At 43.7% G+C, this 70,000-nt stretch overlaps 2 protein-coding genes across 2 annotated transcripts; one reads left to right on the top strand and one right to left on the bottom strand.

Moving 5' to 3' along the window:
* The first annotated feature begins 14,282 nt into the window (after positions 1–14,282).
* On the top strand, positions 14,283–41,683 carry fbxl4 (F-box and leucine-rich repeat protein 4). Its single transcript, XM_083643865.1, has 9 exons — positions 14,283–14,380; positions 16,108–16,752; positions 19,034–19,382; positions 22,686–22,930; positions 26,890–27,103; positions 28,391–28,462; positions 33,523–33,647; positions 36,178–36,365; positions 37,733–41,683. Exons 2-9 carry the CDS (start codon positions 16,256–16,258, stop codon positions 37,894–37,896), a joined length of 1,854 nt encoding a protein of 617 aa, XP_083499991.1. The 5' UTR covers positions 14,283–14,380; positions 16,108–16,255; the 3' UTR covers positions 37,897–41,683.
* Positions 41,684–57,362: 15,679 nt separating this feature from the next.
* Positions 57,363–58,678, bottom strand: pou3f2b (POU class 3 homeobox 2b; the record flags this gene model as incomplete). The annotated part of the gene is given in 2 exon segments (XM_083649821.1): positions 57,363–58,601; positions 58,604–58,678. Coding segments are annotated over 2 exon segments (1,314 nt in total).
* Between the last annotated feature and the right edge of the window lie 11,322 nt (positions 58,679–70,000).

Raw genomic sequence — 70,000 nt, 5'->3', positions numbered from 1 at the left:
TGCCACGGTTAGCCTATCATAACCCAAGCTTCTAAACGGACAAATATTATCCATTTTCCCTAGACCCGCCCCTTACTGATCACACCGCCTCGCACCACCCACATCCCCCAAGACACATTCCCGCAACCGAACCCTCGAATCTCGACTCTCTAGGACCTTCATATCCGTAGCTACAGCCCCTTTTCCCCAGCCCCGCTCCCCTTCCTTCACTCCCACACCCCGTCCCACCACCCATATCCCCCTAGCCATTCTCTCTAGCCACCCCTAGAAGCCCAGCCCTCTACGACCTTGCTATCCCTAGCTATGGCACCTTTTCCCTAGCCCCGCTGAGCCCCTAACCCACACCCCCTACACACACATGGAATCCCGACTCTCTACGATCTTCATATCCCTAGCTATGGCCCATTTTCCCTAGCTCCGCCCCTTTCCCTCATCACGCCCCCTCCGACCACCCACATCCCCTACCCACTCCCCTAGCCACCCCTCGAATCCAGACTCTCTATGACCTTCCTATCCCTAGCTATGGCCCGTTTTACCTGGTCCCGCCCCATTTCTTGATGGAACAGATGGACATGCGGCCACAGTGACCTTGAACTTTGACCTTTGTCCACCAAAATCTAACCAGTTCATCCTTGAATCCAAGTAGATGTTTGAGCCAAATTTGAAGAAATTCCCTCAAGGCGTTCCTGAGAGATCACATCAACAAGCATGAAACGGGCAGTCATGAGGTCAGTGACCTTGAACTTTTTCCCACCAAAATCTACTTAGTTGATCCTTGAGTCCAAGTGGATGTTTGAGCCAAATTTGAAGAAACTCCCTGAAGGCGTTCCTGATATTTCGCATTAACAAGCATGAAAATGGCAGTCGTGACTGAGGTCACAGTGACATTTTGACCACCAGAATCTAATCAGTTCATCCTTGAGTCCAGGTGAACATTTGAGCCAAATTTGAAGAAATTCCATGAAGGCATATCTGAGATATCGCGTTAAGCCTGGATTATGCTTGACGCTTTGGCCGGCCGCACGGAAATGAGAGACACGGAATCCAGACGAGGAAACGTGTGGAGCTTTTATACTCTGTGTGGGTTTCTGCAGGCGGAATTGAGCGCGAGTCTTGAAAACTCCACTTTGTCCGCCCAGCCGCGTCCGCATCCGCGTCCGCGTAGTTACAAAATTCGGCGTGCGCACGGCCGGTCGAAAACCGTCCGCACGGAGCCTTGCGGAGGGGCGTGTCTGCTGATTTGACGTCACTTTTCCGCGCGGACACTCGCGTTCCTCGCTGATGCGGAAAGCATAATGAGACCTTTAATGAGCAGGAAAATGGCGGTCGTGAGGTCAGTGTAAGCAAAAGTAGAGCATGCACATCCACTCAATGTTGCAGGTGCAGGACAACAGACGAACGTGAGGTCAGTGACCTTGCACTTTGACCACCAAAATCTAATCAGTTCATCCTTGAGTCCAAGTGGACGTTTGAGCCAAATTAGAAGAAATTCTGTCATGGTGTAACTGACATATCGCATTAACAAGCTTTAAAATGGAGTTTTATTCTCCCAATCATTTGGTTGTGCTTGATAGTTGTGTTTGATGATGTCATTCTCTAGAAATATTTATTAGCTCTTGAGTACATACAATCCTGAATTGCTGAGCGGGCTGTCTCAAGCCAGCAATATCATTATAAACTTATACTTGACCTAATTTAATAATATGGCATCAGTCGACCCAGTAGCTTAGATACAAAATCTAATAGCTGGTGAATAAACTTAGTCCTGAACTGCTGAGCGGGCAATCACAAGCCAGCAGTATCAGTATAAACTTAGACTTGACCTAATTTAGTTTTGTTTGTTGTAGGTCATGATTAACGGTCCGCATCAACAGGGCTGAATCATTGACAGTGGTGTTAGGTGGTACTTAGACCTGAATTAGCAGTATAGTATTAGTCATCCCAAAAAAAATAAAAATAAAAAATCCTAATAAATTTTGCTTTGACCTAATTTTATTGTTGTCTATAGAGTTAGTTCCACCTCTGCGCAGATTCCCCCGCTCTCTTCTCTCTCTCCCCCTCAGGTGTCCTTCATTGGCCTGACGTACACCCCCGCCGCTGCAGCCCTAGGTCTGGCCGTCATCGCCCTAGCCACCTGTCGTCACTCTAGGCCATCTACCCGCTACTCCTTCTACTGTCTGACACCCCGGGCTCTTCACCACCACCGACCCCTATCCTCATCATCCTGGTCACCTGCCTGCCTAAGGGAAGGGGGGGACCCCCCCCCCCGGCCTCATCACCTCCAACTCCTATCCTCCCCTCCCCTTAATCACCACCTCCGACTCTTATCCTCCCCTCCCCTCCTCCTAGCTAGTATTCTCTAAACCTACGGACACTTAAAGACTACATTTTCTATTTCCTTTGGACTCTACTTTTTACATTTTCAACTCCCTTCCCTGATTTTAGGATAATTTAAAAACTACATTTTTATATCCCTCTGTTGGACTCTTTTTTACATTTTCAATTTTCTGTTCTCTTGTAAATTTTATTTCCATAATAAACCATTTACAGAGTTTCAATGCCGGAAAACTCTGTTCATGGTTTAGCCCGGCATCTCTCGGCCTGTCTCGGAGGGGAGTCCCCGGATGGGGGTCCGCCGCTGGGTCCACTGCCTGGGTGGGCCCGCGTGGCCTGCTCTCCCAGTTCCCAGTCACTAGCTGGGGGCGGGTCTGGGAGCGGGTCGCGTGGGGGGTGGGCTTACCCAGGCGACCATTGCTGGGCCCCTGTAGCACAACGACCTCACAAGGTTCCTCCTCAGCCAAGCCAAGTCACTGGGGCAATCCATTTGGTGGAAAGGTTTTCTTGCGTTCACTGGGGGTGTGGGGACGCCGCTGTGTCCCGGCCCGGCCTTCTCTCCCACGCCTTATGTGGGGGGGGGGGGGGGCCGGGGCGGGGGGCATCGGTGCTCTTCATCACTGGTCGAGGGCTGCCGGTTGGTTTAGAACAGTTTAGGTAGGCGATAGATTAGCTACAGCCTAAGGCTGACCTGTTAGTGTTCAGGCAAAGATCAGACTAGAGCAGAGTAGGATAGGCCAGATTAGGCTGTAGACTAGCTAGATACTATGTCCCAGTTAGCTCTGGTTAATGCTTAGAGTAGTCAGTTGTCTGATCTTCCCCCCCCCCTCTCTTTCTCTTTCCCCCGCTCCTTTCCCTTCTTCCCCCTCCTGTTCCCCACTCTCCCACATTTCCCACTCCCCCCCCCCCCCCGCACCCTCCCCTTCCATGCTCTTCCCTCCCCCGCCGCCCCTTCCCACGTTCCCCCTGCTCTCCCTCCCCTGCACCCTCCCACCTCTCCTTCTCTGTTCTCTCCTCCTCCCTGTCCTCTCCCCTCTCTCACATTCCCCCTGCACTCCTTCCCCTGCACCCCCCCACCTCTCCTTCTCTGCTCTCTCCTCCCCTCTGTCCTCTCGGGGGGGGGGGGGAGGAGGGGGCGGAGAGGTCTGTTCCCTCCCCCGCCTCCTCCTCCCGCGTTCCCCCTGCACCCTCCCACCTCTCCTTCTCTGTTCTCTCCTCCTCTCCCCCTGCACTCCTTCCCCTGCACCCTCCCACCTCTCCTTCTCTGTTCTCTCCTCCTCTCTGTCCTCTCTGGGGGGGGGGGGGGGGATGTGGGACGCTCCCCCTGCTTCTCTACCCTGGCTCTCCCTCCCCTGCACCCCCATCTCTCCTTCTCTCCTCCTCCTCCTATCTTCTCCCCACCTCCCCCCTATCCTCCGTCTATTATAGACGGAGGATATTCTCATTCTCTCCCCACCTCCTCCCCCCCCCTGCTCTCTTCTCCCCCACACCTCCCCTCCCTTCCCCTCTCCTGCTCTCTCCTCTTGCTCCTCCCCACCTCCTATACCCTCCCCACCCCATCACTCTCTCACATTCCCCCTGCTATTCTCCCTTCTCCTGCGCTCTCCTCTGCTCTCCCCTCATTCCTATATTTTCTATATTATCAATTGTTCAAATGTTATCTTTATTCTGTATATTCTTGTTACTGTGTGTTAGCTAGAATTAGCTAGACATACTTTCTGTGAAGCCCTCTGAGACATGCTTGTGAATTAGGGCTATATAAATAAACTTGACTTGACTTGACTAGTTTGTGAGGTCACAGTGACCTTGAACTTTGAGCTTTGACCACCAAAATCTAATCAGCTCATCCTTGAGTCCAAATGGACGCTTGAGGCAATTTTGAAGAAAGATCGGACGGATGGACAACCCGAAACCATAATGCCCGGCCCGGCTATCACCAGCAGAGGCATAAAACTATGCAAAACACACATGGATGATTTTGGAGTCCATGTTCTCATCTCTTCCTTTAATTCGACCTTTAAATAAAATTCTAACTTAATTTGGTTCAGACTGTTCACTGCAGCCTGCCATGCTGTAAGCAGCTGAATCTGGTTGTTGGCTTTAAATGCAGAGCCCAAAAATAACTGCTGATCCAGGTCCATATGATACTGTAGTTTACTGACTAGTAGCCACACTTCTCGAGCCTGGCTCCAGACCTTCGAAGCCACGCCCACTCCACAGTTGTGGATTTGGCTGTTCTTGGTCTGGCATCCTCAGGTGCAAAAGCTTTTTCTCCAGTTGAAAGTCCAATCACGGGTGCTGATTGGCTAATGCTGTTGTCAGTAAGTCTTACCTGTGAGAGATCGCTGTCTGGGTTCCCTGGTTACTTGCTAGCACACCAGTCTCATGGAATAACGAATTTGGGACCACAATAAAAAAGGAGATGACTTGGAGGTGAGCCAGGATGTAGGACTGAAGTAGTAAGTTCTGAAAATGTCTCATTCCAGAAACAGTTGTACTGCGAACCAACAATGTGCTGTGCGCTAGGCTAAAGCGCTAATGTTTTAGTGCTCGCTAACACTAGTCTTGCACAGCTGCCTTTCTGAACAATCGATACCGTTGAGCTGGAATAATAGTAACGAAGGGACACATTTTCAGAACTTGTAACATTAGTGCAACTTACTTGCTGACTTCTCCAGTCCTAATTTTTGTTTGGTCCCTGTAGCCTTTGCTAGGAGACATGTTTCATACAGCTCATCTGGCCCAACAAATTCACAAGCATTTGCTAGTTAGCTGGCTGACGTTAGCTTTTTGTCACCGACAAAGAAACTGGAGGTTTCCTTCTGAGGGTTTTTGTTTGTTTTGTTTTTGTAACCTTGCTTTAAAAAAAGCCAGCAATATGTTTTAAACAGCTAAAAATAGCATAATATGGGACCTTTAATCATCTCAATCATGAGAGACTCCTGCTGTAGGGAGGATGAATACACTTTATTGAACAAATAAACAGTTTAAGTGTGGCGTATGACTCCATGAAATGATGACGCTCCTCTTGAGATAAGAGGGGGGGCATCAGTGACGTATAGGATAGATAATCCCCCAAAAGAAATGGAAGTTAGACCAGGATAATATATATAACAAAAGGGGGTCATGGAGCTCGCTGGGGGTACGGCACGGTGGCTCAGTGGTTAACACTGTTGCCTCACAGCAAGAAGGTCCCGGGTTCGAACCCCGGTCCGTCCCAGGTCCTTTCTGTGTGGAGTTTGCATGTTCTCCCCGTGTCCGTGTGGGTTTTCTCCGGGTGCTCCGGTTTCCTCCCACCATCAAGAAAGACATGTATGTTAGGGTTAATACTCCTGTCAGTGCCCCTGACCAAGGTACTGGCAAAAGAACTGGAGTTGGTCCCCGGGCGCTGCACAGTGGCTGCCTACTGCTCCTAGTTCTAGGAAGGTTCCTAGTAGAGGATGGGTCAAATGCAGAGGATGAATTTCCCCAAGGGGATAAATAAAGGATAACTTAACTTAACTTAACTTAACTTAAGCTCGCTGGGGGTATGCAAATTGTAAGGACGTGGGCTGACAGAGGTTTATGCAGATGCCGGGATAAAGGGTTGTGCAAATTGTCAGGACGTGGGCTGACTGAGGTTTAAGCAAAATGCAGGGATAATGGGTTGTGCAAATTGTCAGGACATGGGCTGACTGAGGTTAAGCAATGGCAAGGACGTTTATGGGGTTATATGCAAATTGCCCGGGCATGGGCGCCGCACAGGAATTGGGAGAGAAGACCACCACCAACAAAATGCATTAATGCTTCCTACCAATCATGGAAGGAGGGATCTTTGGGCTGATAATATAGCAGCTTGCTCTCGACGGATGTAGGACACATAGGCTGATGTAGGGTTGCCACCTTTCATGTAGAAAAATAAGGGACGCCCCCCGCAGCAGGGGCCCCACCGCTCCTCGGGGCCACGACCACCAGGGCCGAGGGCGGGGTGGGGCGCCAGTGGTAGTAAATCATAACTTAGGGTTAGGGATTGTTTCAAGAAAGCATTTAGATTGATACTTGAAGCTTGTAGTGCTTAATTAACAATGAACTAATAGATAGCTTTTCAGCTATGAACTCCTAACTAAATGGGTAGCCTATATATAAACATATATTTGGTTAAAAATATTTACTTTCTCTGCGAACACTTTTTTACTTAACTTTTTGTCTGTTAATGCATTAGTAGCCTATTGAAGAATGCATCTTTCCAGATTGGTTGAGCATACTATGAGAGTTGTTTACTTTCCTCTCATGTGCACTATATTGATTAATGTAGATTAATGTTTATGTATTTGACTGTAAAACTCCCAAATCACATCATAATAATGTAGCCTAGAGAAGCACCTCAGCAGCCAAGATTTATAGCAGACAGTACATCTATTTATTTCCTAGTAGCCTAAATACAACTGGATAGGAAATCTAATTGATCAGATTCTGATCAATCAGCACATGATGTCCAGAAGGGATTAAAAAGCTGTCATTACTGTATCAGCCTCGGGAGTTGCTTGTGGGACACTGCAGGGTGTCCTCCTGACATGACGTGAATGTTGCTCTCCTGACTGAGACATGCTGCTGTCTAACATGACGTCTGCCAGGCCACCATGCACCACCACAGAAAACACATGCTTTGCAGTTGGCTAAGTCAAATCTGACGCTCTAAACCACGCTCAACAACGTGTCAAACTCACCTCTGTTCACCAGCCTCCTGTCACTCCTGGCTCGGTTCGGGTTTGTGCCGTTTTGCGATCTGGAAGCATTACTACGTACTGACTACCGTATTTACGAACGCACTCTTTCATCTTCGCTAATCCTGTCAAACCAAGTGTTTCTTCCCATTCACATCTGTATTTCAGAAACTTGGAAGAGTTTTCACTGGAAGTGGTGGAGTTGGGGCAGCCATTTCCCACCAGCATTGTGCGAAGACCCGCCCCATCCCTGTTCTCTGATCGGCTCAGACCCGATCAAAGCCAATCAGCGAGCAGAGGCTCAGGCTGACCGTGACTGATGCCTAAAAGTAACCAATCTACCAACAAAGGCAGCAGTATTAGCTAGTCTGGGCACCTTTCACCCCGCTTTTTGTCATGGGGCGTAAACCACGGAACCAGAATGAACACCGGAAGGCAGTGCGCAAAAAAACGTCTTTGTTGCCGTTAGCTTGACGTCTCTTGCCTCGATTAATTGTCTGATGCAAAGCTCCTGTATTGGCTTAAAAGATGTGAGATTGTGAATCCGCAATGGTTCTAAAAGAACTTCTTCAAAAACTTAGTTCGGTACGTCCATCTTTTGTTTTGTTGTTTGCCGTTCTGATACTTGGGTCAAATTGTCAAGTTAACGTAAAAGTTGACGAGCTAGAAACGCTGCCCATCCGGTCTAGGGCGGGCTCTAGGCCGGAACCAGGTAGGGTGACAAAATCAATTGTGAGCGGAAGCCAGGCTCTTTCTCGCCGAGAAGAGCCTGGTGACGCGAGGTTAGTATTAGCCAACCAGATGCAGAGTAGGGTGGGTTTTCATCACACAATGCGGGTGGGATGAAAATACGGAACAAACCCCGTCCCGTATCGGTTCAAAACGGGACGCATGATTTCACTTTCAGATACGGGACAATTCCGTATTTTAAGGGACGGGTGGCAACCCTAGGCTGATGAAGACCAGTGGCCCAGTTGTTGAAGGGAGGCAGAGGACAGCCCCTGCATGGCAGCAGATGTGGCCGCCCCGATCCTGAATGAGTGACTGGAATAATTATCTGCTGGGAGGTTACATTTCTGAAGAGTTAGCTTGAAATGATGAATGAACCAGGATCTGAACATAAAGAGCATGGCAAAACATTTTGCAACTGATTAGAGACAGCAGGGTACCATTAATGAATAATGGTCAGGCCAGCCTGGCCTGATTAGTTACCATGATTAGCTTTGCAAGACATTAGATCAGAGCAATTAGATTATAAGCTTAAGCGCTGAGGCTAAAGGCCAGCAATGACCTGCACGGTTAGCCCAGCGGTGGCCAAAAGGTCAGCAATGACCTGCATGGTAGATGACCTACATGATTAGAATTATGCACTTAGCAACAATAGGTAAAGGTCAGCAGTGACCAGCACAGTTTGGTATTAGAAACTTGGGCAGTAAGAAGGTCAGCAATTACCTGCATGGTTAAGGTCAGCAATGACCTGCTTGACGAGCAAAGCCAGCAATGGCTTAAAGGCCAGCAATGACGGCACAGATTGGTATAGGAACTTGGACAGCAGTGGATAAAGGTGAGCAATGACCTGCATGATTAAGGTCAGCAATGACCCAGGTCAGCAATTACCTGCATGAGCATAACCAGCAATGGCTTAAAGGACAGCAATGACCAGCACAGTTGGAGATGAGTCGGCTTCGGGGTAGAGGCTGTGAAATGCCTGGAAATTGAAACTAGAGAGGTGATCAGCGATTATGTTAATATGACCTTGGATGTGCCTGGCAACTATGATGAAATGATGGGTAACGGAAAGCCAAGTTAGGAGCCTGACGAAAGGCACGATGGCCGGGGACGATGATCGCCTTGTATTGACGATGGCGACTACAGCAGCATTGTTGCATTTGACTGCTATTATTTTACGCGCCCAGAAACGCCTCCACATGTGACATGCAGCCACTATTGGGTATATTTCATATAACACGGAGGACTGATCCATGCCGGCAAACTGCTGCGGCCGTACGCCAGCAAACCAATGGCCTTGATAAAAATTAAAATAAACACAGATGGGGCCGCATCCGTGAAGAGTTTTATGTCGTCAGCAGACGAAACGACTTCCTCGTAGAAAAAGGAGATCCCGTTCCAGTCATTTAACAAAAACGACCAGAAAAGGAGATCTGATTGGCATCCTTCATCGAGGGAAACTGAGTCATGGAGGCCGGGGACTGAGGATGCTAAATCAAGCAGCCTGGAAAATGCCGCCTACTATAAGTTCTAAAACATGGAACAATTATAATAAACTAGTGCAATGCCCGTTCCCCCCATGCACCACCCCGTGGGTGAGGGTAAAACGAATGTTTTTCTCGAGATAAACTGCTTTTTGTGTTGCCAGTAGGTGGCGCTATGTCAACTTGCAAGAAATTCAGCACTGCACTACGTTGAGTTCCCAGCAGCACACTCCCCAAGTTTGAAGTCAATCGGATGAACAGTTCTCAAGATAAACCGCTTTTGTGTTGCCAGTAGGAGGTGCTGTGCCAAATTGCACAAAATTCGGCACTGCACTCCCCAAGTTTGAAGTCAATCAGATGAATGGCTATGGAGATAAACTGCTTTTTGTGTTGGCAGTAAGTGGCGCTGTGCCAAATTGCACGAAATTCGGCGCTACACTGTCGAGTTCCCATCAGCGCACTCTCCAAATTTGAAGTCGATCGGACAAACGGTTCTTGAGATAAACCCCATTTTTTGTTGCCAGTAGGTGGCGCTATGCCCAATTGCACGAAAATAGGGCACTGCACTGCACAATAGGGCACACAAGTTTGAAATCGATCCGACCAACGGTTCTCGATGGCATGCAGCAGATGATGCTTATCCATAAGCAGTGGTGGAAATGGCCAGGTTTATGGGAACCCTACTTAGATTTTAAACCTTGTACGACATGTTTTGGCAATACTAGGCTACTTGAATATGGTCACGTCAAAATAGAAAAGGGGGAGGGGGATATCCATTAATTCATTCCATAATGATAAGTGACATCACTGACGGTATGCTCCATGTATATAAACCTTTTCCTTTGTATGTGTAGTCTGTGTAGTGACAATTCCATGCACTAACTTCTCCTTTCCCTCCTTGCTCTCCATCCTGTTTTAGCCGTAATCTCATCACACATCTGTAATCTCCTTTGAACATTTGCGAGGTCATGCCCGGTAACACCCTCAACTCTGTGTGTGTGTGTGTGTGATCTGCAACACTCAAACAGGCCTCAAACAGGCCCAGTTATGCGTGTGCGTCACTCACACACACCCTGAAACCCAGTGGAACCACCAGACATCACTCCTCCACTGAATGTGCTCGTTGACTTGTAGGATATGTGATCCTAAGTTACTTGTGGGCGTCAGAGGGGATGTGGGCGACCATACTAATTTTGACAAGACGTGTTCTTGAATATTCCAGCTAACACTCCTGATGTTGTTGTTGTCAATGAAAATCGTAGAGAGGTGTTTGTTCTAGACTAGAGGTTGGCTGTACCTTTGACCACAGCCTAGAGGCCTTTCTAACCAAGATGATGAAATACCAACAGCTAGAACAGACCATTTCACAGCTGGGCTACAGGTGTAAACTTCTAGTTTTCATATTTGGTAGCCTAGGTCATGTCCATAAGCTGGTTGTGAGAGGCCTTCAGATGGCTGGTGTTTCCAAAGAGAAGGGCCAAGCAGTTAGCGAGATATTGTTCAATATCTACTATTATCGGCAGCCGCTCAATATGGAGGAGGCGCTGCTTTTTGTACCCATGAAGTGGATACTGACCGCTATCTTGCATTACAGTATAACTGTATATATCAAGCTGCCATGTTATCATCCTGTGTGTTTCTTATGTGTATGCATTATTGTGGTTGCCGTCTGGGCACTCATGTAACTGACTGACTCCCAGCATTTGACTGCACTATTACTGTTTATGTCCTTTGCATACTTGTATTTATGTGGACATAAATAAATATTTCAATTGTGTGTGTGTGTGTGTGTGTGTGTGTGTGTGTGTGTGTGTGTGTGTGTGTGTGTGTGTGTGTGGATTGTCTGAATTGTCTAACCCAGTGATACTCAACTCGCAGTCCAGGGGCCAGATGTGGCTCGCGATAGGCTGCCTATTGGCCCCCTGACCATTTAGACTAAACCATTATGATTTGTTTCCCTATTTCTGCACACTGTGGTACCAAAACAGTCATGGAATTGTATAATTTTGGTATGGCTACAAATATCTTGTGAATCCAAAGAGCCCAATCACATGTGTGATGAAATATGGCCTCATAGTAACCATTTCAAAATGTGATAATACTTTTTTTTTTACTTGACCTTATACTGTATAAAATGCCATATTGTGAGCTGAGCTCTAGGATAATCACAGCCTTGTTAAACTCTCTAGTGTAGACCCAGAATGTAGATACATAAAATTGTATGGGATGTCCAGGTACATTGAAGTGTGTTATATATATACTTTTTTTGTTAATCCCAAAATGACTTTAATGATCGCTCATTGGAAATTACAAGGCATTGGTCTGGATATCTGGGGGTTATGTGTGGTGTTTGCACACCTGCTCCCTGAAGAAGTTGTCTCCTGCTTGTATGAAGCCCAGATCAGGTCCTCTTCTGCGAACTCTGCCATCTCCTCTAACACCTGGGCGAAATGCCTCACCCTCAGGCCAACTGGAGACATGTCCTTTCGACCGTACACAGGAACCACTATCAACCTCCTTGGGTCCTCAGAGTCAGACATCTTAAACGTATACAAGCCCGCTCATCCGCTCGGCTAGATAGTAGTCTTATGTTATGATGGTTATGATGACAATAATTTGTGGTCTAGTACCAACTGAAAGAGAGTTTGACTCACATTTGTGCATGAACGCACACAACAGACATCCACTGCTGCTCACCCATGGAAAATTCCAGAAACAAGGATCTTGCCTTAGGGGCGTGGCCCACATCAACTACGGCAAGTGCAGTAGGACAAAACTCAAACTCACAATAATACAGGGCTTGACAACAAAGAACAAAACAGAAACCATTAGACTTTCTTACAGGTGGTGTTTTGGGGAGATTTTAACTAATGCACTTTATTATTTGAGTTAAAGTAGTCACAGTGTTTCTTATTCTCTAGCCGAGGGGTGTCAAACTCATTTTAGTCCACAGGCCACATGCGACCCAATTTGGTGTCAAGTGGGCCAGACAATGAAAATCAATAATCAATAATAACCTATGATGAATGACAAAACCTCAAAATTTTCCCGTTTATCTTAGTGTAAAGAATTACAGGTACAACGCTACGTGTAGGGTTATCTCAGCTACCATCAAGCACATTATCTACTGTCTGTAGCCTACTGTGCATTACAATCAGGGGTGTAGTGGAGGGTAAACACATGCCAGGCCAGGCCAACACATGCGGACACACATGCGAAAAATTTGGGCCGTTTGAAGCAAGATTTGGTGAATATAATGCTAACGTGATGTTACATGTTACCTAGGCTATTTGTTCACTAATAGAATTCAACATTGCCTAGATAACTGCAAGTAGGCTATAATATGAAGACGTAAAAACAAAAACATGCCTCAGTACAAAAGCTTCACAGCAAACTTCATTTAAGGAAGAGTGCAGTTGTCCTGTCTTGGCTTGTCTGAGGTTAAATGCAAACACAAAAAATCAAACTGCTTCATCTCTAAACTGTATTGTGCAGTCCTACTGATAATCCCATAAAGCACATTAATGTGAAAGCAATACGCATATAGCCTACATGTTTCACTTTATGGTCTGAAATGTAGCCTACCTGAAGGTTCCTGATTCTGATGTTCAACACCACCTCCAGCTCTGCAGGAGCACCTGCTTCTGCCTCCTTCTCCACTTTTGTAAAGAAAACGCCAAAAGCAATCCAACCCATACTTTCAGTTTAGCCACTACTGTTTCCATTTGACCAATGGGATTTTTTATATAGGGTAATATAAATAAATAAATACAAATTAGTGTTAATTTAATTTCTCTTGAATATTCTAGAGGAAATATGATATTGTAGTTTAGGCCAAGACACAACATAGGTTCCTTGCTTTTCACCTCTCTGCACCTCTTTTCTTGTCCATTTTGGCACCATTGAACAGCAAGCCCCGCCCACCCATGCTGGGGTCTCAGCAGCTTCTGACTGAAAAGTTAACTCATTCCTCCCTGCCTGGCTGCCTGCAGCCTGCCTGCCTGCAATCTGCGCAACTAGGAACACTTATACATAATGGCCTGCTGTTCAGTGAGTGACCTGGCCTGCAAAAAAAAGAAATTGTGCCATGCCATGCCAGGCCAGGCCACCGCCCACCGGGGATCTGCCCGAAGCGCCCGATGGTGCAGTCCACGCCTGGTGTAGACCCCTCAGGCTGGGAATCGACCTCGGAACCTCTGCATAGCAAAGCTCTAGCGTCTGTCGCTAGAGCGTCTCTTGAGGTCTCTGGGAGTGAGGGTTGCTTACTCATACCCACTATAGGCTACCGTTGCACAAGAGCAATTCTGTACAAGAGCAATTGTGTATGAAAACCCTGACCAAATAGTCAGTCATACTCTGTCATTGTCTTACTTGAATGGAATTATAATGAAAATAAATTACCCTTTTTGCTTGGGACCCCCTGTAACCCCCTCAAAGACCCGAGGGGGTCCCCGGCCCCCCCACTTGATAACCATTAGCCTACAAGTTTTTTGATAACACTTAGCCTACGTTGTTTGTAGCCTACACTGTCAAGTAGACTGCCCATGCCATCCAATTCTGTCTAAAAACTACGATTCCCATAATTCTAAGCTTTAAAAAGAACGGATGTTGATAGTTCACTGATGCTGTCTTCAATGTATCCTCGTAACTCCTAACGTCTACATCAAAAGTCGTAAAACGCTCCCACGCATTCAAGTGATTTTTGGACAAAAATAACAGCAAATCTGACAAAAGTATTTGGCTGCTGCTGGTTTACTTGAGAAATGAAGGGGCACATGCTTTATGCTGCACACCACTAGCCTACAATGAAGAGGATAAAATACCACCAGGCATGTTCTTGATGTTTGATAATTGTATTATTAGCAAGAATCTATTATTAACATGGTCGTATTGCTTTTACCATCAATTGTGGACACGCCACGGTTGACTTTCTTCGTATTTAGCTACCATAGATTTTTTAACCAGTTTGTTTACTTGTTCATGTGTGCGGAACGTGTTTGTATTTTTCCGACAGTTCAGTAATGCACCATGAGCTAAACATCCTGAATGTGTTTTCGTGGTTGAAATATCCTACCACGAATGAGAGGGTTGCGGAATCTAAATGAATGGATACATCGACCTACGTTTACAGTAAATTTAACTGATGTTTTATCTTGGTGATTGTGTAGTTCTGAAAAGCTAGTTCAGATAAGCTATAACGTACTAGTCAGATCATCACACAGTCGATGTTTTGACAGCTCAGCTGCTCTGTAGGCTAGCTAGCTATCATTGCTAGCATAACAGCTAACGTAAAGACAACAGCAGTGTGTTCAGATGGCAAGCAGGAGGAGCATTTTGCATACATGTCAGCTAGCTAGCTTACATTCGTGTTTTGTTATGTGACGTTAATACAAATGGCTTTGATCCGTTTTGGATCATGTTACTTTACTACGGCCCACGGAGAAAGAGAGGAGATTATTTGACGTTTGACGTAACGTAGCGTTATGGAATAACGGGTGACGACTTTCATAAAGTCTAAATTAGATAACTTAATGCTAGATACTGCTTGTTGTGTTTGATGTGTTGCCGAAGCGAAGAATGCATCCCAACGAATCATAAAAATGTTAATTCCTGTTACCAGTCAACGCGCATTGGTGTTTTGGTGTGCGTTTTTTTTTATTTATAAAGAGGAGTATACGGTTTTCACGGAATGGTCAGTCCTGCACTTTAATGTTTTTTTTTCTTTTATGTCCATAGCAAACACTGCAACAGGAAGTGAGCGGGGGTTCAATTTAGAATGTTTTTGTTGTCAAGTTAAAACCGTCTCTTTTATGTCCATAGCAAACACTGCAACAGGAAGTGAGCGGGGGTTCAATTTAGAATGCTGCCATCAATTCTTGTAATTGGGAAACAGCACTGGATTTTCTCTGAACAAGGAAGCGAGCCTGTATCATTTCCAATACTAGACTCTTCAGTCATGAGAGTCTCGCGTTGAGGTTATTCCAATGCAAATTCAATAATAGGGATATCATGTGTCTGTATGAGGCCTACCTTTTTGCATGTGTATTCTTATCTACGTATGTAAACTTTGAATCTGATGTAACGTCAGTTAATTCCAGGAGGTTTTACAGACTCATTGAAATGAGGTAGAAAAGTTTTATGTCGCTCAAATTGTCCCAACAGCCTGCATAGCTCTTAACAAGTCCAGGAGCACTAGATCATGCTGCACTGTCACTAATGACCTCCAGAGTATTGGGTGTTGTCCATCTAATGATGTCTCCATGTTTTGTGATGCATGACTCACCTCCAGTGTGTTATCATCAGAAAAATATGAACAGATTTATCTTTAGATTCCATACGTTTTTGTCCTCTGAAAGTAGTCACACTCACAAATGAAAACAAATGAATATGTCTTTCAGAGGACAATAGCTTGTAAATGTAATATGCTAAAGCCTGGCAGCATTTCCAATCAACTGAGAAACAACTGTTGTGAAATTGTAGTAAGACTATCGTAGGGATTGAGGGGCACATAGTTTTCCTTCACAACAGTCAACATAGCATTAGTTGTGAGTGATTGCAAGGCCCATAGATGGGGCTACCAAGCAGCCGCTTGGCTCAGTTGATGCAGATAAGATGAGGAGCTGGTGATTTAGAAGGTTCTCCATCCAAAGAGGCTTCCATGACGATCTCTTTAAATGAAGCACTGTCCTTCATATTATTATTGTTCCCTTTTAATCTGTAAAAGGATACTGCAAGATTTTCTAGCTTTTATGAGGACCCAGCCAGCAGCATGAGTGTTTACTCTGAAGCGTCTCAGATGTTGGCTTGCTGTCTTGCTGTTCTCACTCCTGTATGTTTGTCTCTTGTCTAACCTACAGGTCATGCATGCGGCTGGGCCTCTAGCCTGCGCTTTGTAGCCTCCGACCTGTTGAGCCAACGTGCTTCCAGTAGGTGGCGGCTGCTCTCTTCCGCCTTCTAGCCCCCCTTTCCCCCCCCCCCCTGTCCCCCTCAGCCCCAGAGTTCCATATGCTAACCCTGCTGAGCATGTTTTACTATATCTGTCTGCGGCGACGCTCCAGGAGCGGGACTCGCGGCGAGGCGCTGACCAGTCGGCGGGCCGTGGAGTCCGGCCAGCGGGCGGTTCTGCCGGTCAGTGTGGAGGTGAAGCAGTACGCCAAGGAGGTTCTGGACTTCAGCTCCCACTATGGCAGTGAGAACAGCATGTCATACACTATGTGGAACCTGGCTGGGGTGCCCAATGTCTACCCCAGCTCCGGGGACTTCACCCAGACGGCTGTGTTCAGAGCGTACGGGACCTGGTGGGAACAGTGTGCCAGTGCCCCACCACCTTTTCGCCGCACACCTAAAGGCTTCCACAGCCAGGATTATATAGAGCTGGCCTTCGAGGAGCCCGTCTATCCCACGGCGGTGGAGGTGCTGGAGACCTACTACCCCGGGGCCATCGTCCAGATCCTGGCCTGCTCCCTCAACCCCTTCTCCCAGAACCCACCTAGTGATGTTAGGTAAGGACACAGGCGCCTGTCTAGTCTAAGGGAACCATGCAGTTCCAGCCAGTAAGCACAGTATTGGCTTTAACAAGGTCTTTGCTGTCCTCGAGGCTCTGGAATGCCCAGAGGAACCCTAGATGGCAGTTTTAAAGCCATCATTTAAATAACTTGTTGCATTTGTTTATTTTCCTATAACCCTCTTTCCAAGTCATGCCAGCTATTGGTATTGTTTATCATTTTGGCTTCCATTTTGAATGGTTTAATTTGTTTGTAAAGTACTTTGTCACTCAGTTGAAAAGTGCTCTATAAATAACAGTAATGATTACATTAGGAAATGACTAAAAGCCCCACAATATCTTAGCAGTGGCACTCAGTGGTACTCAAGTTTAACAGCTCTAGTATAACAGGAATTCAAAGGCTGAAATGTAACGCTGAAGTTGATGTGACAAGAGTCTAAAGAAGGAACAGAAAGAAGTGTAGCACCTGCTCTTGTAAACATAAGAAGAAAAAAACAAGGTCAGTTGGCATTTTGAGATAGGGATTTTGTAGTCAAACAGGTGTTGGAGATCTTTTCTTTTGGCACAAACAAACATCTGTAGAACAAAGCATTACACCTACCAAGGAGGAAATGAGTAGTAGGGCAAAAGCATAGGCTACCTCAGGAGGAAGCAGTGTAGCAAAGCACTTTCTCAAGCTAAGCAGGACAGATGGATGCATGAGGAAAGTGTAGTGGAAGTAGCAACTAGCTCTATTAGAAAGAGTCATGAAATATTGAGACATCTAGAGATTAATATCAGAGCAACCGCTGATGTTCTGCCAATACCTCAAAACATCAGTGAAAACCCCACGTCCTCTATGTTCAGACACATACAAGCTGTGTTTCCATTCAGGTCTTGTGCAAATTCGAAGCCAAACTTTTGAAAAGTGGACAATCCTAAAATTCCAATCATGTGCATTTCCATGACCTGCTGTTAAGCAAATAAGTAAGGTTGTGTGTGGGAGGGGTCATACAAGATCATAGAGAGAGTGGGCTTTCCAATGCTTACTTGCCATAGGAGAAGTAATACTTCTGTCATGCAATCTGCTGGTGTGTCCGACTGTCCGTCCAAGGCGTCCATATTTCTTTCTTGTGGTGATGAGTAAATATTATGGCAATATCACAGGCGAAATGGCCATTCTGCGACACTCACCATATATGTGGGAAACAAGTTGGACAAGATGGTTCTGGGAGTCACTGTGCAAAAGGAGAACCTTTATGTGCAACACTTTAGGATCCAGATCATTGGCTCTGCTGCAGGATTATGAGAGCGTTTGTCTGTCAGTTCTGCAGGCACAACACACGGTCCAGCTGATTAGTCATGCGAGTTAAATGTTCGCTAGGTCAGAACTTAAATCAAAAACGGTGTTTCCATCTCCCTTTATGCACATTAACTGTTTTGCGAAAAGGCAAAAACCAACTCAAGCAAGCGTAAAAACTTTTTTGCAATTTTTTTTTATTTCCATCAACCTTTCATGCAATACTTCAAAATGCGCATAAAACTATGTTGACTGAAACACGCACACGGGCTGCATTCTGTCAGGATGCAAAAGTTGCTCTTCCAAGGCCAGGGGTTTAAGTACTTGGCAGTGCCTGATAAAGGCTAGCTACTAGGGGTCCCACGAAAGATTGTCAGCACCTGATCTAGCATTGTTGTCCAACACTAAGCAGGGTTTCTTTATAGAGCTCACTGTGCTGTGGGAAGGTGCCATGCATGAGGTATATGAAAGAAGTCTAGATGCACTGAGGCAGCAGCCGAGGCTGAGCAGTGAGGGGGGAAAGTCAGGGTGTGCTGTCCACACTGATTGAGTGTGGTGAGATGTGAGCTGTATAGAACCTTGTAGCTGCAGTGCCAGTGTAGAATCATGTAGATCAAGTCTGGTGGATGCTCAGTGTGGGTCTGGTGGGAGGTGGTTCTGGTGGGAGGTGGTTCTGGGATGCCAGAATTTACTGTTGGTGTTCTGGGCCTATTTAAAATAAGACATCTGTGATGGAAGGTTCCCACTTGATAACCCCCTTTGCATACCTGTTCTCTCTCACCCTTCACTCCTTCTACCATTTCAGTTAGGTTTCTACATAGGCACTGACCATCATATGGGATGGTTATATCAGATCTTCTACCTCAGTCAAATTTAATGTCAAATGCTGTTCAATGGAACTTCAATCATTCCGTTCAAATGAAAGGATAATTTTCCTTTGCAGATGCATTGCTTTGCGATGCAAGTGTTGTATGCACTCTCTCCTCTTCCTTTTGTCCAGGTGGGAGGTGCTGTGGTCAGGGGAACCCACCAAACCCACCGCCAAGGTCCTGACCCCCCAGGCACGCCAGTTCTCCCCCAGCATCAAGCAGCTGAGCTTCCCCACCAACCTGCTGCGTCTGGAGGTCAACAGCTCTCTGCTGCAGTACTACACGGAGCTGGACGCAGTCATCCTGCGCGGGGTGAAGGAGAGGCCCATCCTGGCCCTGTACAAGATGCCCCTCATCGACATCAGTGACCTGAGCGACAGCGAGGAGGAACTGTCTGATGTGGGAGGTCCATTCAGACAAGGAGGGGACGGCAAGCACCAGAACATGGGAAACGGCTACTTTGACAAACTGCCTTATGAGGTAATAATCAAACTTGCATACATGTACATCGAATCAGTTAGGGCTGGGTGGGAACTAATCAATTCATATTAATCATTATTTTTTTCATGATGTAGATACTTTTAACCACCACTAAATCTCTGAAGAGTAGGGTTAGTTTATTTATGTTTATAAAGATTTCTGTTGAACAAATCACTTGTCAATAATAATGATAGGTGCCATAATACTGTGCCAGTAAATCTCAAGGCGGGTGTTTAGGCACATTTTGGGTTTGAAAACAAAAATGTGCTACACAAACTCAACAAAAAGAGGAAGAAAAGTATCTGTAAGCTTAGGCATTTGGTTTTTAAATAGCATGAGAAAACAACAAAGTTAAGGAAATTTAATATCAGGTCAGGACGGCTGAATCACTGCCGATCTTTCGGAAAAGACTAAAGACTCACCTTTTCAGGCTCCATCTGGGCCCTTCTTGATCTAACTTCGTTCTCTCTCTTTCTTTATAAAAAAAAAAAAAAAAAAAATTACCGTATACTAACCTAAACTTGTACCACTGTTCCTTCAGAAGTTGTAGTTGTCATAGACTGTGCTCCATAGTTGATTGCTCTATTGCGGACAAAAAATGTGTTATTGTAAGTCGCTTTGGATAAAAGCGTCTGCCAAATGACGTAATGTAATGTAATGTAATGTAATGTAATATGGATGTAGCTGTCTAGACACCACTAGATTGTTTTCAGACAGCCTGCTGCTAAATCTAAATACTAGTGTAAATACTTAAGTTCAACTCACAAATAGTTGTGTGTTTTCACTGTGTATGTGAACATGTTATTACACTGTATTGTTTACTTTGAATTTGCCTAACAAAGGGGACTGGAAATAATAAAATAAGGTTTGCCTCAATTTGTCTCCTTATCCAGTGGTTCTCAAATCGGACCCCCAGGGGTCCGTGGCACTTTGCAAGGGGGTCCAAGTAAAGTTTTCAGGAAAATAAAACTTTTTTTGCTTTTGCAAAAGCTTCAACGAAAATATGTTTAAATCTAAAATGGTTCATGGATTACATTCTAATCTAACAACAACCCTATCAATTTAAAAGTCAAGCCTGTTACCGTGGAAACAATTAAGCTTAGTCCAAAATCACAAATCAGAATGAGGGGGTCCCTGGTCTATTTTCTATCTTGTAAGCGCTCCTTGGCTGAAAAACATTTGAGAACCTCTGTCCTAATCCATAAAAATAATGCAAATAATAATCATGCATCACAAAAGGATTTTCTGCATAGTTTATATAAACTTACTGGAAATCAGTCATATATCCTGACCTGTATTAATGATACTGATACAGTGAAAAGTATCAAATCATATCATGATCCATAAGCCCAATGTCCACCAGATGAAGTACAGCTCTGGTACAGCTGCTGAAACAGACTCTCGCCCATGTTAATAGATGTGTATGCGGTAGTAGGTAACTACTAAGTAACTATAACTACTAAGTAACTAACTAGGTAGTAACTAATATATATATATATATATAGTATAATTAGGTAACACATTCCGATATAGCAAAAATACGCACCTGTTCTATTTTTGTTGGATCCCGCATGCGTCTTTACAAGATGACATGGGTGTGGGTCTGTTCAGGCAGCTGCACGGAGCCGTATCGCAGCTGGTGGACATAGGCTTTTAGTCTCACTCAATATGGATTCATACTCCGAGGTCCTTGAAAATACCCAGCCCTAAAATCATATGTGCACTGTATGAGTACCGTATGTACTGTCTTTACATGTATATGTACACTGTCTAAATAAGTATTATGTACACTGTATATAACAGTATTACACACATCCACAGACGCATGAACTTTCTGGCTCGGGGCCATTCTGACATTTGAACTTGTACGTACTCACCAACAGAGTCATTTTCATGCCACGAAGACATCTCATGTTGTCTGAGCCCAACTTAAAAACACCAACAGTTCTCTTGATATTCCTTCTCTTATCTCCTCTCCAAACCGCTGCCATTAACAGCAGTCTTTACAACCGCCGTGTGTTTGTTTCAGAAACACAATATAGCCATTATCTGTCAGCTGATACCCACTTCAACATTGTGTATTGTTAATTTACCACAACACACACACACACACACACGCACACACACACACACACACACGTTTTCAACCGTTCTCTACTCTTCTCTACTAGAGATGAAATGGTATGAAAATTCCATATCATGATTATAGTGCGCAAAATGATCACGGTTATCAGTATTAGAAATAGAGCACGCGCCTTTCTAGCCTAGACTCGTTGTCTCTGCCATTACAGTTGCAGGCACTTCTGGTCCAACGTTGTGTGTTAAGAGTCACAATATTGACGCTCATTGGTTTCCCCGCGAGGAGCGGGCTCGCAGATGCAGCTCGCGAGCTACGCAGGCTCGCCCGGCCTCGCTCAAATATGCAGCTCGGCCGCTACGTGGCCTGTGCAGTTGTGCATCGCCCTGCTGCGCTATTCCCTCTCTGATTATAGTATGGTAAGATTAGTGTGGTATTGTTAAAATGTTGAAAATGGATTTAAAACAGTACTGATACACTCAGGGAAGTTTTATATTGAAAACCACAAATACAATTGGCATACCGGTATGCACTTTTTGTTTGCATAAACATTAAAATAACACTGACATGCTTTTAATAAACAAGCGAACAGCGCGCTGTACAGCAGCGATAATGGCGGTAATCAAACCTACATGGGTTTAACGATAATCCAAATTTGAAACCGTAATACTAACCGCCAGGAATTGTATCACGGTTTATCATTAACCCGGTAATAGTTTCATCCCTAGACTATACTGTTCACTGCTGTTCTCTCTACTCTACTTCATCAAATGTACACTATGTATCTGTAGGAGTCACTGGAATAGCACAATATTATGTTTTGCGATACTGTATCCATTTTCAAAACAAAAATATTTTTAATTAAGTTTACATGAGATTCATGGCAGTCATTCATTTTGTGTTTCGTTTAAATCCCCGACTACTACTAGATAGAACCGTTGCATCTTCAGCCATTTTACATTAATTGGATAAAAAAAAATGCAGTAGATCTCCTTGCTTACAGTATGGCAATATATTGAATCCTAACTCTTGTATCGTGATACATGTCATATCGTGATACATGTCATATCGTGATACATGTCATATCACCAGATTCTTGCCAATACACAGCCCTATGTACAGTATCCATTACCCTCTCATCTTCTCTTACCTTTTCCTCTCCTCCCATGTCTCATCCTTCCCCGTCTCCTCTCCCCACCCCCAACCCACCATCACTCCTTCCACAGCTGATCCAACTGATCTTGAGCCACCTGACCCTGCCAGACCTGTGCCGCCTGGCACGGAGCTGTAAGCTGCTTCAGCAGCACTGCCTGGACCCGCTGCAGTACACCCAGCTGAGCCTGCAGCCCTACTGGGCCCGGCTGAGCGATGCCTCCCTGGGGCACCTGCAGAGCCGCTGCACCCTCCTCCAGAGGCTCAACCTGTCCTGGACCGGCAATCGCGGGGCTCTCACCCCGACCGGTTTCAGCAGGTCAGACTGGCAGCACGCCGCAAGAAAACAAGAAACATGCAAATGACCTTGTCAAACTGGTAGCTAGCACAACCATTCATGGGCTTTTTGTTGTCCCCTTGTGGTGAAATAGGGGGAGGGACAGACTGTGCATTGGTGTCTGATTGTTTGTTTGTCCATCCATTAAGCACAATATCTCACACACTGCAGATCAGATTTTAACCAAACTTCTAGGTGATATATTTCTTGCCGATTAGCCCAGAGGAGGACTGCATTATTTGTTGGGGACATGTTTTCTGTTGCCTTGTTTTCCTTTTTAACCAATCAGTTTCACTGTGCTATCAATAGTTTGGAGAATAGATTAGATGGTAGATGAAACTATAGGCAGAAAATAGTTACCGTAATTGGGTTGTTGCAGGAACATGTTACAGGTTCACAGTAAAGATAAAGAAGATACTATACTAGAAGATGATAGGAATAAAGGAATCTGAGATCAACACTTTCAAGAAAATATATATGAAAACGTATTAAAAAAACAGCATACACCCCAGATAGCAATGACATGTTGGCACAACGTTGGCAATAGGTTGGCAGCTGAAAACATAGTTAGGCCAGAGTTGGCACGTTCGCACGAGGTTGGCTTGATGAGCTGTATAAATGGTTGGGCATACTTGGGCCAACGGTTGCACAAGGTCGGCACTAGTCGGACACAAATCGAATCAATTATTATGATACTGTATCATATTCATTGGAGATGTAAAAAAAAAAAAAGGGACAATTTGCTTTGCGAAAGAACAACAAAAGAGGACGTCTCTCTATGTCATATGCCATAATAAAGCATTCAACAAGTAGAGCTGTGCATCTTCACTGATCTCACGATTCGATACGATTCGATTATACAAGTCTACGATTCGATTCGATTATACGATGCATCTCGATGCATCTCCGATGCATCTTAAATCGATGCATCACTTTTTCCGCAGTACATGATTTATTTTTTCTCACTTTCTTTTTTCTCACTGTGTGGCTACTTTTAAAATAAAAGTTCATTTGGAATTGCATTGTATTATGATCCATAATTAAAATAAACAACTGCATGTACTTACATTCTATTTTATTTGATTATAAAAAAAAAAAAAAAAAAATTTTTTTTTTTTTTAATAATCGATTTTTGATATTTGTTAATCGATTCAGAATCGTCCTATTAAGCATCGCGATGCATCTCTGAATCGATTATTTTCGGCAGTTCTATCAACAAGCTGCTGTAAAGACACCCACATAGCAATGACACATGGCATACATAGCGTTACATAAAACATGGCATATGACAGAGAAACACGGAGAGACGTTCTCTTTTGTTGTCCTTTTGCAAAGCAAATTGTCCCCTAATCTAGAAGATGCATTTTTTTTACCTCTCCAATGTAATGTGATAGGCTACTCTATTCTATAATAATAATAATAAGATTGGATGTGTCCGACTAGTGCCACCGTTGGCCGAGCCAACTTCTGCCAACCTCGTACCACCGTCAGCCCAACCATGTATGCCCAACCATTTATACAGCTTATCGAGCCAACTTTTGCCAATGTTGTCCCAACTCTGGCCTAACTATGTTTTCAGCTGCCGACCATTGCCAACCTATTGCCAACGTGTCATTCTGGGAATGTCCAGCTAATGCTTATTCTAAATGACTTGCAAATATAGGCTATTTTTAATCACTTTGATTGCAAATATTTAATAGTTTGCCTTAAGGCATAATGTTGAATGTGCCTGTGTAGCCTAAATAAATGTACTTCTTCTTTGTCTTTCATCATAAGATATGGAATTCAAACCAAATGTAGCTACAACATGGAAAATGGTTATGAGCAAACATATCAATCATGCAAAAGGCATTTCATTATTACCTTATCATTTGACGTTCTCCACCAAACATCGTCACAAAGACTTGTACTTGATGGCCATTTTTAAATAGAAAAACACGTTTGTGCCCTAAATGTTAACATACATGATGTAAAATATATTTCTGTATCGTGTAAGTACCTGTTGCGTTACAGAGGTGGTGGTTAAATTACACAATTATAGCCACTGAAGTCGGCAATGCAGCTATATACACTCAACATGCCAACTCGAAAACTACAACGAACAGATAGTTCAGTCGAAGGTACCCGGTTCAAAACTGGGTTGTGGACGTTTTTCTTTTTGTTAATCTAGCAATAAAGTTAAATTTGGACATAACACTGCCATATACGGTTTAAGGAAGTTTCAGAAATTAATATTAACATGTAAAAATAATGAAATTGCGTGTAGAGGACTGTTTACAGTGTACTGTAAACGGGACGGTTTCCAACGTTGGCGGAACGTGATGCCACCGGCCATAAAGACGAGCGCCCGAGGTCGGCTCCCAACGTTCTGCCACCATTGAACCACCACTGTGCCAACGTGTCGTTGCTATCTGGGACACATCCAACAGTCACCATAACCACATTCAAATCCCACCTGTTCAAACTAGCCTACTCACTTTAATCCTATTCCTCACTCAGTTTTCTCCAACCTCATCCCCTATGTGTCTGCCTGCCTTGTATCGCCCGTCTCCTATCTATGCTGGTGTTTGCCATGCTCTGTCTGAGTATGATCTTTTAGTATGTTATGTTCTGTACGGCGACCATGGCTCTTTTGAAAGGCGCCTCCAAATGAAATGTATTATATACAGGACCAGGATGAGAGTAGTATAGCATGGAACGGAAATTGAAAAATATTACCAATAAGGAATGGTGAGGTTTGGTGAAGAGCATCTGAGGCCTAGCTAGTTCCAAGCTTTAACCAACACAATGGCCTGTTGGTCAGGAGCAGTCTTGAGTTTCCAATCTGATCGTTTACACGAGGGATCATGCCAACAGCATTTTTGTAAACAAAACCACATTTCCGGGTGGAAACGGCAATGGAACCCTATGGAGCGAGCCTTGAGTGCTCACTCTAGCCCCAGCAGTGCGGTGTAAAATTTAAAAACTGCGACAGTTCACACAACTGTAACACGACGTGCATATAGGTATACATCAAACTCTTGAGCTACTTCTGCTCTCACTCAGAATGTCAAAATATAAGCCATGTCCTGTATAGTTTTTGAGATATTAACGTTTGTTTGGCACAACTCATACTAGTTAACTGCTGGCGGTTCCGGGTGTTTTGCAGTGATTTGTTGTTGTTGTTACGTCACGCTGATCCCTGGTATTGTAGTTAAAGGTGGGTGTAGTACAGAGGTGTGGGTGTGGTTTAGGAATCCAGTGTGTGTGGTCCTGTAATACAACAGATAAAGGAAAGATGAAAAATATAAGCAATAGTCACCTCAAACCAGTACTGCTACACCAAACATCCATTAACACGTGCATATTTAACAGGTAATATAATACAGGGTAAGCAACCTAATAAGACAAATATGAATCGCTACTTACTTTCGGTCACATACGCACGCAGTAGGATGAGGTGCAGCAAACAAGGATAGGCTGCTGGTGCTCTCAAAGTAACAAACTGAGAAGAGGGTTGAGTACAGCTAGGGTGGCTGCCTGGCTCTAATCAGTCCTATTGTCTGCAGCTGTGATGAGGTGATTGAAGCGAGTGAAAGGTTGGAGGTGAGGAAGTGGTGGATTGTGGGAGTTGGAGTCCAGAGGTCACTATTTTCTACGGAAATTAACAAAGTATGTTTCATATGAATACGTGTGAAATATCTTAGAATGTATGTATGCAGTATCCAAATAAATGACAATAGAAATATATGCAATATATAACAAATGATAAAGCATGAGTACATGAAATAATGCATGAACCATCGGTCAAATATTTATAGGGGCCGTCACATTTTGATATCATAGAGGTACATAAGAAAGACAGAGAGGCAGATGGAGTAATAGGAGGTTGCTGATGGTGAGATGTATTTATTCGTGTGTTCTCTCCCTCTCTCTCCATTTCCTGCCATTGGCCTCTTCAGTTTCATGAAAGCCTGCGGTGGCAGCCTGGTTTGTCTGGAGCTGTCGTGCTGCCACTTCCTGTCCGAGGTGTGTCTGGAGGTGCTCTCCCAGACGTGTCCAGGCCTTCAGGAGCTCAACCTGTCCTCCTGCGAGCGGCTGCACGCGCAGGCCTTCACACACATCTCTAAACTAACACGCCTCCGCAGACTGGTGCTCTATCGGACCAAGATAGAGGTAGGCTTGGTCAACAGCACAATCCGGCAAACTCCAATCAAAATCACATTTCTGCCCGTGGACTTTGGATGGATTGATTGAGAGGGCAGAGCAGTCGCTCAGCTGATGATATCCTTGTTTGTGTCTCTAAATGCTTCTTGACTTCATTTTATTAAGTGGTCACAGATGTGCTTAATGAAAGTGGTAGAAACCCTGTCATGGATTTGTGTTAACGCTGGGCTCAGATCTCCACAAGCTGCTTATTTGCCCCCTGGATGCTGCATGTTGTGGGCTAGCCGCTGCTAATTCTCTGTTGTCATCATTTGTAATGAACCGAGTCAACTCTGAACCCAGGGGTCCCAGAGACATGTGCTGTAGCTGTTCAGGCTCAGGCCTGCCTGATGTGAAAAACCACTGTCTTGTGTATTTTTTGTATTTTCTTTTTTTAATTGCACCTCAGCGTTTCTCCAGTGTTTGTCATGTCTCAGGCTAGCGGCGTAGGGAGAGGGGAGAGTGTCGCGTTTCTGCGGTGGAGCCAGGCAGTGTGCTGCAGGTTGTTTATACCGAGGCAGACAGAGCGAGCTGTGTGTCTGTTTGAGGCCCTGACATCTCAGCTGTCATCACCCTGTCACTGCTCTAATTAAATAGCTCGCTCGCCGGAGAAAGGCTTTTATAAAGATGCCAGCGACAGACCTCAAGCGCACGCACCATACACGCACACACACAAACACACGCACACAAACACACACACAGACACACACACACACACACACACACACACAACACAAGAGGCTTTCACTGTCATATCTGACACTTTCTCCTGCCACCGAGGTACATGTGTCGGCAGCTGTAGTGTTGGATTCCCATATCTCTATCCTAGCTGCAGTGCCACTGAAGAGGCCCCTGTCCTCCTGTCCTCGCTCTGAGGAGAAGTACAAATAATCTGTTGTGCGATATTAAATTTCCTTAAGTACAATGAAAGGTAAATCACTTAGGAGGTATATTGAATGGCATGACTAGACCTGTTTCTGTTTCTTTTTTGTGTATTCCTTTAGATTTACATTCAGAGATCAGATTTTTAGGGGTTTATTTTGAGATTTTGGTCTTTGGCACACAGCTCCAACACAGTAGTTATTTTAGTAACACTTCTGTTTTCCTGCCGTTTTTCCATTTCCTGCTTTTTGTAATGTCCCCGATCACAAAGTTGTACATTTGTACACCTCACCCTATTGGAAAGAAATGTGTGAACAAAATGGAAATTGTCTAATTAATGAAATTCCAACTGCGTATTTCTCCTTGTTGCTGCAGCAAACGGCTATTCTGAGTATCCTGACCTTCTGCATAGAGCTGAAACACCTCAACCTAGGAAGCTGTGTGAGGGTAAGATTACACACACACACACACACACACACACACACACACACACACACTAGTTAGAAGAAAGAAGAAAAGATTATGTGTCAGCTACACAACTTTCAATGTTGTGTAGCTTGTTGTGTAGCAGACTAGCTTGTCCAAAAGATGGCAAAGACAATAGTTGTATGGCAATATTTGCACTAACAGTAAAAAAATATATATGTTGGGTGTAAATAGACTAGGCCCAACAAATTTGGCATACCACTTGTCTCACTTGACAGAAATAATGACGTTATTCGACTATTTAACTTCTTACTAAGCATATAGTACTAGGATTTGATAGATGCTTATTAACATCATGTTGTCATGATGATGTCTGTCTGTGGATAGATACACTCTTAATTCAATAACAATAGATCATATAAACTTGATAGTTACACCACAGGTTCCCCCTATAGAGTAGATGATCTGATTAGATTTTGGAGCACCTTGCAGCATACATTTGCATATTAATGAGGTAAGACTGATTTGGATGAAACTACTATAATTCCATAATGCTTTAACACACAGAGCTTGTTTTAATACTGTCTTATATGACGACAAATATGTCAACATTATAAATCTCTGATAATGAATGCATTACTTAGCTCATTGAGTGCCAGCCACTTTTGGAGAACGGACGCTCCCAGTGCCAGAGTTTCAGAGCGTTTTCAGTGATTTCTCGAGGCCCACAGAATATTGTGTGATATTACTATGTAAACACCGAACACGCACAAAGAACGAGGAGACTCTCTTCTATCATCTGCAAAAAAAAGTTTATTGATCCCATTTTCCGTTCTTTAGTTATGAGCCGGAGAAGATAGGCTGTTTTGAGCAAAAATACACTTTTCAAATTAGAAGCTGAGTTATTCCGCCTTTTGTGAAATGCAGCATTTCAAGCACATTCACTGAGTCTGAAGATAATATTTTCTGATGTAGTGACGTGGTGTAGTTGTGTGGTGCACTGCGTGCCCCACCCCCCTCTCCCCCCCTCAGCTGCAAACTCCTCCCCACACTACACAGCCTCACGCACCCAGTCTATTTTCGGAGGCTCCGTTTGTGTGCGCCGGGCGGCTCCCAGCGCGACAAGGAAATGCCAACCCGGACTGCAGGGAAAGGTTTGGCCCTTCGGCGTCGGGTGCTGCCTTTCTGGCGGCTAATCGTGTGAAGAAACTATGCAGACAGACAGACAGAGGCAGAGGAGCTCAGTTGTGTGCGCGGATTGACTGCGGTTCGCAGACAACGTCAAGCTGCAGACAGAGCAATCTATATGGCTCTGGCTGCAGCATGCATCGGTTTCTCTTTGATCATGGCTTTTTCCTCCTGTTTTCCGGACCTTTCTGTAATCTGGAGAGCACTGTCGCCACCTACTGGGTCGGTAAAATAGGTTATAGACCTCCAATAGCTACAATATTTGTACAGGAGATGTATCGGGCATTGATCCACGTCCCACCGTCAAAAAACGCAATTGACGACAATCGTCGTCTTTGGCACTCTACGTTAGTATTCGAATTGACGACAACTGTCGTCATTGGCACTCAATGAGTTAGCTTAATTAATGACCTAATTAATGTAACTTTATTATTATGTTATATTTAAGGTATTATTGTGATTATGGCAGGATATTAGACAGCCTCTTGTCTTTTTTCTACATTTTGAAAATCAATGTTTAAAGATGCATACAGTGTTTCCTCACTCACTTAATCACTGATTTTATTGCTCATCTAATCAAGTCAAGTCAAGTTTATTTGTATAGCCCTAATTCACAAGCATGTCTCAGAGGACTTCACAGAAAATATGTCTAGCTAAATCTAGCTGACACAACAGTAGCAATTACAGTAGTAATAATAACAAGATTGAACAATCATATGATAGAGAAAGGCAGAGAGAAAGAGAGAAAGGGAGAAAAGGGGGATGGAATGTGGGGGAGGAGAGAACAGGGAAGGGAGGAGATGGGGAGGGAACATGGAAATGTGGGGGAAGGGAGAGCATGGAAAGGGAGGAGGTGGGGAGGGAGAGAGCAGGGAAAGGGAGGGGGAGGGAATGGGAAATGTGGCGGAGGAGAGAGCAGAGAAGGGAAGGAGGTGGGGAAGGGGGAAAGAGGAGAGAGCAGGAAAAGGGAGGAGGTGCAGCAAGGGAGGGAGAGCGGGGGGATGTGGGGGAGGAGAGAGCAGGGCAAATGAGGAGGTGGGGAGGGAAAGGGAGGAGGTGGGGAGGGAGAGCGGGGGTATGTGGGGGAGGAGAGAGCAGGGAAAGGGAGGAGGTGGGGAGGGAATGGGAAAGGTGGCGGAGGAGAGAGCAGAGAAGGGAAGGAGGTGGGGAAGGGGGAAAGAGGAGAGAGCAGGAAAAGGGAGGAGGTGGAGCAAGGGAGGGAGAGTGGGGGGATGTGGGGGAGGAGAGAGCAGGGCAAGGGAGGAGGTGGGGAGGGAGAGGGGATGTGGGGGAGGAGAGAGCAGGGAAAGGGAGGAGGTGGGGAGCAGGGAATGTGGGGGAGGAGAGAGCAGGGAAAGGGAGGAGGTGGGGAGGGAGAGGGGATGTGGGGGAGGAGGGAGCAGGGAAAGGGAGGAGGTGGGGAGCAGGGAATGTGGGGGAGGAGAGAGCAGGGAAAGGGAGGAGGTGGGGAGGGAGCAGGGGAAGAGACGAGCAGAACAGATAGAATATACTGTGGCTAGGCGATATGGTCATGAATAGTCACAGGGGACAGTAACATTTTGCAGTCAGGTTATGTAATTACTTATCAGGCGAAAAGAGCCAATGAATAAGCAAGAAAAGAATTGACATTTATCGCCCAGCCACAGGTAGCAACGACACACTGGAACTAGCAGCAGAGCGGCCAGGCCAAATGAGCAGCAGTTCAGACAATCTGACTACTCTAGCCATTAACCGGAACTAACTAGAACACAGGGAATCTAGCTAATCTACGGCCTACAGCCCGGGTGTCAAGCAGGCGAAGGAGGAAGGAGTAGCGGGTAATGTGCCAGGGTGACGACGGATGGCCGGGATGATGACGATCGGCTAGATGGCTCGATGGTCGGGGCTGTGGTGAGGGCCGGCAGGCGGACAGGGACGCGAGTCAGGCCAGTGAAGGACACCTGAGGAGGAGAGAGAGATGCATCTAATGCTTGACTAACCACCACCTACACAGTACTAGTCACTGGCTGGGTTTCCATGCAAGTGATGGAATCTTGATGCAACCTATTCACCTTATGTTCAGACCTTACAGTGGGCCAAATTCTTCCGGGTCCTTTTAACACTTCCAGCGGTCACAGCGCAAAATAAGAGAGTTGTTTTTGGAGCGGACAGTGAAGGGGGTAAAATAAACAACGTAGCCTACTACTTTGAGCCGGTACACAGCAAGCAAGCGAGTATCCACTGTTAGCCAGGTCAGATAACGTTATCGTCAACAATGACGAGCACCTTCTTGTCAAACATATCTGGACTCCAACAAAGAAAGCTTCAGATAGTGTTCTCTCCTCCGAGTTGCGCTCGAGCCACTAACGTCAATAAGACCCCCAGACGTTAACGTAATTCCCTGGAATGCGAGACTTAACGAGCCAGTTACATGGCGTTGCATTCTTAGACATTGCCGTTTGCTTTTATTTGGTATGTATGTTACATACAATTGGCTAAATTATTAGTTAATTCAGAGTTAGATGATATTGGAGCAGCCAGCCATTTTATTTTTAGCCGGAAGTTTTGATACGGCCACACAACCGGGTCAAATGGGCATGGCTACATAAGGTGAATAAAGGATGAATGGAAATGGGACATTTCTGTAAAACGTCCTTAATATCGCAAAGAAGAAATGTTTTTAAAATTAAAGTATGCAACAAATAGTAAGTAAGTAATCTTTATTTGTATAGCACTTTTCAAAACAAAGTTACAAAGTGCTTCACACAACAAGATAAGAGATTATACATACTGAGGAATATAAAAATAGATCCCCCAAATAAAACCAAAAAGGAACAATCAAATAATGCTGATAAAATAAACTCATTAAAATTACATTAAAAACGACTGTAAAACAATGAGAATATGCAGATAGAAACAAATAAAAGCAAAGAGATAGCATAATTAAGAGAAAGCTTGCCTGTAGAAGTATGTTTTAAGAAGAGATTTAAAAGAAACTACAGAGTTTGCTAGCCTGATAGCCTCGGGAAGGGAGTTCCACAGTTGCGGAGCACGAACCGCAAATGCCCGGTCTCCTTTTGTGACAAGGCGGGCTTTTGGAACTTTTAAAAAGGTTTGGCCGGAGGAGCGCATGCAGCGGCTAGGCTCGTATGGAGGTAATACATTTAAAATGTAAGTGGGAGCAAAGCCATGTATGGCTTTAAACGTGATCAATAAAATCTTAAAATCACACCTAAATTTAACAGGAAGCCAATGAAGGGAGGCAAGGATGGGAGTGATGTGGTCATGTCTCTTGGAGTTTGTTAGGAGTCTGGCAGCTGCATTTTGTACGAGCTGGAGACGGGAGATGGCTTTATGGCTGAGCCCTGAGTAGAGAGAATTACAGTAGTCCAGTCGCGAAGAAATGAAAGCGTGGATTACTTTTTCTAGGTCCTAGTGATGGAAAAGCATTTGTTGAATAAATAATGACATAGTGATATCAGTTTATTTTTTCAGTAAAATATCTGTCTACCACAACCTCCCATGCCTGCCATGCATGCTTTCGTTTCCATGACTGTGGTTGTGTGGCCATGTTGCTATACTGTATTAGAATATTGCAGAAAGTGTATTTCTTTGTTTTCATCTTCGGATGAACGCAACATTAGCTGACACTAAAGAAGAAAACTATTTCACCAAAACAAATAAATTCTTGACAATTTAAATGTTTTACTTATATTTTCTGTCATAGCTTCATTCTCCATTTAGGAAGGTGGTGAATTTGCCTCAAACCAGCTGATGGAAATACAACTAATTTTATTTTTGTCAGTCACTCATTCACTTATTCACTCTCACTCACTCATTCGTTCATTCATTCTCAGCATCATTTTATGAGTGGTGTGTGAGGTCCTAACTGCAGCCTCCCTCTCCCCCTGCAGATTGAGGACTATGACGTTGTGGCCAGTATGCTGAGCGCCCGCTGCCGCTCTCTCTGCTCTCTGGATCTGTGGCGCTGCAGGAACCTGACGGAGCGAGGCCTGGCCGAACTGGCCTCCGGGTGCAGGTTAGCTACGCCAACTAGTTAAACTCGCTACGAGAGAACACTTACTCAGAAAAGGTGCACATTTTCCAATGATGAGACTATAGAAAGATTAAAGACGAGCTGAACCCAAAAAATGTTTTATTTTTATTTTACTTCATATACATGGGTATTCAGTGCACTTATTTAATATTGTCAAATCAAATCATTGACATGCTATTATGGCCCGCCTCTCAACCCTGTCATCTCAGACACGATTTGTTTTCAGACTCTGGAACGTCTCCGACCCTTGTGCTACTTTGGCTCCATTGGGTTCAGTTCATCTTTAACGTTATGAAAAATGATTCTTGGTAGTTCACCAACATGTTTTGGCTGCATGCCTTTATGAGGGTGTCATGGCAACACATCTTGTATCACACCAAACTACACAAGTGCCAGCAAGGGACCAATTCTGACCAATTCTTTGACTAAGGAAGGAGATATTTTAAGTTGCTATGTGTAGCATTTTGAAACATCTCTAGAACATTGTTTAACTAATTTTGATATATTGGTAAGATTACCATAATCGCATAATAAATAATACCATGGTTGATGATTGGTAGCCTCTATCTCATGCCATTGTTTGTGCTAGTGTTTCTCAAATGGAAGACCACATTTCCCATAAACCCCTTTGTTTCCTTTCACAAGACAATGTTGCCCCCCCCCCCCCCCCCCCCCCCCTCCATGGTATGTTTGGTTTTACTGAAAAGGATAAACATGTCGGAAGTGATTTTTTCCCATTGGCCTTTCACACCTTCCCTCGCCATTGCCAGAAATGCTGAAAATACGAGCTTTGTGCTCTGAAGCTAGCCTGACATTACCAGACCAATTCACAAATGCGAATGAGTCTGGAAACGGTTACATTTGATTTCCAACGGGTGCAGACTAAAATTAACCTGACGCTGCCAGATGGACGGTTTAGCTCCACATTACGTTTCACTAAACCAGTCGATCTGGGAATGCAGTAACCCGACCCGCTGACGGAGGCGGGCACTTTTTCCAAGCTACTTGGCAGGTGATTGGATGATCCATCTGTCTATCACCGCTGGTCCGTGTTAACTTCAACCAATCAGATCGCCATGCCTCTGACGTAACGTTTGCGACAGGGGTATGAGCCTGTTGAAATGTTTGTTGCTAATTAGCGGCTAACAGCAGCCAGGAGTGTTTGGCTACGCGCAGCGAATTGACGAGTGGCCGTCCCTTGGGCTATTAATAGTTAATTGATGAAAATGGAGCGCAGTGCCACGTGTGTTTATTTACTATGCTGCCTCGCTATCTCCGTATAAGAACGTAAAGCGCTTTTGCGCAGCTTTGTGTGTGTGTTTTGTGGAAGCTAATGTAGGCTAACATGTGCTCCGGCTAGAGTGATGTGGGCTGGGGCCAGAGTTATAATTATTGCACAGGGATTTCCACAAACTAACGCATGCGCGATTAATAATTGGATTGGATTAATAAACGTTTTGATATTTTGGAAATGCTGTCCAGTTGAGAAATAACTTACGTGGCGGCAGCCATGTTGACGAGGGAAAAGAACTACAAAGACCATGTACCCACTACTTGCCCAGGCGCTTCTCAGTAGCGTGACACAGAAAGCCCGCCTAAGGCTGCCGCTGATTCGTCGAGCCGGCCATGGTTCGACCAATCATCCTAACTGCCTGTGCATGACAAGATGGATTACGTCGAGAGAATCTCTTTTGATCTCGCAAGGTTATCCATCTTGCAAGCAAGGTAAATGGTAAATGGCCTGCATTTATATAGCGCTTTTATCCAAAGCGCTTTACAGTCAGTAGTTACATTCACCCATTCACACACCGATGGCGGCAGGCTACCACGCAGGGTGCTGGCACACCAACGGGAGCAATTTGGGGTTCAGTATCTTGCCCAAGGACACTTCAACATGCAGACTGGAGGAGCCGGGAATCGAACCACCGACCTCTTTTATCCAAAGCGATTAGTGGACGACCCGCTCTACCTCCTGAGCTACAGCCGCCCCGAGGTACTGCAAGGTTAGACTAAAATGCCTCTGGACGCAATTGGATAGACCTACAACCAGTCAGAGCAATGAAATGAAAGCCATCTTGGTTGTTTACGAAAATGCCTCAACGGCACTCCTCTGTCAGTCATCGTATCAAACCCGCCCCATATTAGATAAACGGTTGTGATTGGCCCGACCATTTTCAGGTCGTGTGGGAGGGGGACCACTCATCTGCCAGAGCAAATCAAACATGAGCTTGCAGATTCGTCAGGTTCCGACTTCCCAGGCTACCCTAAAGCAGCAATCTCCCTCACAATGTAAACCGCATTGTCAGGCTGCTAATCTGATTTGCTATGGTTTCCCTTGTTTATGATAATTAGACCAATGTCAAAATGAATGTGGTTATGATCTTGCAATGTTAAAATGCTACACCTAGCATCTTTAAAGCTAAAGTCCTCTCTAAACCATACGTAAAGAAGTGTGAACCAGATCACCCTGATGTTCTGTGTGTGTGTCGGGGGGGTGCATGTGTGTGTTCAGGATGCTGGAGGAGCTGGACCTGGGCTGGTGTCCCACCCTGCAGAGCAGCTCTGGATGTTTCCAGCAGCTCGCCCGCAGCCTGCCGCGTCTCCGTAAGCTCTTCCTCACCGCCAACCGCACTGTGTGTGACGCCGACGTGGACCAGCTGGCAGCCAACTGCCCCTCACTGCAGCACCTCGACATACTGGGTACATCCACTCTGCTTGTTTTACCATCATGACTGCACTTAGCCCAATCTCAAACATAGATTTGAACTGTCTCAATGTAATAAGGCCAGGACCATTTTAATTTGCATTGTAGATTATTCCATGTATATGGCACAGAAAAACTACAACTGATTTTCCTAATTCAGTGGAGACACGGAGAGATGTGATTGAGCTGATGATGATAACCATAATGCAGTGCGTTATTTGGGTTTGGACTCAGTCTGTCCATAATATGTCTTATTTGTAAATGTTTGGTTGTAATGACATACTCCGCAGGAAATTTCGTATTTAATTTATCTTCTTTCAGTTGCAAAATATTTTTATTTGAAATTAATCAATTACTCAATCAAATAACTGATTATTCTATTTAATTGATAACAAAATAATCATTGACCATGTCCTTTGTCTATAGCCGTTTTCACACATGCGCTTTTTACCGCTAAATGACCGGAAAGCGGTCTAATGCCTTCATGTGTGAAAGTTGTTTTCCGGTATAAGCGTTCCCCCGTCATCGCGGACATTTCACCAGTTTCGAGCCAGTCAGAAGAGCGGTATGCCGCGATAAGGGACACAAGTGTGAAACGGGTCCAGTCATTTGCCGGTCCTTCTCTCATGGGCGAGGTGTACACACGTTGCTTAACGTTCACTTCCAGCGTGCATCATCTAATCATTCGCGCACATCAAAGCAAATTACTTCCACATTTCGCTTCGTGCATTTGCTTTCTCTACATACATACAAGCGTTGGGCGGCTTGCAAGCCACTGCCATTCTCGCTGTGTCTGTCTTGTGTCGGGCTGCTGCGAAGTGCGGAGGACTGAAGGAGGGGGGAAATCGGCTGTGTTTATTACGCTGGCTTGACGCTGCCTGGATACTACTCTGCACTGCAGCCCATGAGCGAATGTGAAGGATACAACATACTCTTAAGTCAAACGAGTGTGATTTATTGTGTGACAAGCAAACTTATTTCACCATCGGAGTTTTGCCGACCCCCAAAATAAGGACGATTCCCCATCGAAGTGCACACGTCACTCCCCACCTGCTCTGCAGTGCCCCCCCCGACCCCCCTCAAATACAGGTAATTTGACTGTTATATTCACACATGTGAGCCCACAGGTGTGAAGGGAAATTCCGGGAAATGGCCGACATTGATTTACAGGCAGTTTTCCTGTATGCATGTGTGAAAACGGCTTATGTTGCTCTTGAGACAGCCATCGAAATGTTGAGTTATTCTGATTTTGCAGTCACACAATTTTCTAAAAGTTTTATACAGTAGGACAAAGCTGTCCGTTGTCACATCAGTAAAATCACATTATCTGTTTTCTTCCACTTGTGACTTAACTGATGGACAGGAACACGGATGGTGAGCGCCGCCTCCCTGAAGAAACTCCTCCAGTCGTGTCCAAGGCTTCTCCTCCTGGATGTCTCCTTCTGCTCACAGATAGACACCCGCGTGGTCCAGGAGCTCTCCACCCTCTTCCCCAACGTGGCCATCAAGAAGAGCTTCACCCAGTGACACCCGCACCCACCTACCGCCACCCCTTTCCCACTGCCCAAAGGAACTCACAAAGTGGAGCTGGCTGCTCGCCAGCAGCAGACACTGCCCGAAAGGGAATGAGAGATCGGTCCGATGCTGGAGGAGATTGCAGACCTGCTTATGTCAGTATCAGAGACAAGATCTTTTTTGAGAGATAGTTGGACTGGGTGAGGTGGAAAGCATTGGAACACAAACAACTAGAAACTCCCTCCCAGTCACAGGACTGCTGTATGTGACAGAATTGTCTTGTGTTTTTTTGGCACTTGTTGAAATCAGGGTCATGGCTGTAAAGCTGCTAGATTCCCCCAGAATCTGAATCGCCACCGATTTTATTGCCAAGCAACACAAATCAATGAAATATGCCTTGGTAATTGAACACAAGGTAACGTTTCATATCTATCCAAAATCGAGATCTAATGTGAAAACCAACAGGTTTTTTTCTTTCTCACCCATCAAAGTTCTGTCTCCGTCCATCCGTCCGTCCGTCACACTGTAACATTGACTTTGTGCCACTAGGGGGTGGCATTGACAATGAATGGGACTGTCCCAAAGGTGGTAATGCATCACTCATGGGGGACAACATGTTTACTAGTTGCTTGTTTAATGTTCTGTGTCTCTAGGGAGCAGCTTCAAGATGTGTTGTACTTCTGTGAACCAGTGATGTCATTGGTTCTCAGAAGACGGGGTGCAAAATTGACTTTTTTTGTCGGCCAAATGGCTAGTCAATGTTCGCATTTTACCAGCCACTCGAATAGATTACCATTGGGTTTTTTGGGCTGGTGAGTGAAGCAAATCTACCAGCCACTTGCATATTTTGCCAGCATTTGGTTGGTGCTCATTTTGTGCCCTGTCGGAAGAGCAACGGATTTTGAAGCTGCGCTGCTAGTGTGGCTGTTTTAACTACAGATTGTACTTAATAATTTTTGTATGTGCGTATCCACAGACAGTCAGATCGAGAGCCATACGTGCCGGCAAAACTCTGTCAGGTGATCACAAGGTGGAGTTTCTGCCAGCAAATGAATGGGGAGCTCTCGCTGCAGGCAACATGGAGGGAAGTTAAACATTGTTCATTTGCATATTCATAGTATTGTCATGATGTCACGTACATTTCCTACCAATATGGCGCTTTACACACCCAGTCAATGAGCTGTGTGTATTGTAAAGTGCCATATTGATTGTAATCACCTGTTAATTGATTACAATCACCTGTTATTTTCCTACCATGATGGCTGTGTGGTGATGTAACAGAATACTATCAATACTACCGACATTGTAATGATACAAAGCTGATAAGAAGGAAGGAGAGGCAACCTTGAAGTGCTGTAGACAATGGTAGTAGGAGCTGCAATTTGAACCTTGACACCAAGATCATGCTTAAGCTGCTGAAAGTAATTTGTGTTGGTGCAAATTGAGTACAGAATTCTACACAAGGATCACATGGTGAGATGAAACAACATAAACCTTCCTCGCAGTGAAACATTCATTTAAATTTACATAATTATCATCAATGCATATGTTGAAAAAAAATCTGCACATTCAATTTGCAACAGATTGATTCTCATTTGAAATGAAAGAACTTCCTTTGGGGAGTAATGCATTCAATGCATTATTTGTGTTCCTGGCCTTACAGTCCGTTGTGCATGGGTGTCTTCCAAGGCAAGCATACAAGACCTCATTTAAACTTGGAGGCTTTTCTTTTGGTGGACTGGGTTAGGGTTTGAAGAAAGTGGCCAGAACCAACTTGCCTATTCACATTCAATTGATCTGTTATAATATGTAGTATTGGTGATCCCAAGAAAATTTGACAGTCCCCAAATATAAACCATCTCCACCAGTGCGTTACTTGAAATTGAACTGCTTAATTGATTTTATTTTTGTTTAGTTTTAGTTTTATGTGAACAACAATTTCAAAGTAAACATCTTATCCTATGTTTCTATATCTAAAATTAAGGTCAGGTTTCTAGGTTAACCTTTATTATTTGAATCTTCACAGGCCAATGTTAAATGAATGGTAGTTAGATCAGTTGGTGGTAGTTGTACATGCAGGTCATACCTTTCCCCAGTAATTATTTGAGTTCTTTGGTTTTAATGAAATAATGGATGCTGTTCTTTTAGGATAATGGCTGTAACTCCTGTATCTGAAGCACAATGTAGAAGGTTGAAAGTCAACCACCAATTCCACAAGATTATCAAGACATTGCACGCCTTTCCTGTCAAACACTGATCATGAGCTGTTTGCTACTATAATTGCTGTTGTATGACTACAGCCACTTATTGCTTGCCTACCAAAATGACTGAGTGGAGATGGCACGGTGTACTGTGAATTAAGCTGAGATCAGGATGTTCACTTGACACACTATGTAAATGTCTGACCTCAGTATTTGTCCTGAAACTCAGGGGTTATTTAGTTCATGTGCTTTTAAGTTTTATACGTATATTTTTCTCCAGAAACCAGCAGAACAGAAGTCTTTACAAAGAGCAGCGTTAGGCTGAGTCAGGTTTGAGTTTCACTGCCGTCAGTACAAAATCCATCACAGATGACGCAAATGATCACTTAGCACTGATGTGACAGAAAACAAATGCTTATTTGTTAATTATTACAGTAATTGTATGATTGTGGGAATATATATTGCCGTTCTTAATTATTATTTATTGATATTGTAATATATTACCATAAGCCACATTTGCAGTGTGGCAAAGTGCTTGAAAAGCAAAAAACTTGAATTTTCCTTTTGAGCACATGCTAGTTAGTATGTGAGTATATTTGTGCCTTATATCCATGACTGAATGTGGTGTGTTGTCTGTGTCATTGATTGTAGTGAGGTGCTTTGCTTCCATGCCCTTCAACCAAAGTAATAACCAGAAACTTGGTCTTCAGTACCATGATTATATTTGACTAGTTCATTTGCCATATGTATCAGCCATGTTTAATTAATATGCAAAATATTTTTATTTATATTACCCTCTCTGATAGAAATGTCCCTCCAATACAGTATCCTTAAATTGCATTTATGTCTGCCTTTAGTATTTTTAAAGCCATTTGTTTTCAGTCTCCTCTCTTTTTAATTTTATGGTGATGAGTTGTGGTAACAGTATGACACTGATATGTGGATACACCAGCCCTCCCTTTCAAATTAAGGTAAACATGAGGTCTGAGTGGAATTGTAGTAGTTGAAGCTGAAAGAAATCACATCCATCTGATAAGCCATGTGCTTACATCACATCTCAGCATGATCCATTCATAAATCCAGGGATTGATTTCAAGGATATTTTGAGATTTTTATTTCTCAAATAACTATTGCAACAAAATGTAATTACTTGTTGACAATGTATAGTGTGTACAGCATCTAACAGGAAGCATACATTTATTTGGAAAGGCAAAATAATTAAAGTTTCCCATCAACATTCTCTAGTGGTTATAGAACTCTACTTGGTCACTATTTGACTAACGGAGCAATTTGATTTTTCTTTCAATTGATTCCCTACTTTAAGTCAGTGGGGTGATTAATTTTTGCCTGCTATTCTGTAATGAATGTGCTTTTGTTCTTACCCCGCTCTGGATGTGTGGTCAACCTTTGTGCCATGTGTAGGATCTATCCCGTGATGCTCCCTGACTGCTGCAGTGTGAAACCTCTGAAGTGAGAGAGCTCCCATTGCTCTGTGAGAAGAGAGCCACTGTTAATGTCTCAAGGTTGTGCCTCTGATATGATGAAACTGGGTGCTTTAATTTCACCAGATTTTAAATAAACTGAAGGCTGAAGACTGATACAGTAGGGTTTGTGTCTGCTTTAACCCTTGTAATCCTCATCCCATCCCGTTAGGACATGGATATTATACAGAGCCTTGACAGTATTCATCAGTGGTTCTCAAACTTTTTCACATCAAGGACCCCTAAACTGACAAATTAGACCATGGGCCATCTGATTTGAGCTTTTGTATCGACCCTCCCACTCTGCTGGCCCTGTCTTGCAGGAGGAGACTGGTGTTGGGGTCGCTGATTGGGTGAACCTGGGCCCGGTGGGCTTAAGAAGCCATTCAGACCATTCAGTCTCTCTCCCTCCTCACGATGCACCTTTTGAGATGATGAGATTAAATAAACTTTAGTGGCCCCAAGGGGAAATTTGTCTTGGGCAGAAAGTGCTCACAGCCACATCACAACAGTACAAACAATCGCCAATTTTGTTATGTTCGCTTGTTCTCTCCAATATTTTATTTTCATTTTTTTATAGAACACAAACAAAACAGGCTCAGACACAAGAAAAGAAAAACATACAAACATAATCATCATTCAATATTACAGTGGTGCTACCAGCCACATAAGGTGCTTATGTGCTTGTGGGATCTCCTGCAAGAGGGTCTATAGGAAACCAGCTGGGCGAGTCACCCGTTGCCCCTAACCTCATCGAGGTAGACTAAAAACGGGTCCCATATAGTTAGACATTTTCTAAGTGAGTTGGTTCTCAGAAACCTGAGTCTCTCCATCCTTATAACAGAGATCATGTCCGTCATTGGAAGGAGGGTGAAGAGGGGGACTTCCATTCCTTAAGAATGCGTTTTTTGGCAACAGTTGTCCCCAGCGTCAGAGATTGTTGCACAGCTGTAGTGAAGTTTAGAGAGGACTCCGAGCAGCCGAAGACGGCGGGTTCTGCCTCCGGCTGAAGGGCTATTTCGTAGGCCTTAGCGTACCAGTCAAATATTTTGGCCCAGAATCCCGCCAGTGAAGGGCAGAACCAGAAGGCATGAGACAGAGTGCCCTCTGATATTCATCTGTCACACAGTGGAGAGACAGAGGGGTAAATCTTGTGCAACTCTTGCTTAGAATAGTGAAGACGATGAGTGATTTTAAACTGGATCAGCTGGTGTCTACTATTAACTGAGCAGAGCTCTACCACAGACAGACTCCTATCCCATACAATGATGTCAGAAAGCTCAATGCCAAGTTCCCCCTGCCATGCTTCTCTAATCCTCTCAGTAGAGGCCATGATGCAGTTGTCAAACAAACATACAAACCTAGAAATTAGATGCTTGGAGTGAGGAGGGCTCAGCAAAACATCGAAAAAATCATGTTCGTCTGGGAGTGTTTCAAAGGTGTTAATCTTGGATCGAACATGATCCCTGATTTGTAAGTATCTGAGACAGTGCATGCCAGGCAATCCAAAATTCCTCTTCAGCTGATCAAATGATACAAATTGACCATCTATATATAGGTCTTTGATGGAAACCAGACCCTTCTCATTCCAGGCATGGAAGGTTCTGTCTGACCGTGAAGGCAAAAAAGAGTAATCAAGGTCAAGGGTGAGCATCTTCCCTGGATCAGTCCTGACCTTATCTATCTCTTTAGGCAAAGAGACAAAGCATGGTCAACCTTTCGTAGGACGAGGGAGGATGCTGATTGGGAAGTATTCAGGCAGTTGAGAAATTTGTGTAAAACTAGTACTCGCAATGCTAAATCCAATTATTATAAAGACTCTCTCACCCGTGATTTCAAGAACCCTAAGAGATTCTGGAATAAAATAAAAAACTATCATAAATACCTCTGATAAACATTTTATTAATCAAATTAAAGTTGATAACTCAATAATACATGATTCATTATCTATAGCCCAATCTTTTAATCAACATTTCTCCTCTGTCTGTTCGACCCTATTACCTGACTCCCACCTCAATGCTGGTCCTCCTGACCGTAATTTACCTTGCAATAGTTCTTTTTCTTTTCGAAAAATTTTACCAACTGAAGTGCAGAACGTCATTAACGAACTGAACGTGAACAGTGGTGCTGGTCTTGATGGTCTGGAAAACCGTTTCATCAAATTAGCTTCGCATATTCTCATTTACCCTCTTGCTGATCTATTTAATCTTTCTTTGTCTTCATGTGATCTACCTGCTATCTGGAAATGTGCACGCATCACCCCACTTCATAAAGGTACTTGATCATAATAATTATAGACCTATATCTATCATCTGTTCTGTTGCCAAAGTTTTTGAAAAATTAATTTATAATCAGCTTTCTCACTATCTTACTACCAATGATATCCTATCACCATTGCAATCTGGTTTCAGACCTAAACATTGAATTCTACAGCCACTGCCTTACTTACAGTAACTTTACTAATGATGTGTTTTCTGCAGCTGATAAGGGTGAGCTCACAGGAGCAATATTTATTGATTTGTCTAAAGCTTTTGATTTTGTTGATCGTTATCTACTTCTTGATAAACTTCATGCTATTGGTCTCTCTAATCATGCAGTTGCATGGTTCAGTGCCTATCTTCATAATAGAAAACACTGTGTTGTGCTGCATGGGTGCACATCTGATTTATCGATTCAAGAAAGAGGTGTGCACCAGGGATCAACATTGGGACCACTTCTCTTCTCGATTTTTGTTAATAACTTACCTCTTATTTTCAATAACTGTTGTGCTCAGCTTTATGCAGATGATACCGTCATTTTCAGTTCCAAACCTAATCTATCACAAATCCAATCTTCGCTTCAGTCCGATTTCAATATCTTGCAGAAATGGCTTTCACACAATAAACTATTACTTAATAAAAGTAAGTCCTATCTTATGATCTTTGGCACTAAACATAATTTAAATTCCATTTCTGACACCTGTGTTATTACCTGTAATGACGGTACTCCTCTGCATAGAGTTGATAATATAAAATATCTTGGTGTATGGCTTGATCCCACACTTTCATTTAAGTCACACATTGCCCATCTCTTACGTAAAGTCAACTTTGGCCTTAATGTCCTTTATAGATCACGAAATTGCTTTACTCGTTCTATCCGCAAGAAACTTGTCATTCAATTAATATTTCCAATGCTTGACTACTGTGATGTTATTTACCAAAATGCATCTAATTCTGACCTGGCTCCACTTAACATTGCTTACAATAGAATCTGTAGGTTTGTTCTTGGTTGTCCTTTTCGCACCCACCATTGCACTATGTATGATGCACTTAGTTTTCCACCTCTTATCACAAGAATTACATTTTCATTGGCTGCAACTTATTTTCAAATGTATTCATCTCAATTATCCATCTTATTTAAAACATCTTCTTGTACCTTTTACTTCACATTACTTAGTTCGGCATTCTACTCAATGTTATTTTTCTGTCCCTCATGTTCGCAAAACCATTGGTAAAAAATCGTTTATGTTTAAAGCCCCAGCTGACTGGAATACCTACCTGTTGAAATTAGATCACTCTCATCATTCCCTATGTTTAAATTGACCTTGAAATCTTACCTTGAATCTGACTGTACTTGCTTTCGTTGAACTGTCGCTATTTTTCTTAATTTACTGTTTGTACTGTGTACCTTGTGCTCGATCCATTGTGTTTTCGGCCATTATGGCCGTCTTGAGATTGCTTTGCCTTTCTTTTTGTTTTTCTCAGCAATTTTATGTGTTTGTGTATTGTTCTTGTCTGTGTTAGTTTTGTTTTGTCTGATGTTTGTCCTTTTGTTACTGTATGTAATGTGACTTTGTTGGGACCCTCTCGAAAACAAGATGATACATCTCAAGGGGTTAATCCTAATAAAAATTTGAAATGAAAGACAAATCGGTGTATGGACAGAAAAATCTGGTAGACTCAAAACACTCCTAACTTAGAATTCTGACTGCATTTTTCACAACAAAACTTACATTTTGTGACGCCCAAGGTCTCTCTAGCTTAGAAAATAATAGGGCTGGCAAAGAGGAGTTGGCAATAGAGCTGGCCTCCATCTTCAGCCACAGGGGGGCCCCAAGAGCTAGATTATGAGGAGTTCCTTGCTGACAAAACATCAGAGCCCTGACATTGGAGGCCCAGTAGTAGTGTCTAAACACTGGTAAGGCCAGCCCTGTTCGCTTGTTTAATGTAGTTTATGTTGTCTAGTTATTTTCCATTAGTTTTAGTTAATAAATTATTGTTTTAACTTTTAGTTTGGTGTTTGACTCCGCTCATTTGTTACTTCCTTGAGTATATGTATATGAGGGGAGTCATACACCAAACAATAATTTATTAACTAAAACTAAGGGAAAATAACTAGACAACACAAACTACATTAAACAAATGGAACAAAACGTGCATCGGTGAAGAGGGAGAGAGACTAATGGTCTGAAAGTCTTCTTAAGCCAGGAGTGTGGGAGAGTCGTCACACTTTTAGATGTTTTATTACAGAAATTCCATGACCAAAATAGTCATTCCGTCAGTGTTACTTATGGTTGGAATTCTCGTGAAAATAAATTATTGCCTTTTTTGCTGGGGACCCCCTGGAACCCCCTTTGAGAACCACTGGTATACAGTAGATAACTATTTAAATGGCTATAGAATGGCGTTACTGTATATGATAGCCTATATGATACCCTTGATTCTTCAGCGAACAGTGTAGCCCTATACTGCTACTGACAGAACAAATGTAAATTGTGTTAGTGTGTCTGTATCATGCCCAAGCTCCATAAGTACAGAGTCATGTCAGTGTGATTGGGAGAAGGGAAACAACTAGCAAGCCCATTAGTCAGGATGAGTGACTGGGTAGTAGTGGTGGAATTATCCCTTTTGCCTTAACCCTCTGCCATGTTACAGTCTATTAATACCACAGGGAGAAGTGACATTAGCTTGTCTTCTTAACGGCCTTTTAATGAATTGTTTATGCCTGGTTTAATGATGTATATTGTGGCCCTGTAATGTGCCCTAATGACGGAGAACGAGACGGCCTCGGCTCAAGTATTAATTTGGACTGCCTCCCCAATGATTACTCCTCAGCCACCAACACAAGCAGGCGCCGCTGAGCTGTGTGTAGAAGAGCACTGCCGCAAACGTGATTCATGGAGGCTTTCCGCTCGATGCTACTGCTTGATCTCTTGCTGTCATGCTCCTCTATGAGGCTGATATATCCAGGGGGGATCCACAGCAATTAGTTCAGCTTTTTATTTGTCTTTCAAGAGCTCGCACAAAGCTTGATGAATCTGTAGGGGAAATATATTGATGGAGATACTGTCCCTGAATAATAAATCCAATATTAAAATGTAAACAAGGGAAGGGTTACAGGGGATGGCACAAGGTTACCCCCTGCCTTTTTTCTTTCTTTCTTTCTTTCTTTCTGTCTTTCCTTCCTGCCTTCCTGCTGCCTGATTCAAACCTGCTCTATCTCAAAACCACATGAGTGACACTAGAACATACCTCGACAAATATCCCAGCAGCCTGGTGGTGCGGTAATAGTCTCCTCTTGGTTGCGACACATGTCTGCAGAGCGCTGTGGTCTGCCTCCACTGAGTTGTCCTCTCTCAGACTGGGACGAGACAGGCCTCAGACCTGCCTGAGGGAGGCCTCACCGTGATACCCATCATTATGTGGCTTGGTGTTCCTTCTCTAGTTTCTCGGCTTAGACTCTAATAATGTAGACATCCCTGTCACTCCTCTCACTGCTCCGCGTAAAGCTTATTATTTTTGTTTTTAAGGATATGAGAATGTCAGTTTGCTACTGAGCTTCCCAAGTCCATGTTAGTAGCTACTAGGTCCATAGCATTTTGAGGCAACAGAGACAGGCAATATTTTCTTTAGCTTTTGTGATAATCAGCACACACGGCCAAGTCAATGTGGATAACACAGTTTTCTATAGATATACTATGGTACTAAAGGTGGCCTTTTAACATGATATCACTGTCAAATTAATCCAAAGGGGAGCACGGTGACGCAGTGGTAGTGCTGTCACCTCACAGCAAGAAGATCCTGGGTTCGGGCCTTTCTGTGTGGAGTTTGCATGTTCTCCCTGTGCTCCCCTGGGGGTTCCTCCAGATGGGAATCCCCCACTAAAGAACATGCAAATATCTATATATATATAGATATATATATCTATATATATATAGATATATATATATATACAGCCAAATAAATTGCACGAAAAATGGCATAGCTGTGGCCGAACACAATTTCTGGTAGGCCCTACTCACTCACTCACTCACACACACACACACACACAGACTTCACATTTTTGTTCTTAAAATGAATGTAGTAATGATTTATTGATGTTAAAATGCTACATGTAGCACCTTTATGGAACAAATCTATAATGAATAAATATTGTTTATCAAAAGGAAATGTTGCCTGCATATAATGACATTGGGGGCATCTTTGTTCCATTCAATGAAACAAATATGGAATGAAAATGTGCTTAGGAAAACCAGCTTTGGATGAGAGATTAATGTTGCTTTGGGATTTACTCTTCTGGTGCATTTTTCATTTTGCCAGTGTGAAAATGAGTCCCTTTCCTCAGAACATGCTTTTCTCTCAGCAAAAAGGTCATACAGGATATTAAAGTAGTGATATTAAGAGCAACTTTTGAACAACTCTGAGGAGCAAGTCTGTGAGACTGTGTTGGCTAAGGAGTTGCCTGACCCTAACCCTAACACTTAACTCTGTGAGACTGTGTTGGCTAAGGAGTTGCCTGACCCTAACCCTAACACTTAACTCTGTGAGACTGTGTTGGCTAAGGAGTTGCCTGACCCTAACCCTAACACTTAACTCTGTGAGACTGTGTTGGCTAAGGAGTTGCCTGACCCTAACCCTAACACTTAACTCTGTGAGACTGTGTTGGCTAAGGAGTTGCCTGACCCTAACCCTAACACTTAACTTAGTCACATATGACAGTGATTCTCAACATGTCATGGACTCCTATTTTAGTCCACATTAGAGCCACAGACCCCCATTTGATGAGCTTTTGAAATCTGATCATATTTTATTGTTAGATAGGCTATAATTTTGTCTGGAATTCCATGACTGTCGATATTGTAGGTGAGATTACAGGGAAACTATGATCAAATCAGTCCTTCTTCTACATTTAACTAACTAACTATGAAATCATGGTTTCATGACTCAACAAATTGCTGTGGACTCCCTGGAACCCCCTCAAGGACCCCTGGTGGTCCCCGGGTCCCACGTTGAGAACACCCTGATATAGGAACATCTTCTCGCCAGGAAACCTTTGAGTGAATGTTTTTACCTTGTGTTCCTCTTGTTTCCTGTTGTTGCCTAATCTCTCTCCAGCCTTACAGCCAGCCATTTAGAAGCTGATGGGCTTCTGAGAACAGGATGTGGCAGAGCAGAGAAGCTGCAGGAGATGGCCTTGCTGAGGGATGAGCATGTTTCACAAACAGGCCGAGCAATTAGCCTGAATAATTATGCGCTGAAGGGGAGACACGATTCGCCCCACTGATCAGCAGAGTTCACGCAAAGTTATAATTAAACAATAACTCGTTTACAAATGAACGCACACATGCATTTGTGTACTTAAGTGCGCAAAGTGTAATTAGCTGTGATGCGTCTGAGTGAGATTGAAGAACAACAATGTCAAATGGTGGAATTATGTTCAGCTTGTGAGACTGTATCAGTGTTATCTGTCTGCAAGAGAGGGGGAGGTGTGATTGTGCATATGAGGTGATGGGGTGGGGATCAGGCTATAGCGTGGCAACAGGGAGAGGAAGACCATTTGAATGTGAGATTGATGAAAGGCCCGACTCATCTGCATACAATCCAGAGGTGGACATGAGATATGATAGGGAAACTTTAATTAATTTTTAAGAAATTTAGATTCGTGTTTCTATATGAATATGAAAAAAAATTATAATTTTCAGATGGAATCATGTTAAAACATATTACAAAATGTTATATGAATGTATTGTGTTGATGTAATGTATTGGTGTTACTTACATAGAGGGAGATATGTTGGCCTATAGGCTACAGTAAAGTTTTAATCTGTAATTTGTTTTCCAACAAGAAAGTGAATTTGAAAGTTACAAATAAAATGCTTTCATTTTAGCGCAACAGGACTGAAGGAGCTGACTCAGCATTGATCCTGTTGACCTCATGTTGATGCCAGGAACATGATGTTTTACCATGTGTCTCACCTGATTGCCTAACACTGAATCACAACTCACAATGAAACAGGATTGATTGCCTCTGCATATTGCCTGTATTGCTCTCAAAAAAGTCTGATTCACAGAACTGAAGACGAGCTCTCTATTTTTTTCTAAAAAAAATTCTAATAGGAAAGAGGATCAAGTAATCCTCCATAATCTGATTGTGAGATCATGATAGACTCAGTGTAAAAGCCACTTCAAAACAGTTTGAGCTGACATGGTGATGCAGCCAGCCTGTCTAGGCAGGACTTCTCCATGCACTCAAGAGCTGACTTTCAGGGGCACCTTGCAATAACAAAGAGAAATCTTCAAGACTGAGACGTGGAGACTCTGTAAAACCAGCCTATATAGGTTAGTGTGATTATAGTAGTGTTGGAATCGAGACCACCTAATCCGAGACCGAGACAAGACCAAGACTGAGGGCGAGACCAAGACCAGACCAACAATGCGAGACCATTTTCAAGACTGACTCTAATGATGGCTTAACCTTTACACCATTGCTCTGCTAACGATGAAAGAAATCATTATTTAGGAATTTTAGTCAAATACAAATGGCTGTACTGTATATAAGTGACAGAAGGCAATCATTTGATCTGAAACACTGCAATTCCACCACTGACCTTTGGAAAGGCTCAACATAGTGGGCAGAATGAAGTGTAAAAACACCTTACTGCTGCTAAATGATGACTCCCTGAAACTGCAGACACTGATTGGTAAATGATACAGTAGCCTATGTAATAACCTGTATGATGATACAGTATATGATCTGTATGTGGGAGTATGCTGTTAATTAACAGAAGCATTAGTGTATAGTGGTTATGTTGAAGCAAACATTTATTTGTAATATAAACCTGTTGGTCTGCAGTAGAAAATAATTTCACACAATGGAAACAAGGTTTCCCCTGGCTCAGAATGGACCATGTGGTCTCGGCTGGTCTTGAAAGAAAATCCTGAATCCGGTCAGTCAAGACCGAGACTGAGGGAGGGCAAGTCCGAGACGAGACCGAACCATCAAAATGGGGTCTTAGTCTTGGTCTTGAGACCAAGACCGGACTCGAGTACTAGATTATATAGCTGCAGTTGCATTCATTTTTGTGAGTGAAAAATGACTTTTAGAATGTCTGTGGTGCTCGTATAATTTATATACTATATGGAATTTGTATCTCCTAAGGTGTCAATTTAATATCGCTATGGCCTACTGACACTACCTACACTGCAATCGATTATCAGGATATTTTATGACAATTACAATTTTGCAATAATAGCCTATTAACAAACCATTATAGAAGATATTTTGTTCAGATCTCTCAAGCAAACCCAGGCCTTATAGACCAGAGCACCCAAAACTTTTTCATGTCAAGGCCCCTTAAATAGGTCCACCACGGATCCTCATGTGATAAATAGTCTCCTAAGAAGATCATAATCCTAAGTTATTTTTTTCTTAGATATGATTTTTGTGTAGAATTCAATACGGCTTAGAAGATACTATGGGGAAGGGAGATAACTGAGTGCAAAACCTCTGATCAGAATAGTCTTTCGTACACTTTCCCACTGCAGTAACACTCTACAGGGAGTGAAATAATAGTGAAACTGAATTATTCTGCATTGTAGACTCTACTTTGGAGCCTTCTGCCATAGACTATGGAGTGGGTCTCAACATGGGGTCCGGGGATCACCAGTGGTCCTTGAGGAGGTCCCAGGGGGTCCCCAGCAAATTGATAAATTGTTAAACATCAGCAACATCACAGGAAGTTAACACAACTAGAGATTGTAGCAGAATGACTGTTTTGATCATAGTTTCACCTCTACATAGAATACAGATAGGCATGAAAATCTAAATAATAATAATAATAATAATAATACTCTCAGAATTGTGTCTGAGACATAAAATCTCAACAAAAGGGGGTCCGTGGCCTTAATTTAAATGGGCCCTTCCTTGATATGAAAAAGGTTGAGAATCACTGCATAGACCTATGGCTAAAAACAGATTAGCTACAGCCAGGATGCACCCTGGGTTATGATGCTGTCGCTAGATGGCGCTAGAACACCGACTATTCCCTGCACAACTCAGCACCGCAGCAGTGTTTTTTTTCTTCTCTGGGAGCCTGATGGGAAATTTCAAGTCACCCTCCTAAATAAAAAGGAAGGTGTAATTAACGCGACGCGCTATTAATTGCATCTGCTAGAGAGCGGATGAAGGGCACAAGGGCGTACCTTTTGATTATTGGGTTTCACAAAGTCTTCTCCAAAGATCAGAGAGGGGTTTATTTCAGGCTGTTATTTCATGCCAGGCATCCAAATGGCAGGTCAAACGGCCGTGATGATGCAGAGAAGGCCATTTCCCTCCTCTGTAATGTGAACCCCTATAGGCTACATGGAAAATTGATGTTGCTACCTCCACCTCCCTAACGAGAAGAGCAACTAGAAATCCTACATTTCAGAAGGATTATATGTGTGCCCTAATATGCTGCAGGAGGTTTAAAAAAAACCATAAACTACCAATAGGACGAATCAGCGTGACGTCACTGCCACCCAAAAATGGTAACCCCGCGGCAGTTAACTAGTAGGCCTATGAGTTGTGCCAAACAAACGTTAATATCTCAGAAAGAGATATTAATATGAAATTCTGAGTGAGCGCAGAATTAGCTCAAGAGTTTAATGTAGCTATAATATATGCATGTCGTGTTAAAATTGTGTGAACTGTCGCAGTTTTTAAATTATAAACACGATCAGCCGGCTATGTCAGACGCTCAAACTCAGGCTCCTTGGGTTCCAGGTTCCATTGCAGTTGCCACCGAGTGACGCGGTATGTTTACCAAAATGCTGCTCGGCTGATCCCTATATAGCCTATCTATAGGCCTACCTCCTACCGCAGTCTCTGGGAATATTATAGCCTAGTGAATTTTCACAAGATGATTTAACATTTTAAGATCATCAAACATTTTGTAGGCTATCTATGTGTTTTTGTTGTTGCTCGTGTGTTTTGCTTGTGCCTGCCTGGAAAGAGAATTGACAGTGTGTGTGTGTGTGTGTGTGTGTGTGTGTGTGTGTGTGTGTGTGTGTGTGTGTGTGTGTGTGTGTTTGTGTGTGTGTGTGTGTGTGCGCGCGCGCGCGTATGTGCGTGCGTGTGTCTGTGTGTGTTTGTTCTTTATTCTTCCCAAAAAGAAATGCAACTTCAGTGTCAGACAATCACTGTAAGTCTCTGAATAAACATTACAGTGATTTAGGCCTATTCATCGCCTAACCAGCCCGAGTCGTAGGCTATATGAAGACTGCTTTTGCGTTGTTTATTCTCTCAGTCCCGTGGAAAGATAGCTCACTGCTTTGAGCGCATTTGATCAGGTCAACACGCCATCAATAGGCGATCAGCTATTGATCCCTATTGCTGAGGGCCTGGCATAATCTCACTTCAGATCATCCGCATCCTTTCACACCAGCAACTGATATCAAGCGGGTCAAATTGAGAATGGCAAGGATGTCGACTGAAATGGAGATAAGATTGATTAAAATGAAAATTATGAGAACCATCGCAGGGCAACACCTTATTTTTCCAAACATGAAGTCAAGAGCGGCAAACTAGTTTTGGCGAGAGTTTTAAATGCCAAACCCTTGCCAAATAGTTTTTAGAATTATGATAAAATATCACACCAAAACTGTAGGCCTACTTCCTATAAGAATATCCTATTAGGAATAGTGATACCAAGGGGAAAAAAACACGACATGATCACTGTAAACTCATTGAATACAAGCAGGGCGTCTTTTACCAATTGATCCGGGACTATCTTTGAAGGAGGAGGAGGGGGGGGGGGGCGAAACAGTAGGGTGATGAATGCTATGAATATCCTCTGGGTAGGTTATGTTGAAAAAGCAACACTAATTTGACTCCCACGACCTGTGCCATGATGTGTTCGATGTCCGGATGGATTTATTGACCTTTAGTTTAAAGGGGTCCATCTCTTTTGTCTGTCAGCCTATATAAACCGAAAAGGGACAAAACGGTGCAAGCTGTTGGCTTTTGACCTCGTGGCCCCGTAAAATATAAAACTGCGTGTCCTTATCTTGGCTTGGAGTGGGCAACAACATTAAACAGGTTTTTAGATAAAAGAGTGACATGCTATCCCATCTAAAGCTGTTTAACCATCAGCGCATCGCAAACATCTCCATGTCAATATCACCTAAAATAGTGGGAAGGCTATAGCCTACAACGTGTAGCCTACCCCTGGCTGATACAGGGGGTACTTGAGAGAAAGGGGGAAATGGACAAATGTAAGAATAAACCATGACAATAAATGAAACGCTAAAATAATTCTGCTCAGGGGGCAACTCGTTCACTCCAATTCTTAATATTATATTCTTCAAAAGGTGGGTTATCATTCATTCATTGCATGCTGGCGCTGCAATAGTTTTCTCTTGCGGTTTTCTAAGCAAAGTAGTCGGTAAAGGGGGTAGGCTATTTGGATTCAGGGAAATGGGGATAGCCTATTAAAGCCAAAAGATTGAGAACCACTGCCCTAAATACACATACCTCATCCAATACTTTTGCCACAAGGAAGAGGTTTTTTGATAGGCCTGGTTATTATTTAGTAGGCAATAATAACACCACTGTACTGTAGGCTAGGCCTGTGTGGAAAGTGAAACCTCTAGAATAGAAATAGAACAAATTCTCACACTAGCATATCTTCAAATAAAATAACACTGGAATCAAACAGCTTCTCATGTTTGACCCCCTGCAACTCTCCTTAGGACCTCTGGGGGCCCCCGGACCCCACTTTGGGAACCCCTAGTTTAACCTATGGAGGCTGTCGTTTCCCAGCCAATCCCCTTCCTCTAAAAGCAGCCTGAGGCTGAACAACACATCATCTGCCCACAATCCCCCCTTCATAACCATGATTTTCCTTCAACCATTCATTTCCCCCAAACAAATGCTGGGCTCAAGAAGCGGAATTTTAAACAATATGACTGTCAAAGAGATAACATGAGCTCGGTTACACATAACAGCGGTTTGGCTTGCTTAATAAAAAAAAATACATTTAGCCTCGACGTTGGAAAAAAGCTTTTTAATATCAACCCCATTATTTAAAAATGTGCAAGTCCTTTGTTCATGTGTCAAGTGATGAAATACCTAAACATATTTCTATCACCTCTGCTTTATCTACCCCAAGTTCATCCAGTGAATATGACATAGCAAAAACAAACAAAACAAAACATAAAATAAAAAGGACTGTAAAAAAAAAAGTGTGTGTGTGTCGGGGGGGGGGGGGGGGGGGGCATCGTCGGTTTGCTACAGGTCTACACCCACAACTTAATTCCAATTAATTATGAGTCTGGTCGATTAATTAAAGCTACTGACAAAATATTTCAATGTCGTGATCGGTTGGTCTGCTTGTTGTTTTCTACAGGAGGAAAGAAAATATGTTTTTATTTTCTTTCAGGAAAAGCTGCTTCCAAATAAGAGGAAAGATCAAGTCCCTGGATATCTGTGTTTCCATAAAACAAAACAAAGCTACACAGAAAAGATGTATATACATTTAGCTGTGACGGTCCAGGCTATGGCAATCCCGCTGGAAACAAAAACGTGTCTCTCCACCCCAATACCCCAAAAGCCTTCTCGATGCCATTTTATATATATCGTACTTTGTGTCATATAAAAGTCATCATAGAATAAATTACAATCTCAATAACAAAACTAAAAAATTAAAATAAAAAGTCTACGAGCAAATTCCCCGGTAATAATAAAGCAATAGACCAAGATGAACAAAATGGCTGAAATGAAATGCTTGGCAAGGATCACAAACAAATAATAAACAATAACGGCTTGGGAATAATAATAATAATAATAATAATAATAATAATAATAATAATAATAATAATAATAATAATAATAATAATAATAATAATAATAATTTTGATCATATGCTGTTGTTTGGAATGTTGAGAAAAATGTGTTTTGGAAATACATTTTATAGCCTTAATATTTGTAATCAAATTGATCATGTTTATCACCTTTAGCGTTTCTGGCCTGATTCATTTGTGGACAATCCTCTAAAACAGTAGCCTATACTATCGATTCATTTGAATTCATTCCTTGAAGCACAGGCTATATTTTGATTGGACACAACAAAATAATGTAATGTCAGAGAGGACATCACTGAGCCAAATGACAATACAGTAGTCTATAGGCAATGTAAAACAAATTCAATTGAATTCACATTAATGAGAAAATCCTTGGAATCGAAATGAAATGCGCCACAAAAACTATTACACCGCAAACGAGCATATTTTCGGCGACAAATAAACGTTAAATATTATAGAAATACAAGGCAGTAGGCTGTTGAATAAAATTGAGTTCAAAATAAAATAAAACAAAAATAATAAAATAAAAAACTTATACCTGTTTTGTTTTGAAAACATCAATCCAAAAAGTGCCCCAGTGAAGAAAAAAGGGATGAAGCCATGTGACTGTTAAAGTTATACAATATTTACAAAAGTGGATCCAAACGTTCAGTGAGAGTTGGTGACATATAGATATCTATATTTATCTATAGCCCATCCTGTAGGGGAAAAGTGCCAGATAATCCAATCCATCGCGGGAGCCCTTCCTGGACCTGGAGAGGCCTTTTTTAAGGAAAAACACATAAATTAACGCTTTTTCTGAAAATAATTGACATTTTGTTTATATTGATGGTTGTTTGCCTTATGATGATTACCAACAGGAGGTCATAGTTTACCACTTTTTATTTACCACCATATCACTGGCCACCAGGCTGAAATGTCATAATAATAATTATAATAATCTGCATGTTTGTTTTCATAACTAAATCCTGACCTTAATCATCAAGGAATAAATAGCAAATGAACGGCCTGCAGTATCTTACCAGTGCAACACTGAATTTCAATGCAAACCGCCCGGGCTTTCTCTCTCGCCTGACTGACAGATGGGACTCAAACGCCCCTCACATGGCTCAGGCGATGCTCACCCTCAGCTGGATGGGATGCAGCCTTATTACTGGTGTCCAGTTTAGTCCATTAATGCAGCTCCTTTGACACCCCCCACCACCACCACAGTTGGACCCACACTTTATAGCTACAAAACCAAACGCCTTGGGTATTATTTACGCATGGGGGGACGTGTTGGATTTAATATAAAACGTGGCGAATATAAACCATTCCGCTAAGATCCTCGAAGCTTTTTAAACCAGCTACCCCCCTCCTCCTTTTTTCGTCAAGTATAATTTCAATACACAATGGGGCTACACCTTGAAACTGCGTCGACTGGAGTCACAGTGCTGGGCATGTATCCTCGGAGAACATAACACAGGCTTATGTTCCCTTTTGCTCCTGCATGGAGAGGAAAGAAATGTCCTTTTCCCTCCTCTCACTCATTCGGTTTCTCAAAGATATTCACTGCAGATGTTGTGTAAGTACTCACTGCCATCTAGGCTATTATTATACATAAAACACCCACTATATCGTTTCATAGTCCAGTGATTTATATATAACCTTGGGGATAAATAACAATTTTGAAAAAAACGAGTCCCGGAGCGGCAGAGTTCATTGGACCGGGGTTTGGACCCCATGGTGCGGCGGCGTGTCCCCGTACACATCCTCGGTCCCTGGCAGCGCTCCTCCGGGAGGGGTCATGCGCTTCTCCTTCTGTCTCCTGTTACAAAACCAAACCCTCACCACCTCTTTCTCCAGCTGCAGGCTGTCCGCCAGGCTGGTAATTTCCGACGCAGCCGGCTTAGGGCACTTCAAAAAATGGCTCTCCAAAGCCCCCTTTACGCTTACCTCGATGGAGGTCCGTTTTTTCCTTTTCCTCCCCTGCGCCGCGATCTTGTCCAGGCTGGTCGGGCTGCCCGAGGTGGAGTCCGCCTCCTCCAGCCACTTGTTCAACAGAGGCTTCAGCTTGCACATGTTTTTGAAGCTGAGCTGCAGGGCCTCGAACCTGCAAATGGTGGTTTGGGAAAACACATTTCCGTACAGGGTCCCCAGGGCGAGTCCCACGTCCGCCTGCGTGAAGCCCAGCTTGATCCTCCGCTGCTTGAACTGCTTGGCGAACTGCTCCAAGTCGTCCGAGGTCGGCGTGTCCTCGTCCGAGTGGTCGTGGTGGCTCTGCGGCTGGTGGTGCTGTGACCCGGGGTGGCCGTGGTCGCTGAGGTGCGGGCTGTGGTGCTCATCGTGACTGTCTCTTATGTGATGGTGCATGCCCCCCTGCCCGCTGCCCGGGAGCAGCCCGTTCACGCTGAAGCTCGGCTGGGAGTAAATAAGGCTCTGGCCGTTGGTCGTGGCCATGCTCGGTATGTGCGCCGCGGTGGTGGTCCTCCAGGCGCGGCTGTCGTGCTGGTGGTTCCCGTGCGCCTGGTGCAGCAGGTGGGGCGGCCGCGCCTGGTGCTGCTGCAGGCTGCCGCTGGAGCTGTGCATGTCGTCCCGGGCGCTCTGCTGCTGCACCGTGGGCTTGATGTCCTGCTCCGCGCCGAGCGGGCTGGAGGACCACGGGGCCGCCTCTCCGTGGGACAGCGCCGTGATCCACTGGTGCGCGTGGCTGAGCGGGTGGCTGTTGCTCTGCAGCGGGTAGTCGCTCTGCAACAGGCTCTGCGCGTCCCGGTACGCCGTTGCTTGCTGCATGCCGCCGGGCTCCGAGTGCACGATGGATGCGCTGGAGGTGAGGATGCTGTAGTGGTTAGACGCTGCGGTCGCCATGACTCTCTGCGCCGGACTGGTCGCTCTTATTAAAGGAAGCTTGCATTTGACTCTCGCCTCTCCTCTCCTCTCCTCTCCTCTCCTGCCCACAGCACAGGCGGCTCCCAGGCGCTCTGCCAAGCGGACGCCGAGGCGCACCTGGACTCCGCCCCGCCCCCGCCGCTCATTGGCCACGAACGGATGATGGACATGGTTGCTAAGGGCGACGGCCCGTTGATTGGCTGCTGAAAAGTCTCAACAAACACTACCCTCTTTGTTGGAGAAGTGCGAGTTGAGGCTCCCGTGCAAGCGGAGAGCCGGAGTGCAGCATGGAGAGACGGAGCACCGGGATCAGCAGTGCCACTGTAAGATGGAGTTGATTTACTTTGATTATGCTACCAAGGTTTAGGCTACATGGGCTACATAGTTCCACCATGAGACCAGGATTGCCTGTAGCCTATTGGGAAGATTGGTGCAAATAGCTCTGATATTGTGATTAATATATTATTGAGGTATGACATTTGAGAAGGAATTGTTACAGATTGATTGCATTTCTGCAGACCTTTGTGATATTAAAGGTTGTTGTTGTTGTTACGGACACGTGTGTGCAACATCATTCTGACCTTGAACTAGGCTAATGGAAACTTTTTTTCTTACATCAAATATGGAGTTTGATGTCATTTCAGATAGCCTATTGATTAATGGAAAAATATAGACTAGAAAGAAAACGGCGTATAGGCTATATCTATTTGGGTTGCAATTTTGCAATATTGTTGAAGCTTTGTGTTGGTGCATGGATGGAAATGCCATTGTGTGATTTGTTTGCACAAAGTGTGTGTGTGTGTGTGTGTGTGTGTGTGTGTGTGTGTGTGTGTGTGTGTGTGTGTGTGTGTGTGTGTGTGTGTGTGTGTGTGTGCGTGCGTGCGTGCGCAGTGGATGCTATCGATATGGCATTATCAAAGTCATGACAGGCTGCATTTCTGATCAAACATTCAAGTTTTCATGTAGCCTACAGCTGAACCTTGACACAAAATGTGAAAATGAATGATCTTCAGTGTCAGAGATAGCCTAGTTAAAATTATAGGATTAAATAGCATATCAAACTTGTAAGATAAGATATATATTTGTTATAAAATCAACAAAGGCTAAAATAAATGCATAAACGCCTATCCACAAAGTTCATTGATAAATATAGGCTGTCAGCATTTTGACCTGTAAAGCATGGTGCACTGAAATTCACCATCATCCATCCATCCATCTATCTATCTATATCTATCTACTTTTTAAATTGTGTGGACACTGCAAAGAAAATCACATGCAAAACTGTGATAGAAATTTGATTTTAAGTTGAGTTTTCAGTCTTCTATAATTTCTGAGGCAGTCCCACTGTATACCAAAATCCCACTGAATAGTGAAAGACATGGATAATTCTTAATGCCTAGTATGCTGTTAGGGAACTCTTTGGTCAATAAATATCTCGAGTTTCTCATGTTAATCTTTAACTATAATCCTTGAATGCAGGATGAAATCTGAAATCTTTCTAAGTCTGTAAATTCTGTGCATACTGTATGACTGCTGGCATCAAAGTAAAGCCCATCATGAATTACTAAAGTTATGAGTCATAAGACCATCACAAAAGCTCTGCTATTAATGACAGAGTCAACTGCAATTTTAGAAATATTGACTCATGAATTTCAGGTAGTAAATGTTTTGTTCAATGACGCCCTTCAAATGTAGACAGATGCAAAGTTATGTCTTGGCTTGAAAACGTTTAGGCCTAAAAGTAATAAAATCAATATTTGCCTCCAAGTCCAACTAGGCTATAAAGTGAATTAATAAGGCCCACCGTGGTAGAACTGACACGCTGAAAAGGAACGTTTTGGGGTTACAGTTGGTTATAGTTTTGGGGTTACAGTTGTGGTTCTAGAGCTGCAATGACTTAAAAGGACCGTTTGATTTGTTCATATGAAAATAAGCCAATGTGGTTGATAAAAAGTTCCTTCTGGTTTGGAGCATTCATACATACATTCATTACAGCACCATAAAGGTTGTATGGAACCATTTGAACATGGTGCTTTAAGGAACCTATCGGTTCTTTAACCATACATGGTCCTGCTAAGGTACAAGGCTATGAAACATAGACGCATTTTTGTGAGTGCATAAACTCTTGTCTAGCTGCTCATCATCCAGTAAAGTGAGGACAGGCAGAAGTGAAGGGGCAGATGAAGGCCAGGCTCGGGCCTCCAGGCCGGGGCAGGGAGGGCAGCTTCCAGCCTGTCCCAGCTGCCGACTGTCCCCTCTGCGTGGGCTTTGGGGACCAGGACTTTGTCCAGAGAGGGGACATTCCTGGCTGAGCGCTGCTGGTTGCCATAGAGAGAGGTAAATGAAACAACAGCAGAGCGTCACAGCTCCTCTGCACCCCCCCTACTGCTCCTGCACTATCTAAAGGCCTCTGTTTAGAGAGGCCCTCTGCTGGGACAAAGCCTGCGCAGGGAGAGAGGGAGGAGGAGCACAGGGCCCTGGGAGGGAGAGAGGGCTAGAAAAACAGCAGAAGAGAGAGAGAGATTATAAAGCCTATGTCTGTCCTTAAAGCCCCTTCTTCAGTCTTCACTCTCCAGCATAGCAGATGCGTGAATAAAATTACAAACAAACTTTAAAAAACACTTACTTAGCTGAAGCAGGTTTCATACTTTTAACTTCGGAGGCAATCTCTCAATATTGAATTTTGGAAGACATGAATAATTCCTATTACAGTATATACTGTATCAGGCAGGACTTTTGTTCCTCGAAATCCTGTAACATTGCAATCCAGCAAGTAATACATCCTGGCCACAAATTAAACTCCTCAATCAATGAAGACAGTTTCAATAACTTTCCAATTCTAAATGACCTAAATTGAAACTATAAATACTTTATTGAATCAGTTGGACCCAGCAATGTATGCTAATAACTACAAGGCAATAAAAAAGCAATTTCAAACAAAAAATGTCAGACCAAAACCATTTGTCCCTTTTTGTACAGTGAACAGGAAAAATAGCCTCGATATTGAATATGCACACTCACAAATCATTCTTAACAAGCTTAATTTATTCAAAAGGTTCACAGAAAAATTATATCTATGCAAAAACTTGCATAGATTGAGGCCATGAACAACACATGCATGCATATAACCAGGGGCTTATTACAAGGAGGACCTTAGACAAATCTACTCAGTTTTGATGTCACTTAGACAGGATTATGTCTGTACACACTGTTGCATCGCTGTTCTTAACTTATCTGGTGCCTTGTCATGGCCTTATGTGGCTTCACTTCATAATGGGTCTAAATAGGCTACAAATAAAATAACACTATAAGGCCTACTTATCTTTAAATAAATTGAAGACTTTCCATTTTAATATTGCATCAATCCGTTTTCTTAACCTTAATCCTCTAATATAACTAATTTAATAGGCTAATAATCTTTTATGGATGTGAATACAACTACCTTACAAGGCCGTGAAGATTTCAGTCATATGAGGAAAAGTTTCCATGCACGGCTCAGTAATTCATTCTGGTAATATTGAACATTATTGTGGCGTAACGTTGAAATCGGCCAAATCAAAAGAACATTGTGGTAATTAGGCTGTAATTCAAGGAATTACCACATGGCCACACAGGCTTAAATAGTCGTGTTGGGAGAAACGCAAAGCACATTATTTTAATGGTGTAATATGCAAACTATGCCTCGTTTCAATTACATGGCTTAACAATGCATAAATGATGCGAGCCTTGTTATTTGAATTGCAAGGCCCTCAGTTATTCATTCACTCACAGGGGCCAATGTTAGGGGCCACGATGCCTCATCTCCTACAGTAAGACTCCATTGCGGAGCTCCAAGGGCCGCTGCCAAACTGCATTTAAGGGAATAAAAATGAACGGCAGAGAATGTAAGCGTTAAATTAACAGTAGGATAATTATATGACCCACATGCTGTAAAGATTCAATTTCTAACGCTCTAATTAGGCGACTGTCTCCCCATACATCAGCTCATATCCCTCTGCCAATTTCTCACCACAAACCGTCCTGTGAGCGGAAATAATTACATTTTATTAAACACGGCTCATGTAATGAAAAATCAAACGACGGGCTGGTTAAAGATGCCATGTTTTTAAATCTTCGATTGTTCCCCGCACAGTCCATTTACTCCCATTACTAGGCTAGGGCAGTTAGGCCCAAACTGAAGGGAAGAAGCTTTCTGTGTCATTACCAGTGGCTACACTATTGTCTCTGGCTAATGTATTATTCCAAATGGGTTATTATGGGCAACACAGGCTTATAGCCTCCACCCTTAATTATGAAAATGAACCATAGGCCTAGGCTAAACCTATAATAGGCTATACATTTTAGAAGGATACTAAATAGGCTTAATAGCAAAACGAAGTCCTATTTGGAATAATATCGGGGATATTATAGAAATGGGCTATTACAGTGATACCATAGGTCAGGACATAAAAATACCATATAGTACCATGATATGATATGGTATGATATGATATACCATGATATGATATGGTACTGATATACCATGCTATATCAGTACCATGATATAGCACTATAAGAATACTATATATTATAGTGATTCCACAGGAGATAAAAAAAAATAATCAGAAAGCATGATACAGTCACATTTAACTCAGTACGAACTGAAGTAGGCTACCATAAGAATATTAGCATAGTGATACTATAGGGGACAAAAATACATTACAGTAAAGTACAAAAATATTATTATATCACTATTTAGTAGACTACCACAGAGATACTGTATGTCCTTATATAAATATTACCATAATAAAAATAGCCCACCATAAAGTATGATAACATCACTATAAACCAAATAAATGTAGGAACATTATAGGGATATTATAGTGATTATTTGTTAGGGAATTATTTCTATGCTTGGCATCTACCACTTACATTTGACTGGTGTGGCCTATAAGTAATTTCCTATGTTATAACATGAGAACTGACATTGTTACAGAGTGAACTCACATTATGAAGTGTAGAGGGAAAAACAAGTATGATTTTCCAATCAAGTACAGAGGCAGTGCATCATTTCATTATGTGCGTTTGCACTTGGCTGGTTTGTTGCAAAGTAATAACAGATATGTCATGTTTTCAAGGTTTTTTTTAAACTTCAGATTCAGTTATCCATTCGTTCTTGCCTTGCTGCAAGTCTTACCTAACGCCAAGCATGGCCTGCCCACGCCTTTCATCCCTACTGTCACAAAGAGAGAGAGTGACAGGCTGTGTGGCAGGATTAATACAGTGGGAGAGTGACGACATGGAGGGAGTGACGAGAGAGCCAGAGAGAGACTGCGAGACATGTGGTGAGAATGAGAGAGAGACTGAGACATGGGGTGAGAATGAGAGAGAGACTGAGACATGGGGTGAGAATGAGAGAGAGACTGAGACATGGGGTGAGTGACAAGAGAGAGAGAGAGAGCCAGAGAGAGACTGAGACATGGGGTGAGAATGAGAGAGAGACTGAGACATGTGGTGAGAATGAGAGAGAGACTGAGACATGGGGTGAGAATGAGAGAGAGACTGAGACATGGGGTGAGTGACAAGAGAGAGAGAGAGAGCCAGAGAGAGACTGAGACATGGGGTGAGAATGAGAGAGAGACTGAGACATGGGGTGAGAATGAGAGAGAGACTGAGACATGGGGTGAGAATGAGAGAGAGACTGAGACATGGGGTGAGAATGAGAGAGAGACTGAGACATGGGGTGAGAATGAGAGAGAGACTGAGACATGGGGTGAGAATGAGAGAGAGACTGAGACATGGGGTAAGAATGAGAGAGAGACTGAGACATGGGGTGAGAATGAGAGAGAGACTGAGACATGGGGTGAGAATGAGAGAGACTGAGACATGGGGTGAGAATGAGAGAGAGACTGAGACATGGGGTGAGAATGAGAGAGAGACTGAGACATGGGGTGAGAATGAGAGAGAGACTGAGACATGGGGTGAGAATGAGAGAGAGACTGAGGCATGGGGTGAGAATGAGAGAGAGACTGAGACATGGGGTGAGAATGAGAGAGAGACTGAGACATGGGGTGAGAATGAGAGAGAGACTGAGGCATGGGGTGAGAATGAGAGAGAGACTGAGACATGGGGTGAGAATGAGAGAGAGACTGAGACATGGGGTGAGAATGAGAGAGAGACTGAGACATGGGGTGAGAATGAGAGAGAGACTGAGACATGGGGTGAGAATGAGAGAGAGACTGAGGCATGGGGTGAGAATGAGAGAGAGACTGAGACATGGGGTGAGAATGAGAGAGAGACTGAGACATGGGGTGAGAATGAGAGAGAGACTGAGACATGGGGTGAGAATGAGAGAGAAACTGAGACATGTGGTGAGAATGAGAGAGAGACTGAGACATGGGGTGAGAATGAGAGAGAGACTGAGACATGGGGTGAGAATGAGAGAGAAACTGAGACATGGGGTGAGAATGAGAGAGAGACTGAGACATGGGGTGAGAATGAGAGAGAAACTGAGACATGGGGTGAGAATGAGAGAGAGACTGAGACATGGGGTGAGAATGAGAGAGAAACTGAGACATGGGGTGAGAATGAGAGAGAGACTGAGACATGGGGTGAGAATGAGAGCAGAGTAGAAGGGGACACAAAGTGGGGAGAGAGTTAACGAGAGGGAGAGCATTAATTGCGTGCATTGTGCCGGGGTCTCTATGCTGTGGAGGTGCGGCCAGTAACCTCTGCAGCAGCCCGGTGTGATCTGAGCAGCTCTCAGACTGCTGTATTCCAATGCAATTAGGCCACTCAAAGGCCTGCTTAAAGCTGCCCACTCCCCGCAAACCCCACCCCCTTCAGAAAGCAACAGCCCCGGTGGGTCCCCTCCATTGTAGCAGGGAGGGGTATTCTGTCCCTCTTTGAGGCTCTGGATGAAGAGACCACCCCGGTGGGCAGAAAAAGGGGAGGATTAGGCCTACCTCTTTTTCACTTTCTCCCTCTCTCTCTCTCTCTCTCTGCACTGGTTTGGGAGCTCACCTCTATCAACACAGGCAGGCATGGCGGCCAGGCTTTGGTCAGATCCTCTGGAGAGGCTCAACTGGATTTTTTGTGCGGGGGGACATAGAAGAAGAACAGCAGTGATGGATGTGGTCACAGGACTGGTTTAGCCATATCACTTCCCCTCTCCTCTTTCATTATTCATGCAGTCATATATCTCAACAAGTGGCGTGGGGCGCGTAGCTCATCCCCATTGGCAGCAGTAGCGCAGCCCCCAGTCCCCACCGTACCGTATGCTGTATTAAAAAGAAAGCTCTTCACGATAGCAGAGTTCTCTTGGCTGGCTTTCAACACGTCTCATTCCCCAGAAAGCATTTAAAGCAGATTACCAAGCTAACGCTACACCTCCCCAATAAGAGAAGAGAAGGGGGAGGGGGACAAGCTGGCACATTAACACCTGCAATACGACTCAATGGCATCAACAGATTAACGAGGTAATCCACACAATGAGGTCTTTGATTCGTGTGGTTTGGCAGGCGATAATGCCAGGCATCATGCGCGCTGTTATTTCATACTGTCCCAGCACGCGCAAACCTGGCAGAAAGACATTCCCGTTTGATTTTTTGGTGCGCATCAGATGAGCTTTTGAAGAATTTGAAGACACGCATCTGGTATATTTCCCTGTTCCCTGTCAGAGAAAGAACCTGTTGGCTGCTCCTATAGCGCGTGTGAAGGAATCACAGGCTTTCCCTGCTTTATGAAGGCTGACTGAACAGCAGTGCCGAGGAGCTCTGCCTCGTCCTTCCCCCTTCTTTCTGCATAAGGACGTGCGTATAGGATAAGTGTGTGTATGTGTGTGTGTGTGTGTGTGTGTGTGTGTGTGTATGTGTGTGTGTGTGTGTGTGTGTGTGTGTGTGTGTGTGTGTGTGTGTGTGTGTGTATGTGTGTGTGTATGTGTGTGTGTGTGTGTGTACGTGTGTGTGTGTGTGTGTGTGTGTGTGTGTATGTGTGCGTGTGTGTATGTGTGTGTGTGTGTGTGTGTGTGTGTGTGTGTGTGTGTGTGTGTGTGTGTGTGTGTGTGTGAGATAGATCTCGCGGTCCCATCGCTCATGTGCGGCTCGATTAGCCCCACGTGCCTCGTTCGTCAGACGTGGAGGCAGAGCAGATGGCAGGAGACGCACCGTGTTACCATGCTGCGGCACTATGTAACGCTGTTCTAATTGAAACATCAATAGTGCCCTGTCAATACGCTACCGCTACTCTACAAAACAGCACTACCTACAGGCCCTGCACTTGACCGTGGAACAGCTATGATGCCGCTTATATCTTTCCTTCCTTCGTTTCGAATTGGAATGAAACACACCAGTGAGTTGGCTTCCATTTGTATACAGTGTCGTGGCGGCCCAGGGAGCATGCAGGAAAAAAGGAGATCATTTTGTCTTCAACGTCTCCGCTGTGGCACATTTTTAACGAATTGATAAAAAGTTGAGGGAGTTCACATCGCTGTGATCAGTAATTTGACGTTATCTGAAATCCACTGGAGAACAGAGAGAAATTAGGCGGCTAGAAATTAATTTGTTGTTTGTCCAACTCAATGAGGAGTGACACAGCCCTCTAATGAATGGGTAATCCATTTCTTATTGCGCTGAGCTGAATTCACCCTTCAATGAAGTGGAAAAAGACAAACATATCTTTCTCTAACCTTTGCAACTTCCCAAGGCAAACAGAGAGGGGACCTGGGTGCTGAGAGCTGCTCCTGAAACCATTTGTTTTGAAGAATGAGTGTTTGTATGTGTTTCCGTGTGTGTGAGAAAGAGTTATAAAGCCCAGTTTAAAATCCACAATAAATAACATCTGCCAACACTGAGGCCACACAGTGAAATAGTGTACATGCAATTGATTCATGATCAATTGGCTTGCTGCTCTGTGGTAAACAACACAGTCAGCACAGTACAGTCTCTTTATTTGAGCATGGTTCTTATTTGTTACTTCTCCCTACCTGCAGCCTTCCCTGTGCCTTTCCCTGCCTTGTTTGCCTCTTTTTCTTGCTGGATCTAAGGACTCTCTTTAAGTGTGTCTCGTTTATATCCCTGACAACATCTTGGAGAATCTGTGATGGCGAGAGCCAGCCAGCTCCGTCCCCATCGTCCCGGACGTTACTCGTCTCGCGAGCCTCCATCCCAGCGGCGGGTCTCGATTCCAAGATGGACCTCGGTACAATATCTGCCCGATGAAACTGTTGGACATAGCATTCATGCAGGATATGAGTGTACCAGTGTTGTAGTCAAGTCACTATGTCTTCCAGTCCCCACTGTACGTGTCAGAATCCAAGTCCAAGTCACCAAAGAGGAGTCTGAGTCGAGTTCAAATCGACTCCCCATTACCTGGTGGAAGACACGTGCCTGCCATTGCACAAAATTGAATAATGTCACAGTATTAATATAGCGATCAAAATCGTATGCCAAATAATTACAGCCAATGACAAAAAAAAAACTCTGTTTATCAAGTCTGAGTCTGAGTCTCCAACTTCCGAGTCTGAATGCATGAATCGAGTCCAAGTCCAAATCTGAGTCATCAGTGCTCAAGTCCAAGTCGAGTCACGAGTCCTGAAGAGTCCAGGACTTAAGAGTCCGAGTTCGACTCGACTCGACTACAACGTTGGTGTTTACAATATGATGCAAAACCTGCTACTACTGTACATAGACATCGACAGCAATTTACAATGTAGCAACACATGCTCAAAACAATCATATTTACAATGTAGCAACACATGCTCAAAACAATCATATTTACAATGTAGCAACACATGCTCAAAACAATCATGTGTCCAGTTAGAAAAAGAGGTCTAAAAGGCATTTTGTTGGCCAAACGGGCTGAAGTACAGCTTACCTGGAAAGCTGTACTGGGCACCATGGCCTTGTTGAGGGTCCAGCTTTCCCCCACTCTGTCGCCCCGCAGAGTCCTCCAAAGCTCCTGCAGCTGGGAGCGAACCTCTGCGCCGTCTGTGTCGTCCAGGTCCAAATTGCTCAAATCCAGCAAATGATGCAACTGCTGTTTTGTGTTCTGAAAAGGAGGAAATGTACACATACCAAAGAGACAATATGGGGAATAGTATAGCAGATGATGGAACAGGTATTTGGGGGAAAAGACAAATACTCCAAAGGTAAACAAATATCAGGAGAAGCTTGTGAGGTTATTCAATGATCACGATATGATAAGATACAGTACAATACAATACAATACAATATAGGGTATGATAGAATACGATGCAATTTGAGATTATACGATGAATCACGATACATTTAGCTATGTTTCGATACACTATTAACAAATGCATTTGAAAGCTCAGATTAGGGCATCAGGGTAGGGCAGCGGTATATTCCCTACCTACCAACACGAGGGTCACTGGTTCCATACAGGCACAATTGGCCATGTCTGCAAGTGGGAAGCAGGATTGGGGGTATGTGTGTCCTGGTCACTGTAGCGCCGCCTCTGGTCAGTCGGGGTGCCTGTTCGGGGGAAGGGGGAATTTGGTGGAATAGCGTGATCCTCCCACGCACTACGTTCTGCCAGTGAAACCCCTCGCTGTCAGGTGAAAAGAAGGGGCTGGTGACTGCACATGTATCACAGGAAGCAGGGGGAATTAGCCAAGTACAATTGGGGAGAAAACAGGGGAGAAAATCTGAAAAAACAAAAAAAAATAGAATTCAATAAAATAAAATAAAAATGAACCTCAGATTCCAATGAACCCTAACTCTTATTTATACCTGCTGGATTACGCTTTGCTCTGGCAAGACTTCACAGTGCAAGAGTGGCGACACGGCATCCTCATATGTCTCTGCTCATGAGATACACTCCCACAGAAGAGGTGAAGTGTCCAGAGAAAGCCCAGTCAGTTTGCTTTTCTCAAGGAGAAAGACAAGGACAAATAGCTGAAATATAAATCAATCTAAAGTGGCTCAGCCCAAGGGAGTGCCAGTCAGAGTCTGGTTTGGATTTGATCTTGGCTGAAGTTTGCAGTGAGTGTTGACATGTCGGGAGTTGTGAGGAATCCTGAGCCGGCAGCGTACAGCAGGGTTTCTGTAATACAGTATTTACAAGGCACGAGGAAGTGGGAGCACTCCAACAGACGGCGCCGTACGCAGCAACTTTCAATTATTTCTCACAGCATTCATGAAAATAGAAGCACAGCAGGGAGTACAGTATGAACGACAAAACTATAAAAAGACATGGCGCGAGAAGAGAACTCCCAAGCTAAAATAAATGGTATCGTTGTTGGTAGTGTGTTGTCCGTGCAGAGCTGAAAATAGTGTGTCTCCAAAATAGTGGCAGTAGGAATAGCATTGCGCGGCGTAGCTGGGGTGAGCGGAGAGGGAGTCCAACCTGAGCATGGATAATTGGAGAGAGGTTGAGGTTCTACACAGAAGTTGGTCCGGTAAACTTGACGAGTTTTAAAGTCGTTATGACTTCATGTATAATTTATCAGGTGGACAAAAAAGCTTCAC

This window comes from Poromitra crassiceps (genome assembly GCF_964638095.1).
Source record: "Poromitra crassiceps genome assembly, chromosome: 1".
Lineage (NCBI taxonomy): Eukaryota > Metazoa > Chordata > Actinopteri > Beryciformes > Melamphaidae > Poromitra > Poromitra crassiceps.
Note: the sequence above shows the minus strand (reverse complement) of the source record. Positions and strands in the feature narration are given on the sequence as shown.

Excerpts from the sequence above, each read along its gene's own strand:
- fbxl4 (XM_083643865.1), top strand. The coding sequence starts at position 16,256 with ATGCTAACCCTGCTGAGCATGTTTTACTATATCTGTCTGCGGCGACGC. Across the intron at positions 19,383-22,685 it reads TTGACAAACTGCCTTATGAG|CTGATCCAACTGATCTTGAG; the intron begins GTAATAATCAAA and ends CTCCTTCCACAG. Across the intron at positions 36,366-37,732 it reads GCAGCACCTCGACATACTGG|GAACACGGATGGTGAGCGCC; the intron begins GTACATCCACTC and ends ACTGATGGACAG.